The sequence below is a fragment of the Ammospiza nelsoni genome, chromosome Z (genome assembly GCF_027579445.1).
Source record: "Ammospiza nelsoni isolate bAmmNel1 chromosome Z, bAmmNel1.pri, whole genome shotgun sequence".
NCBI lineage: Eukaryota > Metazoa > Chordata > Aves > Passeriformes > Passerellidae > Ammospiza > Ammospiza nelsoni.
Window position 1 is genome coordinate 67,281,570 of NC_080669.1, and position 60,948 is coordinate 67,342,517.

Sequence of the window (60,948 nt, forward strand, 5' to 3'; positions counted from 1 at the left end):
ATTTTACAAAAGTTTAAATTGTTAATTAAAACCACTAAAACCACCCTGCATCAAAATCAAAACGTTTCTGTGCAGGGATTTTTCATCTGTTGCTTTAGTCTTGTGCTTCAATCATTGGGAGCACCTGGGGCTTTCCAAACAACGCTTTTCTGCTGTGTTTGTCAAGACAGATAAAATGAGCTTGCCTGGGAAAAACCCTAGGTTTTTTGCAGGTATGGTAACTCCTTTATCCAGAGAGGAGAGAGGTCATGGAGAGCTACCTGGCAGAGCACAAGTAAAGGGTATGTCCAGGCGCTTTTTGTTCTGGTAACAGTGCAGCTTGGGGAAGTTAATGGGAAAGGTCTGTTATGTCAGAACCACTGCTTCTGCCAGTGGCTTGAAAGTATTCTGGCTGGGGATACATGGCTACCAAAGTCAAGCACCTTAATGCTTTTCATTATTTTGCACTTTTTTTCTTGAGAATGAAGGCTTCATTTTATCAATTAAGCAATCAAGGACTGCATGAGATATGTCCCTTGTGGGTGTCAGCAGACTGCACAACTGCTAGAAGCTTTTCTTTCCTTCTGCTAGAGCAACACTTTTACCAAGTGTTAAAAAAAAATGTTTAATTGCAGCCTAATTCTGTCAAAATGCAGAATGTTTATGTCAGTTGTTGCAACTATTATCCTTTGGAGTTTAAGAGGAAAAGTTTGCAGTGGTAGGGATTTCCCCCAAAAGAAAAAAAATCACAAAGCCAAGCAAAGTTTTAAGGTGTCTTCAGTTCTAAACAAATCAAACATATTCATACAAAATAATGTATTCACAACAATTTAATTGTAATTAAAAGACCCAAGAATAATGACACAAAGAAGAATTCCTTCTTCAGCCATATTCTGAAATTCTGTTGGTCAGTAGGATCCAGTTTAAAACAAACCTGCATGGGAAGCACGAATAGACATCACACAGGTGAAACACCAAAATGATTACTGAAGCTCCCATACCAATTTTGTATGATTCCAGGAAAACTCTTCTGCAAGAGTAGTTTCATTCAACCCATGACCTGTCTTCTACTTTAGCCAGAGGAGCCTGGGGTACCACAGTTGCACTATGCCCTTTGTAGCCTCTGGAAGGGGTGGTAACAGCGAAGTGGTGACAAAAGTCTTTATAAAATATTGAAGAGCAGTTTCTTTTTTCATTTTTGTTTTTCTTTTCAAAGAAGCTGCTTTGTGCTACTTATGAATTATCTAAACCTTGAAAATTTACCTGCAGAAATCTTTCTAAGTTTCGAGATTTTCTGTGAGGTGACAGTCTAGAGAGGGTGATGTAGATGCTCCCTCTCTGTACTCTTCTTCTAGCCACAGAACATATTCACACCCATCATCTATGGGAAACAGAAATATGCTTGTGTCTGTGTCCCAGAATGAGTAAAACTTGGCAGGGTTTGAATTGAGCAACTTTGCCACAGAGCTGTGCACACAAGTCTTCTCACAATTCTCATGCTTTCCTTCTGATGTTATTCTATAATAAGGAATGTGAACCAGTCACCTCCCTAATACAGGAACATTTTTTGGGTTTGTAGGGCAAGAGTTTTGTATAGTGAAATGAATGTAGAATGGCAAAAAGGTAAGGAAAAAACCAGGTTAATTAAATACTGTCAAATGCCACACAGGCTTCATTGCTTTGCTGAAAAAAAAAGCCCTGCTAAAAAAGGCAAAGCACCGGTAAAATTCCACCATTTTACTAGGTGAACAGTTCTCTGTTTTTCTAGTCTTGTTTATATACAAGTGAAGAAAACTATTATATCATTGATGATCTAGGTGTTAAGAGCATGTTGGGTTCTCAGCTGCATGTGCTGGTGGAGTGACAGCCACCTCTGAAGGACCAGTAGCAGGCAGCACGTCATAAACTTGCACAGGCTGGAGATGAAGCGTAAGGGCAGGGGGCCCCTGAACAAATCACTCAGGGCTCACCCTGCAGCCCAGCTTCACTGTTCACCCACTTACCCCCTTCAGCAAGCAATGCACAAGCATCAGACTGATGCCTTGTGAAGGCTGACCTAGAACAGAGACTAGATGGAGATAAAGAATAAAGTAGGTGTTTATTAGAAGGCCTCAATGGTTACACCTTGGGCAGTACAAGAGCTAAGCCAGGGCTACACCCAAGATGAACCCAAAATGATCACAAAGTGGATATCTGGTCATGAGGTACCACACTTTTATAAGTTCTGGTCCATTAGCATATTGGTGTGAATTGTCCAATTATATTTTTAGCTTATGAAGTCCCATCCTTCTTGTTTTTCTCTCTTCAGCCCACTGTTGTTTATGCTCTTGGGCCTGAAATTTGGATTATGTGTCCTTGGTCACCAGCTAGAGAAGGACTTGTTTTGTCTAGCTACTCTGTGCAGAGAACTTACTATGCCCTATTATGAAGCTCAGAACTACACACTAAAGCAGCACAAAATCTGAAAAATATGAAAGCTAAAACCTGAGGCATCAATTCCCCCCTTTAGAGGCTCAAAAAACCTTTACCTTGTTGAGTCTTTATTCTAAATATTTACTAATAATGTGTGTTTAATAACAGATAAGTAACTAACAATAGTAAACAACTATCAATATAAACTTCTAATAATAAACATTTAACAACACATAAATATCTAATAGTAAATAAACATCTAAGACTGGATAAATATCTCATAACAGTAAATATCTAACAGTAAATGTCCAATAATAAGTATATATCTAATAATATTAATAATAAACAATAGTAAACAGTAATAAACATCTAACAACAGTAATGCACAATTGGGTATCATGCAAAGAAGAATAATGATTATTGTGGACAGTTCTTTGGGCACAGAAGAGGAATAATGTAAAACAGGTTTTCATCTGCACTAGTCTCTGCTTTTACAGTTGTTTCAGGAGTAGAAGCTTTCCTAACTCTGGAGTAGTAAATCCAGGGTCCTTTGCCAGCAGCTTTGACTGGTGTGAGGATGGTCATGAAAAATTGGAATGGTTCACTCCTCTTGGCTTGTAGAGGATCACTGTCCACCACTTAGCATAGACCCAGTCTCCAGGCAGGAAGGGATGTACAGGTGTGTTCAGTCATGTGGGTCTGGAGAGCACAATATAATTCTAGAGCTTCAACTTTACCCCTCAAGACAAGTAAAAAACTCCAAAGTCCTTTACTTTGTAGTGATTACTTCTGGAGTAATTGCTGACAGCTTACCTCCACTCCTGATTTTGTTACTGGGATTGGAGTGTTTCATACTGGAAGCTTGTGGGAAACTTTGTCAATTAAGTTTACTTAGTTCTAATGGGCTTCTTACTTTCCACACATGAGCTGCTATTATTTATAATTATCACCATCAACAACAGCAACAATGTAAAACAAGTCTTTGTGTTTTTCAAATCCATACCTTCCTGAAGAGCCAACATGTTTTTCCCTCTCTTGCGTCAAATGGGAATAAAAAGAAACATTGTAGGATCATCTTGTTAAAATATTGAGTGTTTATAATCATGCTTTCTCCCAAGAGGCTGTTCTTACATATGCAGAACCATTTATTACAGGTGAACTTTCAGCTAGCAAATGCAGAAAAAAATTCCCAGAAAAGATACAGTACCGACAATGATGAGCATTGAAATCCTTTATCCAAGATCAGAGGTGATGAATGCTCTCAGCTACTTTTGCATGCCACAGTATCCCCAGCCCCTTGGTAGTCCCATGTAATGTGCCACATGAACATGACACAGACTAAAAAAATTAGGACCAAAGCCATTTATTAACAATGTCAAGTATTCAAGTCAATCACAAACTATTGCTGGGGTTAGCAAGTCAATGTCAAATGTTCAAGTCAATCACAACCTGTTGCTGGGGTTACCCCTGCAGCCAACAGCTAAGTACACTGATAGCTATTGGAATATAAAGGCTCAAATCCTCTTCTTCTTTTTTAAATCTATTCTTCTAAAGATTTTTATTTAGCTGACACTTTGCAGAGCTCACTTAGAGTATATAAGAAATTATTTTGTAAACCTATAAATCTGCAAAGTACTGAAATTATGCAATTCTAAATTAAAAAAGAAATCTTTCTGCTTTGATAAATCAGTCTTTAAAATTATTCGGTTAAGCAGCTGGTTAAAGGTACAGAAGTATAAGGCTCTTAGTAATTGGACTCTCAACTTTGATCAGTCAGATACAAAAGCATTTTCATTTCAATAATGACATTTATTTAATTATACTTAACCTAATATATTTCAATTAAGCATACTTAATTGTTCTCACTACAAAAAGTGACTAATTCTGCTCCCTTCATCAATGCATATATTTAAGTCACTTGCAGAGAAACAAGAAGATGTTGCCACTGCATTTTCCAGTCAACTCCAAGAGAAACTGACAGCACAAATGGATTGCCTTCACCTTTTGGCATATATTTACTTTTGTAGCCAAAGGCTCTTATTTTTCTCAGAATGTGAACTTGTTGAATGGTTAAAATGGATCCCAGCAACTTAACTAAGTTAAAATTTGAGTCTGAGCACTGGTATTTTTGGTTCCTTCATTTTGAGGTGACAAAGATATAATTAAAAAGAAAACAAAAATTCAGAGTCAGCCAATTATTTTACATTTCAGTGGTAAGTTCTCTGTTTTGGACTACTGAAGTTGGCCATGTAGGTCTACTTCCTCACCAGAAGTCTCACAGTATATTCATACATCATTGAAAATGAAAATATGTGAATAATTGTTTGAAAACCATTAAAACATTAGTTTTTGCCTTTTAAAGTTTGGCTGTGAAAAGGCTTCTCATTCTTACACTGCTTAGAACTTTGTCCTGAAAAGATGGTCATCCATGCTTAGAGTGATTTAGCAAGGGCTTTTTCTGAGCCGTAAATTTCAAAGCAATGCACAAGAAGCTGGCTATTAATATTGATGCAATGGCATGTTCTAGGTGCAGCATGAAGTTTCTAGAACAGTTTTGTTGGCGTTCTTACATAACAACCTCATTCTTTGCTGTGAGTGGTGTGGAACTGGCACAGGGCCAGAGAAGCTGTGGGTGCCCGAGCCCTTAAAGTCCATGCCTAAGTAGGATAGAGCTAGGAGCAACCTGGCCCAGTGGAAGGTCTTCTTGCTTCTGGCATGAGAGTGGAATGATAAGACCTATAAATTCCTTTCCAAAGCAAATCATTCTGTGATAGAAACAAAGACCACAAAGCCCCACTTCTCACCTGATTTCACTCTTCCTGTATTTATGTCATTCTTTGTTAACAAAACAGCTTAGAGGACCCAGGCAAATCAGTCAAGACAGGCTTAAGTTGCAAAGAGAACTTAAAGGGAAGAGCAAGACAGCTGTCTGCTACAGCCATAACCCAGCTGTACACTCTGAATCTTTCAAAACTAGATAAAGGGAGTTAAATTATCTTTGAAGATGATGGGCAAGGGAGATGCATACACATCCTCTGAGCATTACCACCATTACATCCATAAGCACTGATTGATAGCTCAGTGAAAGAATGAACCATCTATCAATCAAATCGTGCTGCTGGGCCACAGCTCAGCAGCTTTCAGAAGGGATTTTTTTTTCTGGGAAGTGAAGTCTGGAAACAAGATATATGATATACGAGATGGCAGCAGTTCTCTGCATTCAGAGGGAAGAGGCAGGTAGTAGATAGGAAGGGAGAGAACTACATCAAGAGCTAATCTTTCTGTTTTTCTTTGTCATATACACAACCCTACACATACATACATAGGAAGGGTTCAGTGTTCAACAGAAGGTGTAATTAAGATGTAATAACACACAGAGGAGTAACCTGCTGTACTGCCTGAAGATGCTAGCAATGGCAGCAATGGGAGGAACAAGGTTTGGGGGAAACATTGCTGGAGCAGGAAGAGGTACCCTAAATAGTAATGATGTTGCTAAATTCTTAGAAAGGAGAATATAATGAAAACTTGAAGCCATGAAAGGGTGAGGAATACTCCTGATGATGTGGAGTAACCTGTCACCCTAAAGAGGACAAACAGTAGAAAATAATTTTGACAGAAGAGAGAAAAAGTGATGGAAGAAGGTCCCTTGAGATTGTAATTTGTACAACCTTGAAAGAAGGTCCCTTGAGATTATAATTTATACAACCTGTGAAATCATGCTGTTGGAAGCTTCAAAATGGCCCTGAAGAAGATTAATTATGCTGATTTGTTGGAATAAGCTCTAGGAGAGAACCTGGCAGAGCCGGAACAGAATTTTGCAATGGATGCATCTGCCCACCATCCTCAGCAGAGAGCAGGAATCTGAGGGAAAAAATACCTGCCGCATATCTCATATTGTTGCACCTTCTCTGCCACCAATTCCAGTACAGACCTTTTATATTGTCCTTGTTGCTGTATCACATGAATTCTCCCCTCTCCTGACATCACTTCTTCCTTCTCTCACCAGGACTTGCACTCCTGTTACACCATGTTGTGCTTCCATGGTGGGAATTCAAATTTCCAGTGCTATGGGGGCAGCCAGGGCATAGGGTAGGCGTGTATTGACTGAATGGTGGGTAAACTTGGCACACCACACCAAAGGTCAATGAACCTTTGCTGCCTTCCAACTGTCAAATCATGTATGGGCCTGAGAGCACTTTGAGTGGGACTCTTAGCAGGCCTTCCTCACCACCCAGCTGCAACACTTCAAACCTCCAGGAATTTGCAACTTCATGACTAGAATGTCTTAAATTTTATGTATGTGTGTGTAAGACTGTGCGTAATTGTATGTGACTTACAGCCACTTTTTAACACTCCTTAGTCGTAAAATGTCAGATGCATCCATGGCAATAACTAAAAACCAGTCTGCCAGGCCTTACCAACAGTATTTCAAAATTATAGCTATACAGGGTATGGCATATTGGACAAATGTGTCCTTAACCTAAATGCTCTAAATAGGAAAGCTTAAAGATGCATTATTATGGATAGACCTGAATACTAACACAAATTTTACATGAATACTCTGAATCCTTTTTTTTTTTTTTTCCTTTGTGTGAATGTTCCCATCAACTTTGAAGGAATCAAAGTGCTGTCACTTGCCTCCAAGCCCTTGAGAAAACAAATACACATCTCTGAACAGGCAAACATAAAGTTAGGGAGGTAGAACCAGATAATCCTGCCAGTGATCCATTGCAACCTTACTGTGGTTCCGTTTATGATCTAGGGTTTACACTCATTCAGAAGACAAAATACAATTTGAAGCACAGCTGAGAAGATGTTGAATTTCAAAGTTAAAAGCAACACACACACAAAAAGACACAGGCCATTCCAAATGCCTAATGCTGGGGGAAAAAATCAAGCTTTTGCAACAAAATTAGTGTAAATTTTTTAGGAAATTTTACTTTATTCTGTGTAATATTGACTAGAAAATGCACATTGATAGGATCTGTGAATGCTAGTTATTTCAAAGCAAAATGCCTATATTATAAATCCACAGCTTTGAGGCATTCCTGCCTGACTAGGATGGACAACTGAAATTGCTGAGCAAATCAAACTAATTTTTTCCCATATTGCTTTTCAAAATGAGATGAAAAAATTGAGGAAAAGCCATTATATATACTCCAAATATCCAAACCACACCATCGCATGAGACAGTTTCTCTACAATTCATAAGACAACTTTGAATAGGAAAATAATTTCATGTCCTGGATAGTTAGTAAAAAAGTGACAACTTCAGGTTTTTGTGTTTGGGTTATTTTTGTTGTGGGGTTTTTTTTTTTTAAACTAGTATTTTTTTAGTAATTTTTTTAAAACTCATTTTTGCAAACTGTTTAGTCATCAGATCTGTGAGGGCAAAATGCACTCTCTTTTTCCACAGCAAGGGGGTGATGCCCCTTTCACATGAATACTGTCACCACCAGGATTGGCATATGGTGGTAGAGCTGCACTGATCCCCCTCCCTTTTGCCTGGCCAGATTGACATATGGGATGCTGTTGCTCACTGGAAATATTTATATAAGCTGAGGGAGACTTATAGCAATAGCACCAACATGCAGATTGGGAAAAAAGACAGGAAAAATTACAAGACCATTTACAGGTTTTTCACACAACCTTGCTAAGAGCTCTACAAAACTCATTACAACACTGCTGGAGTCACTAACAAATTGAAGCATTTTACAAAACTTGAAGTGCTTCAATAATTCTGAATTGCTCTGAAACACTTGTGCTCCAAACACTCATATTCCATGAAGTCTCTTTCAACCACTGCAGATTTATAAAAGGAATATAGTCAAAATTATGGTAATTCAACTCCTTCAATCGCAGGTGTGAAATGAAATGGTTCTGTATTTTTCTCTTGTAATTTTTGCTATTCACCAAGTAAAAAAAGTGGATTATTGGATGCAAGAAAAAATAAAAAAAAATTACTTTTCTGAATTTAAAAAAATCACTAATGCAACATTGTCTAAGCTATCATGAATTCTTTTGTTATTGTTAATATCCACCTCATGACCAAAAAAACACAAAAACATGAAGGGGCTGGACAATCTTCAGAGATTTTCCTTTAGTGTTGAAAGCATTTTATGGTCAGGAGAAGATGTACACTTGAAGCAAGTTGTGCTGGGAACTGAAAATATATTAGAAAATACATTAAGCTTACCACTTTTTTTTTTTTCCTATTACACCACACAGCAGAGAGCAACACTGAATTGTCTAGATCAGACATCCTTAACTAGGAAGTTGTGTGAATAAGGTTTATCTCAGTTTAGCTACTAAAACAAAAGAATATTGGTGTGTGGGAAGAAAAATTTCAGAATACCTCAAAAGGACAGGAAAATTTATTCAGCTTCAATTAAGAAATCAATTACAAAAACATACTAAACTAATAAAAATCAAAATAATTAGAAAATATGTGTTTCACCACAGTTATTAATGTAATTCAAAATATCTAAGTTCCTTGAAGAGAGTGGTCCTTTGGATTTTGATTTTAAGAAAACACCACTTCCTCTCATGCTGCTCACTGACAAAGTATAAATTTATCTTCCCAGGAAAATGCATTTCTGCTCACACTGTTGTTCTAAAAATCCTCCAGTCTCTGCTCCAAGAAGAGGCCTGAAGAGACATCTGCTGAAGCTGATTAGATTATCATGCAGTGGCATGATAATCTAATGTATATGAGCAATCCCACGCTTAAAAGATGCAAAAAACCAGAGAAAGCTGCAAGGGAGAAAAATGAATGCATTGACAGAACTGGATGCAAAAGAACTTCTTTCATTTTTCTGGTTTCTGCCCCATCCCTTTTTTTTTTTTTTAAATCTTTTCTTCCCTCCCTCCCATCAACTAAATTAATCATAAAATCTAGGTCAGCACAAATGAAAAAGGTGACCCAGCTTCAAACTAAATGGGTAGAACAGCAACAAGTGAGGTTGCTGTGAAGGCATATGCCCCAGAGTTCAAATTGCTAGGGAACAGCTTCATGCAGCTCTAACCAATTTTCAAATGTGCTTACTCTTGGTTTTTACAAGTGAGTTTAAAACCACATATTGACCACTAATTTCTGAAATATATCTTTTGATTCATCAGGGACTAAGAGAGCATCTGTCTTGGTTTGAAAGACAAGTGTCAGCTAAGGAAGGCAGGAGCCTCCCTTGAAATGGAAAATGTAAACCCCTTCTCTCCAAATTACTGTAATTTTGAAACCAAGGGCTATCAGGCAAAGATATGGGGAAAAGGAGTAACAGTTATTTACTAGTATGTATAACAAGGCAAACAAACAATAACAATGGTAATTTTAAAAAACAGAACCAGAAACCCAGTATCAGCCTTCTTGGCAGCAGGCACTTTCCCCTTTGGTGTAGTTACGGTCACAGCCGGCATAAGCATACGGAATAAGCAAAACTCCCGGGCTGGTGGACGATTTATCGGAAGCTCCGCAACTGTAGCTGGAACCACGGGGCGTCTCAGCAGGCAGGGGGTGCAGGGCTACAGTCCGGCAAAGCTCTGAGCACTGGCCAAGTGGCCGGGCGGAGCAGCACGCAGGGCAGGGAAAGGCGGGCTCGGGATCCGGCCACCCCAGCAGATGATGAAAAGTCCCTTTTTTAGTGAAGCAGCTGTTAATAAGGTCCCAGTTCAGCGGCTGCTTTCATGAGCGGAGGCTCACCCCACAGCAGAGAGAGAGAGGGAGGAAGAGAGGGAGAGAGAGAGGGAGAAAGGGAGAGGATATCTCTGCCCTACACTGGAAACCTCAGGTAAAGAGTGAGTAGCCAGCTTCTCCGTAGTACAACTTCTTTTCTATTTATTATGTATCCAGTCATTATGTCTACTAGCGGCATGTATGAGGGAAAATTCCTTAAGTGGAAAAATCCAAAAGGAAAACTCCTAAAACCCCAACAGCATCTGTGCTCAGATTCCCTTAAAAGCTTTTCACACATGAAACCTGTAAAATCTGTATATTTATTGGTGAAACACAAGTTAAAAAAAAAAGCCAAAAAACCCAAAATAACAAAACCAAAACAAACCAGAGAAACCAAACAAAAAAATGCTGTCAGTACATGGCAATTCTCTCAAAGAGTAAGAAAAAGTATGGAATAAAGGAAGACAAGAACAGGAATTTTTCAGAAGGTTGCATACAAAAAGAAAATACCTGCAAGAGTAAACTACATACATGACAAAACCAGTTCTGTGAAAAGGAACCGCATGTGCTACATGAAACAAATGAAGTAACTCTCATGTAGAGATGGATCTCATACCCATCTTTGTCCAGACCATAGAAGGGGAACCTGCTGCCTCCTGGATCGTTCCTCATCCTTGGAGAAATATCCAGCCCTCATGTAAAGGGTGACTGTTCATGGGGGGAAATAAAGGAGAATTCAATTGTGATTTGCAATGGTCTAAACACTGCTACATCTAAATCCAGTATCAATGTGCTTCTACTTAACCAACAGAAGACCAGTTAGACACATGCCCGAGTATAAACATCTGTGGTAATCACATATTCTCTGAACAGAGAGAGACATTGCTGTCCCAGTATTTTCTTGGGAAGCTGTGAGAAAGCTCAGAGAAATAATTAAAACAATTATCTCTCTTTCTGTAACTGTTGTTTATAGATGTGATTCTCCAGAGTGTGCAAATAGTGTGAAAGAAGATTCCTAACGGCTAATCAGGTCTTGGGTCAAGCATTGTTTCTAGATGAACTGTAGATTTCTAATAATAAAGTGGTTTTTTTCATGCCTTCTGATGATGGGGTCTCGGTATCACCTTTGTCTGTCCCCAATACCCCTCCGGTGATAAAAGTCTTAGCAAAACAAGACCAGGTCATACACAAATATTTAAGAACTCATTCTGAGGTGGACAGGCTTGAACACTTCACCCTGTAAAACTCTCTCTCCATGTTTCTAACCATGTAATGGTCTAAAATTTACCCACTAAACAATTTAGTCTTGTTCCTCACACAGTGGGCACCAATTGTTCAGGATACAGAAAGATGGGGTCAACTGACTAGGCAACAAAAAGGTTTATTGGAAAATCAGTTTCATGGAAGGGTGAGACTGTAAGGTTGTTACATCCAAAGCCATCGCGTCAGAAGCCATTCTGATAGTACAATTTAAAATTCTTCATTGTAATTCTAGCTACAATGTCTTTTATAAATTTCTTACACAATCAGCTACTTTCACAAAACCCCCTAGCATCTTCATAAATCAATTGCTAATCGCTACGTTCTACACAATTTGCTGCAATGCATATTCTTCTATCCAATCATATAACCCTACAGAAACTTATTGCTTTATCTTCTACTTTTTACCACCTCTATAACAAGTTCTATTGGTAGACTTTGAAACTAATTTTTTTATTTACAAATTTATTTGCTTACATGAGGCATATTTGTACTTGCTTAAAACATTTCTGCTTAAACTACAAATCTTTATTCTTATTTTGTGCTTGTTTGACTATTCTATTTTAAACCTTCAAGCCTTCTCCAAGGTCTTAGATGAAACACTGTATTCATCTCTATCTCTGAGCTTGTATGTCCGAGGCCTTAGGAACTCTCTGTTCTTGCTCTTTCTCACACATTGCTAGTTCAGATTCATTGCAATATTGCTTGTTCAGGAAATTTAATGTAAAAACCTTTTCAATTGAATGACCTGCTACAAGTATATTAAAGTCATCTCATGATTTTAAAATTTCTTAAAAGAAAGGTTATTTGCATAGTGATCATTTTTCACATGCAAGACCAGTGGCTTTTTTCAGCATTCAGATTCCGCATCTTCTTTCTCACCTTATATTTAATTTTTACACCCAGTAGCAGATAGGTTAAAGAGACACCACAACCATGAAATACAGTCAAGTAATTTCAAAAGAGTTTAAAATACAGTTTAAAAGCTAATTTTATATTTTTAAAAACTAAATTTTATATTTAGCTAATTTTATAAAGCTAATTTTATATTTTAAGTCTATGAGGCACTTGTATGTTGTCATTTTCTCAGATGACAAGATATATATAGTACATTGTATCTATATCTATAAATATACATATATATGCATGTATATATATACACAATATATATAGATATACATTGTACGTTGTCATTTTCTCAGATGTATGTATATATGTCTCCCCATAAAGACTTTGCCAAAAATAAAACCTTTACTCTTCTGTGTAGTTGAATCAAAAGGTACAGAAGATAGAAGTCAAAACAGGATTGTAGAGACTGAATGCAAATTGAGGAAACAAATTTTATTTGTGGGAAGCATATCCTGCCCACTTCAAAACTTACTCTTCAGTATTTCAGGTTGATGTTTACATACCTAATTGATTTGTTAAAAAGCAGAAATACTACTAAATCCATGTGGGCAAAGAAACCAACTTGCAGGGTACCTCCTCTGTCCTGCTGAAGAGCTGCTCTATTCAGCATAGCTGGGCATCACAGGCATCAGCAGCTGACATTTGGGCACATTTATCTCTAATGTGCATCACAGATACTGCCTTCTTGGCAAATGCCGCCTTCCTTGGTACAGCGCTGCAGTGGAGAGAAAACACCTAGAAGCTTTTTGTGTTGACTAGCAAGTTAAGAGAACACAGACTGAAAGAACCGTGTTAGTCAAAATCTGGTAAAAACAATGGTAAAACTGAAAGTAACTATTAATTTTGTAACAAAAATCCTTTTTCTGTGAGTTTAGAATAACTGTATTTTGTAAAGATGCAAACATCATAAACTTATGGAGCTGCCAGAGATGGGAGGTTTTTACAAAAGGCAGCAAGCCTGGACTTAATACAATTTCCCAAAATGATTAATTCATGGTGTGGGGTAACTTAGGTATGTTTTAAATCTTGCAACAGGTCTTTCTCTAAAATGTCTAAGAAAAGTGACTTTTCTGGTGGGAGTAAAGAGAGGTGATAAATAACAGTGGATAGGAGAAGCAGTAACATGGAAGGAGAAAATCAGCGCAAGAAGAAAGCTGTATTTCTTTCATAACCAAACTCAAAATGAAAGCGGACAAACACTACACAAATAAGAGGAAGTATAAGAAGAATCTACCACACGAAGACAGGGGGAAAAGCTAAGAAAGCTGAGAATGTCTGAGGGACAACCAAAATAAGAAGGAAAATTTATAGCTGTCATTTAAGACGGAGACTAAACAAATAAGCTGCTATGATGCCAGGATGATTTTCTGCCTTTTTTTTTTTATATACCTTTTATATTACTTTCATGTATCCTCAGTATTATATGCATACTTGTAGTTCCTTAAGTCTGATAACATCATGGTCCCAGTATTTTGTTAGGCCAGGAGACCAGACATCCTAAAGGTCTTGTAGTACAAGGCCAGAAACTCTTACATTATCTTGAGAAGCTGAGGCCCCCTCTAGAACGTATCCTGTAAACTAGAGATTTGGCCCATCCAGAAGTGTATTCCTCAGACGGGGGAGTATTATGCCATTCATCCAGGCCTTCCAGTGGGGCATCCTTGCTAGATATGCTAATTTGTAAGGTCTATAAATTGTACACACAGTCTATATGTTTGTGCTTTGCAGCACACATCACCTTGGTGAAACAGAGCACCATAAGTATCCTTACTAAAATACAGAGGTAAAAACCCATTATTCCCTAAAACATGTCTGGCTTTTAAATTTTTTCAGACCAGGAAGAGGCATTAGCTGGAATACTCTTGTTTGTTTTTCAAAATGGCAGGCCAGGATACAGGAAAAAAGACTAGGGAATATTAAGGCAAATTAAATGTATAGACATAATCAGAAATGCTTGAGGAAACTCACTGGGTACCATGGAGTTGGTGGTCATATCTTAAAAGACATATATGTAAACTTACATATAATGCATGTGTGCATGCACTTCTGTAATGGCAACACATTGCAGTGTTTTCCTTAAGATCTTGGTGACTGAACTACATGACCCTTAAAGGTCCATTTTAGCCCAAATTATTCTATGACTGTAGGATCCTAGTATGTTTCTATAGAAAACAAACAAACAAACAAACAAAAAGTTAGTTTGAATTGAAGTAACTTTGATCCATTGGAGAAATGGTCTAAAATTAGTATTTCTTTAAAAAGAAACACAACAAAGTGCTAAGTGTTACACTTAATAAAAATGACAACACATATATATACAAAAAAATGGGAAACAATTGTTTAGCAATTAGTACTGTCTAAAAGGAGCTGAGAATTATCAAATATCCATGTAAGAATCAGAGCTGCAAAGTTGTTGCAAGACAATAAGTAAAATTAATTGTGATTTGCATTAATAAGGCTACCTAATTAGCACTTGAGAGGTTATTATCTTGGGGGGTAGCATAAGGGGTGGCATGAAAAGACCATGAACACAGCATCCATTAACATCTTCAACAGTACTATTTTGTATGAGTATACACAGCGTGAGTAATAGTTTTGTAAATCTGTAATTACAGATCCATGTAGGACCATTTGTGCCTGGTGGACTTCTTTGTGGGAGACAATGACAAAGGTACAGGATGCAAAGAGAAATGGTAAGTATATACCTGGGCTGCCTGGCCCGCTGTGTCTGTGGAAGGACACAGCTGGCACCTTTGGAGATTGCTCCACTGAAAGCAACACTCCTCAGCTAAAAACTGTGGTCAATGGAGTTGAATTCAGCAGCATTTAGAAAATTAATTTTCATAGAAAGTTTTGCCTTTTAAGATATCATGGTCTTTAGACAGAGCAAAACTTTTGTATTACCTTACTTTATTTTCAAATTTCTATTACCTTTTTACTAGATGCCAGCAAAATTTTAAAATCTCTTACCACTAAAACTTTTTGAAAGCATTAAAAGCAGTTCAGTATAAAAAAAGGACAATGCATAGTCTGTGTTAAAGAAATTAGATTTGTGCCTTTAGTGTGGCAAGCCAGCCACAGTTGTGCCAATCCAAAAGTTAAAAAATTCCAATCCTAACAATAGAAATTGATTAAATAGTCATTTATTTGTTGATTTGTTACCCTAGTTTTCCTAGAAAAACACATTAAAAACAATACACACCACCTCATCCTGCAGTTTTACAGCATTAGTCCTACTTGTTCTGCAGTACACAACATCTACTCCAGCTTGCCCCTTGTGTTTTTAGTAACTCTCATTCCTCATATGGAGGATGATGTCTAGCAGCATGCATTGAAATGACAGATAACCACATTGTATTTTCCTGTGGAAAACAAATCCCTGTCCAGAACAACTGTTTTCATTTTGTAAATTGCAGCCCAAATTTCTTGATATATAACTCAGCTGATGGGGAGCCATGTCCCTTTTCTGTGAGCTCATGCTCTCTGTGGAATAGCAGCAACAGCTTAATCTCACTCCATGAAAAGAGGAAATGGCAATCCAGAAAATGTTAGGGCTGAGGATTTTTGTATTTTTCTCTTCTTGTCAGGCTGATACCTAGATTTCACTCAAAGAAAAAAACAGATTGTATGACCAAATCTTGAAGGTTTGTCCTACTCACAATATAAGCCAAATGAATAGGAAGCAAATGGACATTGCTGATGCTTGAAGACCAACCTAACTCCAACTAAGAGCCTGGATCCTTTTAGTTTCTGACAATGCACAAATTCTACACAGTATATTTCTATATACCTATAGAAATGACAACTTTGGGAAATCATACAAATTTTACACTTGTTAAAAAGCTGCTTTAAAATCTGACAGTTGAGAGGGATGAGAATTTGGTTATCCAGAACCACTCAAAGTAGCTTGTAAAGCTCAAAATTCAGAGAGAAAAATTCTTTATTTTCCTGTCTGCTTTAAAAAGAGACATATCATGCTCCCTTTTCATAAAAAGCTGACCTTCCCTCAGAGTCAACGGTGCTGCACCCCCTGGAAAGCAACACTTTAATCTCAACTTGAGAGTTATGTATAAAAAAAACTACTTTCTTTTAACATGGAATGGAGCATGAATACTCCTCTAAGAGGGTTTTCTGGTCTATTTCATGATTCACCAGGTAACAACCTATTAAGGATGCAAGCAACAATAATTGTGTTTCATATTCTTTGAAAAATTGTCAAAAAATCCAAATCAAACCACCTTCAACATTTTCAATCAACATCTTCAACATTTTCTCAGCCCTACCTAGAACAGACAGCACTGGACAGGTGCCAGATGCTTACCCTTTTTTCTGGAGGATACTTCCAGGCTTTCCTCTCCCACAGCACATACTCAGCTAAAATAAACATTTCAAAAATTTGAATACTCCCTGTGGAACTACACTGAATCATGCATGTTTGCATATGACAGCAGAGGTCAGCTGAAGACCTTTTAAGTCCTTTGAGTTGCAGAGAGTGGACCTGGTGGATTGAAAAGCAAGATTTCATGTGACCCCAAGGCTAGCTTTTATCCCAGAAGCATACTGCCAAACCTTTCACTGTTGTATTTTGGGCTAAACCATTCTACTGCAAAGTCCAGAGGACTGTCGATTCCAAAGGCAGCATGAAGCTTCAGGCTGCATGGAGAAAGCAGAAGGCTAAGCTGCCTTCTGAGACATAAGCAGATCTCCCACTATAGTTCTGGTCTTTCCTCTTAACTATCACTTTAACCATCACTAAAAACCATTTTTACACTTTCAGGAAGGGGTCCCACAGCTCAAATGCCTTGTAGACTTTCAAATTCCCCTCCCAAATGTCAACACTGGCTCTTCTCAACACCACACCACACTTGGCTTCTGCAACACAACTGATGGCTATTGCTGAAGGTGTCTTTGGGTTTAGGCTAAAGAAGGACGCTTCCTCAAGGATTTTTTTTGCAACTGTGGAACTATTTGAGCAATTTTGGCATAATTCACCTGCATTTGTTTCACACATGGAAAGAAAATACATGCATAACCAAATCTGGTATTCCAAAAATCAAATTCAAGATGGTTACAAGTATTAAGATTATTACGTATACTCTTTCTTAGTGCTGCTATGATGAAACAAATAGGAGAGACAATGTAATGATTTTAAATACAATTCTTTTAATAAGAAGCAAACACAACCCCTTTCTAAGCCCTAGGAAGGGCAACAGTCAAGAAGGGTGACAAATCCTTTGAGTGTAAAACCCAGAATTTCCTCCACTTATCATGGTGTACAACCAATCTTTCTCTAGAAATGGTTCAAAAATATAAATACTTAAATACACAAAAATGGAAACACTCACACAAAATCTATAATGATTCTTTGTGATTAAACTGCCATCCACATGAATAAGACATTACCTGCATTTAGACTCAAAAAGTATTTATTCTGCTACACCCAAAAGAAGGAGGGAATAAATGGCCTACTCAATTACTTCTAAAAGAAGTAAAAAATTTACACTCATAGAAAAATTGATAAGAAGCCTGGTTATTACATGCTCTTTAGAGATTTTGCAAGCTGATAAAGAGTAGCATATATGACAAAAAGCAGGAAAAAAGCACACTGGTAGACAATAAAACATTTATTGATCTTTGGCTTTAGAAATTGTCTTATCTTGGATATGGGAAAACCTATGTAAAATAATGAGGTTTTTTAAATTCTTTACAGTGCACAAGTGCAAGGCATGCAGAGTACATGTAAGGATACTAAAATACTATAGGAACATTACTGCAGTAGACATTATATGTCCAACATGGGTTAATGCTTTACAAAGGCAAACAAGTTGATGGAGCCACTTGATAAACAGCATATATCAGTTTCTCTTAGATTTGCTGTGGTATTACCATGAGCAACTAATAGATATAAATTTGCATACATTTTATAATTTTATAATGTATGCATTATGAAAGCGGAGTTAAACTGTAACACTTCAACAAAATGAATAGGGAATAAGAAAGTTGCTTCAGTTTTCATTTTGTAAATTGCAGTAAAATTCAGTGAAATTCACCGTTGTTAAAGAAATTTAGGCATTTAAATGACAAACCAATTCTTATTATTTTCACATTAATATAAAATGACCAAGGCAAAACTATCTTCTTAAATGCTCTACAGTAAAAAATGTAATGTAACTTCTTAAAAGTGCTGTAAGGAAATATTTAGCAAGCTTACTGTAGCAGGTTTTCCCTAAGAGTGTACTATATACAGTACGGATTTCTACAGCCACTTTTTAGAGCTAAAAGCTCAACATACTGTGACAAGCCTTCCTCAGAAGAGGGCTTCCTTTGGTAGATTTGAATCAGCAACACCATCTCAACTTACAAGCACTTCACATGCAGAATGTATCATTAACGCAGGAGCAGGGCCCTGTTGTTTCCTCACTTTTTTAACCTCCTTGCTGAACCAGTCAGGTTCTACCTTCAGCTCTTGCATTCCTGAAGGTGGACAAGCAGTTTTAGAGTAAGGGTGGTTTCACTATTGAATACTCTTTAACAGAATTCTACAATATTTTACAAGGCTCAACTTTTGGAAGCTTGGTGTCAGTCAGCAGTATCACAATTGGTACTCTTTGTGCTCCAAATCCATAAGGATTCAGCGGCCTTCAATGTTGCCTTTCTGAGCCCAAGCAGGACTACTTACCTGGCTGAAATCACCCATGCGCCTGGGGTATAATTAGTGACACCCAGGTGTCACTACAGAACTTTGTAAGTCAAACCATTCCAAATCCTGAAAATACTTGCCCTCAGTCATAAAGAAACCAATGCAGAGGTGGCAGGTGGCAGAGGGAGGGGTGTTAATTTAAATTAGGGGTGTTCAATTATCAGTCATATGTGGGCAAAATCGTTAGCTTACCACTTAAGTAAGAGGAATGGAAAAGATTTCTTCAAAATCTTATTTGTTTCCAATATGTAAATAGCAAAAAACCACACATGGATATTACATAAGCCAAAAACTGTATGAAAAAAATAATTTCATAGCAAACCCTATTTCAAAGGTTACCAGAATCACCCACAATTAGGCACTTTACAATGTACAAAAAGAATGCTGGAGGTTGTTTATTAGCTGTAGTAGTTGTACCCAAGTATTATCCACACCACTAAAAAAACCCAAATATAACCAAAAAACACTCCAAAGTGAGATTTTTCAACTTGTGCTGTGCTTTTCTGATCACAGATCCTGAAGAACATTTAAAAGCATAGAAGCCAATTTGGTTTTAAACAACAGGTAATGCAGCACCATATCCATTTAACGCAAACACCACTTGACACCATCCTCATTGTGAAGCATTACAGTGTTAGTACTTGTAAATCTGTAACTATAAAAATCATTTTAACAGTATTCTAGTAGTAAGAGGAAGCTAAAATTTACATATATAACACCAGAGTCTTCTCCATTTGGCAAATACTGAAATGAAGGTAGGGGAATCTTTTTGTCTTAGGTCTTTATTCTAGAGCAGAAAGTACTATGTGCTTTTCACTTAAAGACAAAAATAAATAAGACTATTAACTGATAAACAACATTGAGTTTGTGTGTTCCCAGTAACAATGAGACAAGTAGAAGATTTAAAGTAAATTATTTATAACTTGGAAGATGTTCCCTGTGCAAATGTGTAAAATGTCTACTTTATGAGAAATTTTAGGCTGAAATTATTAAATAGCATCTTTGCATTAATATTTCCTCACATAAATAGGAAGACTGAAACATTGGACAGCTTTCAGTATCTTCTATTACAGAATTTTTTTCCAAGTATAATCCTCCTAGAAAGCCTTACATACTGTTAACAATGGAACAAAGAAATGACCAAAGATAGGAAAAATAAAAACTGTTGGCATATCATGACATGGGTATGAACTGCAGTTATGAAATATAATTTTTGGTGCCTTTTTCTTTGTCCTATGCTTTTATGAAAAATACTGTGAATATGTATTCTGGAAGCTTAGAGCACATACGGGAAGCAGAGTTACTATGAACAGAAGAAGAGAGAATAAGTCTGACTTTAAGGAATTTTAAGCCAGGTTTTAAAAAATATATTGCAGCACAATAAAAGAATAATGGCTTACTACTAAGGAATTTGTAAAAAGCCATTCAAACTATTTTGAGATATGTATTTTATAGATAGCAGGGTCATTATGGATAGTATGTTGTTGTGAAAAAATGCTGCAAGTACAAATTCTAAGGGCTGATGTGTAATCACATGGAAAAAACCTGGTATTTACAGGCTATTAATACTTCAGCCTAAGCAACAAGCTTTAAAAAAAATAGCATAGAAGTTTTTGACTTCTAGTTGCAGGCACTGATATTAATTTTAAAAAATGAAAATATGACCCATGGTATTAGGATTAGAAATAATTTCCAATAAAAACACCATTGAAATCAAAGGTATAAAAATACATATACACTGGCATGCAAAAACAACATTCAGTGCAATATTACTCTCCTGGCAGTCCACAGTGAGAGAATGGAAAAAGTTAAGTGCAGCATATACAGATGTCAGTAAAATCAGCCTGGAACATGTTGGCTTCATGATCTCACCTAGGAGGAAGACCTTTCAATCTAGTACTCAGGAATGCAAATGAGACACGCCATATACTTCATCATACAGTACATGACTGTATGTGCTGCACAAGTCACAAAGCATGGCAGGCCTTCCTAGAAAAGTAGTTGCACAAAAATCACTCTGAAGCAGACACCAATCTGTATCAGCCTGCTTGGTGAGATCAGACATCTGGCTTCTAAGCATCTGTTGCCTAGATGCCCTTTAGAGTAGGTATCTGCGAGGTCAAAATATTGCTTTCTTTACCATTTGGGATTCAGGCTGTAGATGCTAAAAATAACAGTCTTACTCATAATTCACATGTAATATTTTATTTGAGATACAAGTAAACTGCTGCTGCCTTCCTCCATTAAGATTTTGCTCAGGCATACAGATTCCTCCAAGAGAACACAGAGTATTCTTTGGCCTTGTTTTGTGCAATGTCTCCATTTTGTCTGGGTACTCAATTCTTGAAATTTTAGTTGAAGTGTCTAGGAACTTTCTAGTGACAACATTAACTGTGGGGTTAAGTCTGAGTGCAGAGGTGCTGTGTGGAACAAATTAATGTGCAAAATGTGTCATGAGAAAAATCATGAAGCATAGTATTTAAAAACTGATCAAAATTATCTCCGTGAAAAGCACAGCTATTTGAGAATACAGAAACATAAGGCCTTTTACCTTGGAGGACCTTCCAACAGCTTTAATATCAGATGTGCTCAATTTTCTATTTGATATATCCCAAATGTCTATTACCACTTAGGTGTAGTTACTATAAGGAAGCACAGCTCTTTGAATTGTTCCTTGGAAGTTAGCTGAAATTTCCTTACTTGCTAACCCTACACATAGTGAGGTGATGCTGCCTAAATGTTGTGTTGATGTCTTGGTAGCATTTTTGTTCTTAAAACAAATTTGACTTTACAATCCAGGGAAGAATGCATTTCTGTTTAAACACCTTGCAGTACTTGTGACCCAAATGAGAAGAACAGCTGCAACAGAAATTAATTTTCTGCAAGTATCTTCTGTACAAGGATGTTCTCTTGTACTGATGCTACTATTTAATCTGTGGATCCTTTATGCAAGCGAATTCTGGAGGAGGGAAAGACTGTGCAGCTAAGAAAACCTCAAAAACTGGCATAACCTATAGTTTGAGAAGGAATTAAAAGAGGACAAGTGTAGCCTGAGAATGTCACCTACAAAGTGTAAGAATAGGCTTTCTATAGTCTATTCTCCTGTTCTTAATCAATGTCTCTTAGCTCAGAAATAGCCCAAGTGTTATGTTTGGACCTCCCTGAACTTGCTGGAAGACTTGGATTTTTTGCTGTCTTAACCCTTTTTCTAAAGGGACCCACATAATAAAAGTGCAGAGTTTAAACAAATATCAACAAGTTTGTTCATATTTCAGATGGAATTTTAAGTTATTTGAAATATTTAAAGGAACTAATCCTTCAAAAATAGATAAATTTAAACTAAACAGAAGTCAAAATACAATCTTGAATTAGTTTAGCCTACTTGGTTCTGAGAAGGGAACACAGGGACAGTGCTGTAGATCAGCAATGGAAGCCACATCACTAAGAGAGGAAAAGAGATCAGAATTTAAGAAGAAACAGACATGGACTCTTTACCACAGGAACATTTCCTTCTAAAATCTCTCAGAAACTAAGGGAGATCTCACTGTGGCCTCCCAGTACTTAAAGAAGGCTTATAAAAAAGAGGAAGAATGACTTTTTGCACAGGCAGGAAGTTATAGGACAAGGGGGAACACTTCTAAACTAGAAGAGGGGAGATTTAGATTAGGTATTAGATGGAGACTCTTGCCTATGAGGGTGGTGAGGCATTAGATAAGGTTAGCCAGAGAAGCTATGGCTGCCCATCTCTGGAGGTGTTCGAGGCCATGTTTGATGAGGCTTGAAGCAACCTGGTCCGGTGAAAAGTGATCCATTCCAGATTCATTCCAACCCAAAACATTCTACAATTTTTTTTATTAAGTAGTGGGCAAAAAGCAAGACAAAATGTTTAAGAAACCTGAGTAACACCTACCAACCTTTCAGTCACATTTTATTGCTTTTCCATTTCTGCAAGATGCTTTCCTCTCATTGCCAGGTGCCGCTAAAGGTCTCCATGAAACAAACAAAAAAGGCATTTGCCAGCTGCTGTTTCAAAGGAACTTACTACAGAAGTAAGCAGATATTCCTTTGACCCTTACACAATATATATGGAAGTCAGGACTATCAGGGTTGCTGATTTTCTTTAAAACACATTTTTGATCATATCACATACTTGTCTGAAACACTGCTCACAACCTTAGCAATATGGTCCCTCTGGTTTCACTGTCACCACATGTTTCAAAGGTTTTTATTAGCATATTTTAGTTTTTCATAAGCCTTCTGGACTCATGTCAGGATTAAATGGACCCAAAGAAGGACCGTCTCCCACTCACTGCTGACCGGAAGGTCAACCATTCAATTCTGCACAACAATGGTCTGTAGAACAATGGAACAGCTCAGCGGCTACAAGTACTGATCTTCATGTTTGTAACACTAGGTGCCTATTTTTCACTGTGATCAGTATAATGTCTGAATTGTAAGTCAGCATGAGCTCTTAGCAAAATCTTTGTGCAGCTGAGCTACACGATCCTTATTACTTTTGCTGAATGCATTATTATATAACTACAGTTCACTTTTGCTTATAAGCTTTCAGAATGACTGTTAGCAAAAACTGTTAACATTATTTTGAAGTATCTCCAAGTATCCAAAATTTACTCCTTCAGATTTCAACAACAGGTTACATCTCCTATATAGTGAGCTTCATCAGGCAAGTTCACTATCAGAATCAAACTGTTTTGCATTGTTTTATTTTTCTGAATAAAAGATTGGCATTGAGCACCTAACTCTAACTTAAAAGCTGGCCTTACTAATTCTGTTAGTAATTATGTATCTCGCAATGATATATCTTGAACTAATGTGAAAGCGGGTGCAGTGTTACTGGACCTGTCATATTTTGCCATTCAATTATTCATCTGAAAAATACTTCCCAATAATGACTGAAATTTGAAACTATGAGGTCAAATATTATTCTTTAGGCCAATTCACAGTTAAGCACTTGTCCCTATTAGTTACAAAAAGTTGGTGTGAAAACAACAAAGCTTGCAGTCCCAGTCACACTGAAATACTGCAATGAAACCAGTAGCATCATGCAAGGTGTTCTCAGATGTCCCAAACCCATGCAGTAGGTACTATGCTGGTGTACACAAACCTTTCTCCAGTAAATGCAACTTAACAAATTAATAAATAACTTTAAAAGCTTTCAACACAGCAAGATAGTTTATCACCAGCTTAAAATCTTGACTTTCTGCATTCATTGAGTTTGTTCTCCCATATGGTAGGTTTGCTACATATTAAAAATTAGTTAAGCTTTTCCATTTATAAATGCTTATTATATGCCAAAGCTGTACACAAATTCAGGAGAAAAAGAACAGTAACATAAAACCAGCCAGTATTAGCTAAAAAAACCCACTGACCTCTGTGAAGTTTAATATTAACTGTTTAAAAAAGCTACTGCATATAAATCCCCATTCCTGTTTTGCAAATACACAAAACATCTGAAAAACTGTAATTTTATGACTGGAATATATCTATCCAGTTAAGCAAAAATTGTAAAGTTAATACTTTGCTCTTTTTCTTACTACATGGCTGTTTTATTATACAGAAAATCTATTTCTGAAGCCAAGATATATTAATTATCATTATATGGTCAAGTTAGCACAGATTAAAGTGGCAAAAGATGATGATTTGACAGAACAGAAATTTAAAGATTAACAGTTTAGGTAGATCTTTTCTTCCAAGACATAGTAAGTTCTTTAGTATAGTTAAGTACCTCTAAAGAGGCACAAAAACCAACAGCCCTTTCAACTGAACTGAAAAAAAAAAGAAAAAGAAGAAAATTTAAAAGTTTAATTTCAAAAGGGAATCTTGAAATTATTAGAAACATATACACCCCTCTCCTATAGCTCTGTAAGATACATTCAGGAATTTAAAATAAAGATTCCATATTTCATACCTTCATATATATTATATATTTGATATATAATATATATGTACATTACACATATACATACACTAGCAGTCAGCAGGATTAAACTGTTTTGTTTTGAAATGTTTGACTGGTGTCACTAATTATTTTCTATTCTTTTGTAAACTCAATGGAATTTATCTACTACCTCAAAAGAAGAAATTTATAAGATCCAGATGCAATGTGTGGATCAATACTAGCACCAATACAGATGGCCATTAATTCAAAATGACTGCAGGGACTGAAATAATATAATTGTTATAACTCTCTTCTTACTGCACAAGCACTCCTGCAAAATATGTAGGCAGCAATACCTGTCAGGTACATGCATCTACTCCTCTTTAGTTTATATTTTATACAACTTTCCTTACTGTAATATACAGTATCTCTTTTGTCCTGTTGGATTTTTAATTTTCCAAGGAGAAAAGTGATCAATAGTTATCCAACAGATCTATTTTTTAAAATCCCCTCTCTCTCCTTTCACTTGTATGGCTCAGTTTCAGCACTTAATTGATAGGCAGCCACGATCACTATGTCCAGTACCCTTTGAATACAGTTCAGTCAGTGACTGTTGATGCTTAAAAACCAAATTTTTGAGTTTGGCTCACTGTTTATGGAAACCAAGATACCCAGAGGTCATATCTTTTCAGCATGCTTATCACCATCTACAACACAATAATGTCAGTCAGTCCCAGGACTATAACTGAATTAGTTACCTACCATTTGGGTAACAAGAATAACCAACCCAGTTGCAATTTTAAACATTTTAAGATTATTCACCCTGAGAACACCAAGGAAGTCTTTAAAAATAATTATGACATGTTTTCTCTTCACATATATAGTTTTCTTTTCTCTTCATCTCCTCTTGGGTACCTGGGATACCTTGTATCTAGAATGTGACCTCACACTTGCTCAGTCAGTTGACTTCATGCCACAGTCAGGTACTGGTGATAGAAGAGACCAAAAAGGCTTGTAGAAAAAAGGCAAGCAGCAATCCACCAAGTGAGGAAAGACAGGAGTCCCCGGAACAGGAGAGGAGTGAAAATATTCTTTAGGCTTCCCAGAGCCATCGTTATTTGTACTACAGTTACTTTCATCTTTCCATCAGCAGGTGGAGACTCAGAATAAACAGAACTGGGAAGCAGACTGCTTTCTACTGGAGTGTCAGAATTCAATCCTGGGTAGATGCTCCAAGAGTAATTACCTGTTAAAAATAAACAAGTAACAGATTTTTGTAGAATTAAATTCAACTTATGTTAATTCAATCACTCTACAGGTCTTTGATATATTTTTAATACACACACACACACACAAAATGCTGTTTTTATAACTTTGTAAATACAAAGTATATTAATCTGGCTTCCTGGTCATATCAGGAAGTAGGATGAATCAATCCTACTTCACCCTGGGGTAGGATTCATCTTGTATTTTGACATTCTAACATCTACATGTGATATAGCTGCCTTGAAACCTCTGTATGTCCTGGGTATGACTGATCTTACCAGATGGAGACGTCTACTCTAAGGCAGGATGAATCACAACTTAATAAAGCCGATCTCTATCCACTGCCTTTTTGCAAAGAGAATGATACAACCGCATGGCAGGCTATGAAATACAAGTCTCACAGGAAAGAAAGAAAGAAAAAACCCAAACCAGAGCTACTTCAGATCTCCCATTAACTACATGAACACTCTATCTCACAATTTCCATTCTAAAAGCCTACTAATGATAAAAAAGCTGAAAAATTCATGTATGAGATGTTAATGAAGTACAGTCAATCATACTTTATACAGTCCACTTTTAAAATACTTCTAAAAAGATATATATTTCAACAGAAGTAAACAGTTTAATTGATTGCATTACACAATCTCTCAGAAATAAATAAAACAAATTAGCATGTAATTGGAAGATATCAAAAGCAGCAACAGAAATAACTACTTACAAGACACATATGAATGTTTTAAATTACAGGAAACTACAAGATGTTTTTATATTGGAAGTACTCATGAATTCTAATTCTCTTTAGTCAGGTGAAAATAAAAAAAGCCCCCTGTAGAACAGAATAAACTACTGTTGATCCAATTTTGCCTACCTAGTGTTTTTAAGAGCAGAGTTGTGTGAAGAAGCATTACCAATGGTGCAACATACTGCAGTGCAATTACGCAGAGATAATAGAATACCCGAGCCACCTAGAAAAAAGAAAGAGTATAAGTTCATGATTCCTGGTTCATCAAAGCAGACTTCTATGAACATGTCTAGAAAAAACAATTTATTTTAAAAAACAGTATTTATGCACTAAAGCTGTTTTAAGAATTTTCTAGTAACTCCTGGCATGGGACATATTGTCTTCAAAAGACCTAATAAAGAAATCCCCATAATGAATTCTAGTTTCAGGACATTTACAAAACTGAAAAGAAGGGCTGAAAGAAAATAATTAAAAACATCAAATCTGTTAAAAAATAGAGAATCAATTTTGCTTCTGCAAACTGTATGCCATTATTCAATGACTCCTACTTTAATATACCAGAAACAAAATTAAATATATATGTTTAATTTTTCAAGTTCCTGGCCATTTACAAGCTAAATCCTATTTCAAAAATGAAGTAGTAGTCTAAAGCCCCATAAAAGGTAAATGAAAGCTTCATTAATATTACAGTCCTTTTTCAAAAGTGAGATATTTTTAAGATTTCCAACTGGAAAACATTTGTATTTTAGAAACAATGATAACTTGAGTTTTCCTTAGATCAATAACAGCATTTAAATGATCTTTATTTCAGTCATACACCATGGTTCATCAAAGTCCATTCAGATATATCCCTCCCTCTACTCTCCCACAGGTTCCATTTTTCTCAAGATTGTAACATTACGTATTTTTATAAGTTATCGACCAAAAAGATTAAATTAAATAAAGATGGGGAAAAGTGATAAAATAAGAGTAAGCAAGCAGTGAAATAAAACTACTCATGTTTTATAGAAGAAGAGAATGCAGGTTGGCAAAAATGATGAAGATAGATGTGATAGTTTTGGGAATACCGCTCAACAGGCTTCTTAATGAGCATGCATCAAAAAATTAACATGAGAAATAAAAGTAGTAAGACACTGACAGAAGAAAAAGCATGAGACAAAAAAAATTGTCAAAAAATTGATGGAGTATGACAAAAATAACAAATTAAAAAGTAACGATCACTGTAGAATGACAGACAGGAAAGAATTCACTGGCACAAATTCCTAAAAAAGGTAAAGCAGATATGATTAGTAAAACAAAACAAGTCATAGGCCATCTAGTAACTATGGCCTTCTCAAACAGAATATATGAAGATGGAGAAATGGATATAATAAATGCCACATGGAGAAGACATTAATGTTTTACAGATAGGAATAAAATTCCCAGTATTAAAATAGCACATTTACAGCAACTGGCACAGTTCCATCCTAACCAGCTGCTACTACATATACTTCGTAGTTTTTTTTCCTGGAACAAATTCCTAGCCACTTTGTAAATAACTACTGCACCTTCAGACTATGGCATTTAGACACTTAGTGTAACTACATGTAATAACGACAATCCTAGAAGAGGAGTCTCTGTCTTACGGCATGCTTCAAATATGCTGCCTGAAACAGACCCCAACTCAGCAGAATCATTAGACAGCACTATCATACAACAATAGAAATGTAAGTTTATTTTGCAGACAACACACAACAGCCATTCTATCTCATCCATTTGTTCAAGGTATGGTTTACTACTTTTCTTTAAAAAAAAAGAAACCTTGGAAAATTTGTCTTGTCCACAATATGATAAGTAATTTTTTAACTAGGCTGGTGCACTTCTAAATGGTCTGACAGAATCAAAAATCTGTAATTTTATTCCAAAATATAACTACCTTGTCATAAATTTTCCCTCAATTTAAAAATCATAGTTGGTAACAGTATATTACCCTTCAATAAAAATTCAATTTTTTTCTTTCCCATGTTGTAGTTACAGATCACCACTCCTTGGAAAGGATCTTTTATAAAAACTTCCAAATAACCCAGGACAAACTACCCGCATAACAGAGATGATACATCTCTCTGTATTTTGGTTTGCCGGATTTTTCTGTATTTTTATAGGAGATATAGTCTAGAAAGCTTCATTCAGATTTGAGCTCTGCTGCCACAGAATACAACAAATTAGAAAAAAATCATTTCCACAGTCAAAATACTACAAATATATAATCTAAGTGCCACCATACTTACCATTTTTTGTAAATCAACCATACTTATTCTACCAGCTTCCTTTTTCATCTGGTCCACGCTTTTCTGGGCTAAATTCAGATAGGCCTGTAAATGATGACGCATCATAGCCAACCGTAAAACACACAACAGGATTATAATCCACAATCTGATGGTATCAAATGTATCTTCTGACATTCTGTGGATAAAGAAAAAGGGTAATGCTGTTTTCCAAAGACCACCTACTGCTACAGTTATTTGTTTTTATCATGTGTAAAGTAATCTTGAGACAAACTGTCAAAAACAGTTAACACACAAACTATAGTTACGAAGTTCACATGCAAGTAATGCCTTCTATTTCTCTTTCCCATTACTTCTCAGTAGCCCCATAGCATAGATCCAAATTAGTATTCGTTTGTCTGTAAACAATAGCAGTTCTTAACTGCCTAAATTCTAAGAAATGAAGGCTGGACACTAAAAACAAAGATTTCTCAGATAATTAGAGGTTTTTGGACACACAGGACTAGACAGTAAATAGTACTAGATTGTAAATGGTAGCACTAAATTGCATCTAGTACTAAATTGTATCTTCAGTTACCTGAGATACCCAGTAAAAGCTCAACCCTCATTTTAAGACAAACTGAGAAACAGAAGACATACAAAATATGTATATCTGTTGTGCTTCATGTAATAGCTCAATGGTCACAGGATCACTTAAGAAGGTTATCTCATCTCTTTCAAGTCTATTTTGAATTAGCAAGACTAATTGTGACAATGACAATCAACTCTACCTATACATCATTTCAAACACTACTCTTCCTGGAAACTCTCTCCCTTTCTATATTCTAAGTATTTTACCTATCAATTCAATACCACTTCATCAGTATGTAATATTAAGACAAACCTCCTAGCTTAGTTCTCATGCCAACATATCTTGACTGTTTTCACTGAAACCACTTCTCTCCTACACCAATATGCAAGACATAAGGTTCCAGCAGGTAGCGAGGTGGTATTCCACCCCCACAAAAAACAACACATTACTGCCAAGGAGTCATCAAGAGACAGCAGTTTCTTGGGAACCACTACCTTAACACTCAACATTCTGCAACTCATTCTTTTGAAATAACAGATGCTCCTTATAATTCAGCTGCATCTTCCACAATACCTCTGACAGCCAATGCTATTAAAGTCTTTCACATTTCTTCAACTTGCAAAGAGCGCTAAGAATGTTTTGTTCTCAATACCCCAGAAAGAACTTTTAAATGAAATCTTACAAAGGAATGCTCTCTTTGCCCAAAGGTGGGCTCATAATGTAGTCCTTAGTGATTGGTTTTACCCACAGTAGAACCATAAATAAAGGTGCCAAGAAGTTTATATGTAGCAATGTTCTGAAAAAAGAAAAAAACCAGGGAACTTAGTAAATGAAAACAATGACCATACTGTTGAAAGTATATACAGATTCAAAAGGAGAAATATTAACTTTAAAATAATTGGAAGAAAGATAAATAAGAAAATTTCTTCCCTATTTTATAGGTATGGCTTACATTTCAACAAAACAGTAACATTATATATTGTGAAATCACACTGGATTTTGGCTTTAAAAAGAAGAGGATAAACAGTTGTCAGAGGTCAGATTACACAGTTTAATGAAGCATTTTATTTAGAAACCCTGATTAAATTAAAGGTGGTACTTACATTAAAGATACTCAGACCAAAAAAATACTGTATGAAACTGCACACCAAAAATAAAAGTGGTACTCTTTAGTAATTTTTGAGTACAACCTAGCAGCATTTTAAAAGGGGATACAGTTTCTGGAGTTCTCCCTTAAATTAATATCCTTCTTTATTTCTAAACTTCTAAATTTTCTTCTCTATTTCTAAACCCATTTTCCCCAATAATTTTTCATTACTAAAATGAAATGAGAACAGTTGAAGGAATTGGGTTGTTTTGTTAGCAGTGTTTCCTCACTAATAGTATCAGGTTTGTCTCTACCTTCACTACAGTACTTCTGCACTACAGAAAAAATTATGTAATCAGAAATTGTTCTAAAGAACACAAGACCTTCTTGATTGCCAACTATCAAGCTTCCTAAAACCACTAAAATGTTTGCATAATACAGAAGCTGTCATCAAACACAAATTTAGATCTACAATTTCAGCTGAAGAAATAAACCCTGCTAGCTATTAAGTGGTGCTTGGGAATGCAACAGCACCAAGGATTGGCCCAAAACATTTAATTAGATTGTGAAAGCCTTTTACCTGAGCTTCTACCTATTTAGGAGATCCTACCGAGTTAACGGACTGGAGTAATGGACTGCAATGTGCCAAAGGGTGGTGGGAATCTCTATTTTTTTTTTGTTCTTCCTTTTGTTTTGTTTTTGTTTGTGTTTAATGGAACAGGAAGTAAGGCTGAAATACTCTTGATGCAGACTCTGGCAAAGGAGGAAATGTGTATGAAAATTGTACAACTTTGTTGAGAGGACTCCAAATATATGCAAGTAAGGATACTACTGCCAAAGAAAAAAAATCAAGCCAGTTCTCAAAACCGAAAGGGACACCAGATGATTTCTATTCTGTTTACCTAAAAACAATGAACTTACTCCCTACACTCATAAAAGAATCACAATAATAATTTTGAACATATTAGTAAAATAGTTCTTGCTCATTAACCTTTAAGTTTTGGGGCTTTTTTTGGTCAGTGCTCCCTGCAAGTTAAGGGTTCCATTCCATTAAGGAATAGATTTTGAGTTGGATATTTTTAAGTTGTTTTGTTTTCGTTATTTTGTTGGGTTTTAAGAGAGATTTGTGGGTTTTTCGGGCAGCTTAAGGGATGTGGGGGCTTTTAGTTTGATTATGGTTTTTTCTTTGGTTTAAGCTGTTTTTGTATTTTGTTTAGTTGGTGAGCTTTTTCTTTGCAGTTGTTTTGGTTGAGGTTTTTTAAGTAGAGTATGTATTTGACTGCAAAGATAGACATTGTTTTAGTACACAACTTAGAGAGCTTCTATCAGTGACAAGTCATCCTCATTTACAACCCCCCCTCTTTAATCACTGTCAAACAAGTGTAGTCAATAACACTAGCAAAAATGCATCAGCAAGGACAAGTTATGTTCTTCAGGTTTGTTAGAACCTATCACTTGACAATATTCTTTATAATGGCTTTATCTAATTATATGGATACCTTATCATGTATCCATTTAATACTCATTTAATGTAATTTTCACATTGTTCCAGTTGAATAGTCTATTGGTAGACTTTCAAAAATAACTTGGAGGTGTTGAACAAAGTTATCTTCAACAACCAGTTCTGATACCGTCTAAAGAAGCTAGAGAAGTTTTAATTTTCATAACCACACTTCAGTGGATATTAATTGCCCTTTAGTTCTTAATTAATGGATTTTTGTTTCAGAGGGTTTATATTTCTGCCTAGGATGTTATGTCCATTGATCAAAGAAGATGCTGGAATACTTAGAGAAAAGAGACAAAGAATTTTAAAATAGTGAGAACTATAGCAATTAAGAACTAAGGAGTTTATCTGTCTGGAAAGAACAGATTACGAAGTGACTCAGTCACAGTCTACACACAGACAGAAATGTAACAGCAGATAAAACAATCCGGTAGCTGGCTGCTACATAGAAAATTACATTGAGTGCAAGTGTACTCAATGCTTATAAATTACCAAGACTGATGGACTCACTTCAAACAGATTAATTTTTAAGCTGGGCATTCCTGAAGGGAAAGGAAAAAATATGCAATCTGAACAAAAATTATTTTCCTACTGGAAAACATAGTGGTTCTCTTAGGAAATTTACCACACTGAATACCTAAACTGCCCTATGCCGCAGAATCTGTCATTATCATGTACTAAACATCAACAGTCAAGATCTCTGAAAGCCACTTGGAGTTTCACCCTCTCAACCAGAGAATGTTCAAGAGAAATAGTTAAATTGGACAGAACATTTTACTACCAAATGGAAGGGCGGCAGGAAATGAAAATACTCCTTTAAATTGGTATTAACATATGACCCTAATTAAATATTCTGGGTCATTTTTGCATTTTATCCTATGCTAAATTTATTAAAGGAATAATTCCCATCTGTAAGTGTGGGTGAAAAAAACCAGTCTGTGGTCATATTTGTATTTCCTGAAGATTATCTTAACTTCTGGAAAGACATGATGGTGGAAAGAAAGCTGGGCACAGAGACATTCATGGTGGAGTTTTTGCAGGAGGAAAGGAAAGCTCCTTTAGTTGAGACTCTTAATTACAATGCAAAGAATGTAACAGACTGGCAAAGCACAGGTTGAGCAGAAAGTGGCAGGTGGCAAATCTGCTCAAGATACGAAAAGCAGGCAGCAACAGAAGTCTTAAGTCACTACCTTCTTGTTGGAATAGTTTGCTTAGACATTTTTAGACATAAAAGATTTAAGACTGAGTAGCATATACCTATTTGCATATATTTTCTCTTACTGTGTTATTTTTTCTGTAGCTAAATTCAGAGCATCCAGATGCATTTGAGCCAGTCGCAAGCCAGGGAATGTCAAAAAAGCACCAATAAGTGAACACAGAACAGCCAGGAACAATTTGAAGGTTAGTTTAGACACAGGACCCCTAAAAGAAAAGAAAGGAAGTAAGCATTTTCTTGCTGAGGACGTTGGGGGAGCGGGGAGTATCAGAGACTACTTTCAATCCAACAGTATCTAACATTTAATAAAAAAGCCAACAGTATTCTATAGGCTTCCTCCAAAACACTAGCATTATTAAAAACCAATCAGAAATTAAATTTTTTAAAAATACTTTCAAACCCAAACCAAATAATCTATTTATTTCCTAGAAAAACAGAAAACCTAATTTACTGTGAGATATTAATTTGTTAGTATAGAAGAAAAAAAAGAACAAGTTTATATTGTAATTAGCAACAAATTACATAACAGAAATAGCTAAAATAGAAAGAATTTCATGATTGTGTTTTTAAGAGGAACAGATGTTTCATAAGTTTAACTGCTTGAAGACAAAATGGATACTTTATTCTACCATTATCCATTAAAAATCTCTATCAAACTGTTATTACTGCAACTTTTCACAGATTTATCTGAAATGTACACATGGTCGATAACATGTCTCTTCTAAGTGATTAATATTGTACATAAGAAAAGCTACGGGAAAAGTATCTATGATCAAAGAAATCACAGAATAATCACATAATTAACAAAAACAGCTTTGCACAAAGAAAAAAAGAGAACAAAACAAAACCCTCAAACAAATAATAAAACCATCATAGTTACAGTGAAATGTAACTAGCAGATCAAATAGGAACAAAACCAAATCTAGTGATTCAAATGAGTTTCAGATCCTTTTTTAATCTATGTCACCAAGACTAACAAGAGACACCATCATTAACTCGGGTACTGCTAAAAAAGGCAAAGCACTGCAATAATTTATAACTAAACAAACAACATGAAAATGAATACAGAAGGTAGTGACTTTGCAACATTTTAGGAAAGCATATTAAAGAAAGGCTAAGAAACACATGGGATTCAGTTAATGGTTTCCCATGAGCTTATTCATAAATTACACTGATCTAGTTTGAGGAAGCTTCTGTTCCTCAAAAATAAAGATATGCCATGGCTTCTGCATGATACTTGAGACCTACCAAGCAAGACATTCAATGTGCTCCCAGTGATGAAATGGTCCCTTAAATTTCAGCACACAAGTATAAGGAACTGTAACAGAAATCCATTTTGCAATATACAAAGCCTGCCTATTGTGTATTTATGTAATATCACAAGATGTGGCATGCTCCTTTAACAGTCTATATGAGGCTTGGATGCCCTGTAGCAAGCAGATGTTTTTGCATGACAGGAATACAGCTATAACCTGAAAACATGAATAACACAATTTATTCCTAATACGAAATTTAACACAAACTCCATCTTGTAGCTTTTGCACACTCCTCTTATATGCCATAGGAATGACAAAAAATACTTCTCTATTTAAACAATCCTTTTTGAAGGGAAATACTGTGAAAAAAATGTTTACAGTTTTGAGCTATATTTTATGAACTACAATCAAAATGTCAGTAATTATCTCCATATTAAAATGAAAACTTTAATGCAACTTCAGTTACTTGTGGGTACTTTTCAGATCTTTCCATTAATCTCTTTAAAGTGTTGTAGGGATTATAACCATGTACAAAAGCAAAACATACAAGACAAAATCTTGCAAACAAAATCCAAATGGTTCATAAATTCACATATAGACAGACAAGTTAAAAATTCACATATAAACAGACAAGTGTATTTTCAGAAACTTACTGGGATTCCAAACCTTGTTTTTCGAGAAACTGCATAGCACTCTCTGAGAAATTCGAGAATCCTGCAGGGACATATATATTTCTTTCATTACAGTACAAACAAAGAATCCTTTTTGTGAAATAAAGTGTTGGGTAACAAGTCATTTTTTAAACAATTTTTCATATGTGTAACAGAGTTCTTTCATGTGCTAATTAGTTGGCACAATAAAGTAAAGCTTGATTAACAACATCTGTAATATTTGAACACTTCGGGAAGATGAAAAAAGATAACTTTTCAAATTCTTTTCTAGTTAGGGAGCTACACTTTACTATGGAAGTCAAAGGGGGCTAAATCTGTAACTGGAAGGCAAATACAATTAACAAAACAAACAACCTAGGCAAAAACTAGACTATTTAAGAGAACAGTAGGAAAAGGTACAGGATATTATCTAGAATCTTCATTCCGAAGCAAATTTCCTTAGAAGCATTTAACTTACAGCATTCATTTTAACACAGCTTCTCTCAAAAACTCTGGAAATAATTTATTCAGATCATGCAATCACTACAGCTGTTTCAAACACTAAAGAAAGGAGTTACCTGATTCCAATCCAAACTCTAGATAGTTTTCTGTCACAATGAGTATTGCCATGGCTTTCACAAAGAAGAAAAAACCAAAGGTGACACAGACTGATCTTTCACCTCCATCTTCAACTTTGAAATAGTGCGTAGTCAATGAAAACAGTACCTTACTATGTAATGAAAAGGTCAAGGAAAATCAAGTTTGTAAAATAACAAAGAATCTTATAACTAAGAATTATAATATTTTATTCTGTTCATCCACAGGTTTGTTCTATGATGTGTATTTATTTCTTTGGAAGGTATTACGTGTTCAGTCGATTTCAGGTTAAATTACAGAACACATTAAAGCATAATAATCTCATAACATAGCCAGGAATACTCTGGAGTAGCATTTTGATTTAGGCTTACTTATAGTAGAAAAGAAGACACATGAAAAGAACTTATATTTCTCCCCTTTCAGATAAATCCTTTTGTTTGGAAAATACTTTTAGGATCAAATCCAATCATCATCCTAACACCAGCAAGTTCACCACTAAGCCATTTCCTCAAGCATCCTTTTATCTAGCCCTACTGCTATGAAGACAAACATTTAAGACATCACGTGCTCTGTTATCAGGGTGTTTTAAAAATATTTTTAAAGTATTCTTTTTTACACATTTCTAAATCAGTTCTCAAGTGTAACAGATTAGAATAAACTTTTCATTATACACTCTTATTACTACAAACTGCAGCCCATTATAATTCAAATGGTACGCAATATCCAGCCCAGATTTAAATAAAGTATTTGGAGATAATTCCAGGCATTACATTTTGAAAAAATGTAATTTACGATTTGAAAAAAATACAGACAAAAAGGAAAAAAAAAAGATTGTAAGTGTAATCTGTAGCACTTTTTTCCTCCACTATGCAATAATGCAGTTGAATTTGCCTATTTCTAATACTGAAATAATATTAATATGAAGAGTACATGAAAACATTTTTGGGGGTATCTATTCAGTAAAACATATGAACAGTCATCAATCTCTCAAGAAACAATGATTATGCTTCAACAGGCAGCACGCATTTAATATACACACTGCTGAATTTCATGTACATGCAGAAAGATTCTAATATACACTATGTGGTCTAAGGACAGCATCCAGTAATTCTAATCTCATACAGTAACCACCTTCAGACCCCTCTATACTTTACAGAAAGAACTCATACATTAAAAGGAAGACTTAACTCATCCCAAAAAGATGTACATTAACAGATCATACAGACTGTGTTCTGGATGTTGTTTCTCTAATAACACATGCTTAAACCAAGGCTCTTTTTATAGCTAGCGGCATTAATCACAAATTGAAAACACCCTGAAGCTATACAAAGTACTTAATAAGTTTGTGATCAACAAACCTAATCTATCATCAGATTTATGACCCCCCAGATACTTTATGACTTCAAGTATGGATTGTGCCTGAAGGATTTGGAAAATTCAAGGAGGAAAAAGAAAGCATTCTAAAATTATAGTGCAGATCCATGATTATGCAAACTACACATGACCACTGCTCCTGTTTTTGGGTTGGAGAAGATTGAAGCATTATGGCTGGCTTCATCACTTCCTTCCATTGCAAGACCTAATATTCAGGATGTACTGAATGAATAATTTAGGAGTATTTAGTGCTAAGTTAATAGAATGCCTGCACCAGTTCTGCCCTTCATTTAGTTTTTTTTTGCCACAAGAGGCATTATAGAATTGTATACTTTGCATTTTGTATTTAGTTGCAGACATTGTAGAAATCACGGTATACCCTTTCACAAAAATAATTATATTTTTTAAACTGCTGCGATTATTGAATTCTTTAATTTTATAGTTCATATGTTAAGGTGAAAGAGATCCATCTTCTGTTCCTACTAAAACACATGAAAACTCCGAATTCACAGAAGCAGAGAACATTCTGAGTTGGATGGGACCCATAGGATCATCCAGCTCCTGGGCCTGCACAGCACCATCCCCAAGAATCACACCATGCACCCGACACTGCTGTCCAAATACTTCTTGAACTGTCTGGCTTGGTGCTGTAATCACCTCCCCAGGGAGCCAGTTCCAGTGATCAATCATCCTCCATGTGAAAACTTTTTCTTAACATTCAATCTAAACTTCCCTGACTTAACTTCAGGCCATTTACTTGAATCCTGTCACTGGGCACCACAGAGAAGAGATCAGGGTCTGCCCCTTCTCTTCCCTCACAAGACAGCTGTAGGTTGAAAAGGCCAAGTGACCTCAGACACTCCTCATACAGCTTCCCCTCCCTCATTCTCCTCATGGCTTATTTAGACGCTTTAATAGCTGAATGTCTTTCTTAGCGCAGGACAAACTGGCCAAGCTTAGCACAGGACAAACTGGCCAAGCTGGGCCAGTTTGCCCTCCTGGTTGCCAGGGCACTGATGTCTCACACTCAACTTTCTGCCAACCAGCAGCACCAGTGCTTTTCTATGGCCCTACTTCTCTGTTCCCTGGTCTGCCCATACAACCAGGGTTGCTCCATCCCAGGTGCAGAATCCAGCACCTTCCCTTGTTGAACTTAGAATGGTTGGTGATTGCCCATATCTCTTTGGGTTTGATTTTGTTGAGGTTACTCTGCAGGGCCACCCTGCCTTCAGGGAGTCAACAGCTCCTCCCAGTTTTCTATCATCTGCAAACTTGCTCTGTATCCTCAGTACAACTTTTCACCTTTTAACACACTGGCATGAAACAGAAGAAACACTTGTCAACAAAACACAAAATTGCTCTATATTTAACTTTGACATATCATGTTGACTGCTTTCTGTCAAAAATATGTAGGCAACCAAATTTTTCTGAATCTTCCATTATCATAGAATAATTTCTGGTCTTGACATATTGAGTTAGTGAGTAGTTGAGTAATTTTTAAGTATTCTCTGCATCCCAAAAGCCTGATGTCACAATACAGGAATGAACCCCTTCTGAAACCTCATCTAACTAGGTTCCACTGACCCCAGGAATTGTTACCAATACCCTCTGTATTGTACGTCTTCCTACAATATACAATTCACAACCCTGTTTCACCTAGAATTGCAATTACTATAGGGTTGTTTAAATTGATTACTCCTGAGATACAAGAGATGAAGCAAACAAGGCATTGTCACCGATAAATCTAAGAGTACATTGTGGCTTTTGTATTAGAAGCTTTTTTTTCCATTAGTTCTATTAAAATCCCCCTCATCCTTAAAAATCAGAGTGAAAGGTGTTGGCTATCTTCTGATTTTGAAACAGTAGCCACCTCTTTCTCCTTCCTTCTGCAGAAACTAAAGTAAAATTCTCAACCTCACACCAAAAAAATTAAGGATGTGCAGTAACAATTACTCATTACCTATACTACAGCTATGATACAATTAAAAGGTGCCCAAGAGCCAGACACTGATTTTCTTCCACAGTAGACTAGAAAAACCACCTTTCGGACCATGGATCTGTTCACTGACATGTCTAAGGGCAAATACCTGATCTGGAAGTATGCTAACAGACATTCTTTTACCCAAATGTGAGTTGACCTTCTCTTCTAGCAAGTTTTTATACATTACAAGGAAAAAACTCTGGAGAAATTCCATGATTTATGCTCCAGTATACTTAGAAAAGAACCCCTGTCCACGCTATAAAGGCATCACACATTTTAATAATTATCAACGACAGGCAAGCATGAAGCATATTCAGAACTCTTAGACAAATGTAACCAAACATTAGAGTTCAAGGTTTTATATAACACCAGCAGCTACTGCTGATATTACAAAACAACTGACCAAACCACAACACATTAAGAATCTCTAAAACTGCCATTTATATAGAGGAAACAATTTTGAATATTCAAGACATTTATCAACTGTAACTTAGCATTTCATCTGTTCTCAGCTGCTGAAGGAGCAGAAGAGCTGTAGCAATTCACTTCCCAGTTCACCTTTCTATAACATGCTCTTTTAAAAGCCCTTATTCCATTCTACTGCTTTATCTCCAATCATATCTTTAAACTGTAACTTTCCTCCCTAAAGCAGCAGTCTGGATTCGTATGTGGTACACAGGTAATTACCATGCAAGCATCTATGTGTGATAATGCCTTCTCCAGTAAAATAAATTTAAAAAATTAACTGCCTCCTCCATAACAAAACAAACATTTTATGGTTTGATAATGCCTGTTTCCTAAATACTCCATTTCTGTTTCCCTCAGTTTCAGAGGTGAGTTTAGCTTTTCACAGACCTCAGTTTCTACAACTGTTTACATACCTCATTTTCTGTAAGAATACCTTGAATGTGTTTTAAAATTATGAATTCACACATGTATTTTTGCAGTAAACTAGTATACACATCACTGTGCTATTCTGATCAAGAAGTATCCGATTAAACATATTGAAAAAAAGAAGCACACTAAATTTCCAAACTTCTTCAAAAGCTGTACTTTATGTACACATAACCATTTTTGATTGCCAAATTGAACAAAATCAAGTTAGTTTAGAACCACTACATACTACAGATCAGCACTAACAATCTTTGCATACATGCATTTTTCTCCTAAATGGTCTGGTATTAATGTTAGCAAGCTAATGATACCAGCATTTGCAAAGAGCACGTACAGCGTGTATATTATTTAACAATAGCATTAGCTTACAGGACCCTTTTTCCAAATGCCACATATTTTTGTGTCCCGCCCATCAGTGGCAGGGAAATTTATATGAATTGCAGAATTATGTAAACTATTCAGAACAGGTAGAGGGGGATTCAACACAACAGAAAAGGATACACTGCAAAACCCAAGACAAGCAGACACCACACTATGCTGATATTCATTTCTTGTGAGGGCTTCATAATGCTGTAGTAGACCTCTGTCACCACATACACAACTGTAGCTGCAACAGTGAAATCCACCAACCACTGATATTCTGGAAAGTAATGCAATGCTGAAAAATATATGTTTGTGAATGTTAAAGGTATGTTTTAAGGCAGTTACTGATATATATAGAATGGAGCAGCAATTAAAAGAGGTTTTCAACTGTGTATTAAGTGTACTGAAGTCAAATTTAGGTAGATCAAGATCAACCAAGTGAAATGTAACAATGAAAAAGTTACTTAACAATGTGAACATCATTCTTTACTTCTGTCATCCAATACTTAACAACTACTCGAATTTATAAGGCTTCAGAGGTTTTACTATTTTATCACCTCAGTTTTTATACATTAACATCCTCAATCCAAAAAGCATACTTAGATTTCACAACACAGAGAGTAAGCAGTTTTCCAGTTGAGTCTAGCTGCAATTCCAGGTAAGAGGGTTTGTTTTGACTCTTTGTTAAAGATTGAAATCTCACTGGCTATCATTTATTATATTACAAATAAACAGTTATTTTTATTTTACAAACCCCCCCATCTAAGATACCTGATGGATTGCTCATCAAGATTTTGTTAATACATCCTATAAAGCAATAATCGTTGTGTAAACTTCATTGTAAAAATTCTGGGAATCATACTGTGTTGCATATAGGCTAGATGTTATGGAGAGAGTTCCCATAGGTATTGGAAACTCCAAAGAACCATTTGTGACCACACAAATTGTCTCCCCCAAACACCTTCCCTACATTCAAAAGTGAGAAAACACTACTGAACGTTTGACTTGACTACAAGCTACCTGTTGGCAAACTTACGAAACTAGGCAAACTTAAGAATTTCCAAGTCCTACACTTGTTATTTTGAAATAACAATCTGGTTAGATTTACAAACAAATTGTATATTTTGTTTTTCAAACACAGTCAAACCCTACCTTGTATCATTCAGGTTGACAATTACATGACACAATTTCAGGTAAGTAACACTAATTGAAACTTGTGAATGTTTTGTTTATTTACTTCAAAAAATTTATGCTACACACATGCTGTCTCCTACAATTTAAACTGAGAATATACATCCTTTCTTTCTATATTTGTCTAGAGTACACATAAATATAAAAATGTGTAGAAAGAAAATATGTATCACATACATACTCATATATGACCTTTCTGTACAGAATGACAGATTATTATTTAATAATCAAAAATTACCCATCTAAAAAATAATAGTCATACTTTCCACTTCCACTTAATGCTGCATATTTCTGTACTATCGCTTGCAATTTTTAAACATTTTACCTGAATGTTTGAGATGTACAGCTGAAAGGGCTTAGGTTCCAATGCTACAGCACATACCCTATGTTAGATGAGCAGAAAGTAATACTTGACATCTACCCATTGTTATTTTCTTGCACAAAGTTAAAAACTCTATTTTGAATAGACAATTATCTGATTGTTTCAGTGCTGTCTCATATTGCTATAACTGATAAAGTTATGCTTTACATTGGCTGTCATCTACTCATCCTTTTCCACAACACTGCTATTAACTGTCACTCATAGAACAATAAAGGAGACTCAGCCCTACTACCCGCTTTCTCATTTATGATCAGTTTTGCATTCTATTCATCCACATTCTACAAAAAAGACATGTCAGCATTAATTACAAATACACACTTGATAGAAAGAATCAGGATATATTCGAAATAATGTATTATTGTTGCATACTCTTACCAATAGTGTCCCTTTCTGTTACAGATTTTGTTTCCAGATGAAGATCAATATCTTTTGGAATGGTTAAGGGTTTGTTTTCAATATGACCATTATATTTTCTGTAAAAGAAATAAATAAATAGATAGTACAAGCATGGGTATGACAAAATATTTTTTTTCAATATAGAATGACATTTCAAATTTTAGAAAAATGCAGAATGTTTTTTTTTCCAAATACAAGTATTTTTATCATTTTAACTAAAAGTAGAACTTCAAGTTAAAATCTTGGAAAACAACCAGATATGTCAATGGCTCCCATCTATAACTTGACAGACTCTGATATACTACGTGGTATGGATTTAAATGGCTTCCAGCTCCTTCAATCTAAGCATGTATTGGATAAAGGTCCAGAAGACAGTTTATTTCAGCCCACTGATTTTATCTATTCAGAGCTACAGGTTGTTACCAAGTCAAAAAAAAGAAAAAAAAAAAACACTTGCATCAGTCCTTCTTGTCACAACAAGCAGGTACATCACATGAGCTGAACTAACCTAGATCTTTGCAACGTCCAACCTACTAGCCATCAAGTGAAGCAATTTGAGGTATCTTCTAATCTAAAAGGATGTGTATTTAGACCAAAAGGTGCTTTTCATCTGGAGCTCTCAAACTATACCAATATCATGATTTTCACTTCCCTGAAATTAAGTCATACTAGACGACTTTAAATTAAAAACCCAGCACACTCTTAAAAGAAGATTAACAAAGTTAAAGAATTTAATCTGGTAGACCAGCATTAATAACTAATGTAAAACTTCCTTCTCACACTATTTAAAAAAAAATCATTAAAGGAGATCAGAAAATGTTTTGCTACATTAAAAAATCATACCTAAAACTTAAGACCTCTAAAAGGCTAGAAGAAAACAATAAACTGCCACATTTTACAATATCACCTCTGAAATTAGAAAAAGAGAGGTGGGTTTTCCATAGGAAAACAAATTACTGCAATATAAGCATTAAAAAGAAATCAAATCAATCATGAACTTAGTTTTCAGGAATGCTTTCATATCAGCACAAATGTGAGAGGAAAATACAAGCACAAAACATTAATAAAACTTTTCAGGTTATATTAATGGACAACCTATAGATAGGAATCTATAGGTATTACCCAAAAAATTCAGTTATGCAAATCTACAAAAGAAGTCCCAAACACTGCCCAAGGACTATACTACCTGCAAGCTCCTGTGTACTTCCATGCCTGCAGCTGTACTCCTGATTTTTTTCCTACTACCTGTATCCAGGAGTACTGTCATCTTGAGTGACATGAGCATTTTTACCACTGAAGCCATTTCAGATCAACAAAACTTGGTGTTCCTACACTTTAATTATCCCAGAGCCCCACAATCCAAGAGGCACAGACAGAATCCACCTAGGACCACTGAATGCTTTAGTTCAAAGTAATTCACAGTAGCTATGGACCTTTTCATAAGCCTAACAATTTTGTATAATACAGACAATTCAGAAGCAGAAAACCTGCCTCATATTCTTGTGTTCCCAAAGCCTACAGTATAATACACTGAAGGGTAATATGTGCTGAATAAAATTAACTAAAATTTCACACTACAGCTGTTTCTAAGGCAAATTTTCAAGCAAGCTCCTTGTACCTCCTTTAACCATTTCTCTTTAAATTAGTTCAGACTGAGAGTGTATTTAAGGAGCTGGTATTTCCAAGACTATGGTCCTGACAAAGCAGATTCTTTATCCTGCAAAGTATTCTTTATCATGGGGAGTATAAAACAGATGCATGTTTATTTCTCTCACACAACCTGTTTCACATCTCCTTGCTGGGATGACTCAGAAGATGTACATTCCATTTCGTGCAACCTAGATCAGTAAATCCAAACCAACTCGACAGGAACAATTCCCACTTAACCATGGTTCTTCACAAACCATAGTCACTTCTTTCAAGGACACAGAAGTACACTCATTCATTAAAAAATAAATTATTATTCATTCAGCAGTTAAACAAGTAAAGCAAACAAAACATCATTTAAGCCTCCACATTACCGCTTCAGTTTCTTTGAAGTTTTATATTCCCCTTTGATTAACATTCACCATGATACAAACCCCTACTACTACTACTGCAAAAGACTGGCAAGGCTGAGGAAAGGCAATAAGAGCAAAGGCACAATTATTATGTAGAAGTACAATTGTGTTTTTCAGTTTAAGGCTCCTATGGGTGGACTTAAAATTACATAAATTATTTCATATATTAATAAATACCACTGGTTACATGGATAATTATAAATTATGTTCTTATTCACAATTATTTTGCTTCATTTTTGTCACAGAAAACTGTTAAGATAAAAAGACATTCTTAATTTTAAGGAATGTTGTAAAAAAAAAATTACTACTTTACAAGGAACAACTTAACCCAGAGAATGGCAGTGAATGATGCTGCATCAAGTTGGCAGCTGGTCACTCATAGTGTTCCATAAGGCTCAGTTACTGGGCCCCATCCTGTTCAAGATCTTTATAGATCATCTGGACAAGGGGATGGAGGGCACCCTCAATAAATTTCCAAACACTAAATTGGATGGGAATGTTAATCTCCTGAAGGGCAGGAAGGCTCTTGGGAGTGATCTGGACAGCTGGATTGGGCTGACAACAACGGCATGAGGTTCAACAAGTCCAAGTACTGGTCCTATACCTGAGTCACAAAAACCCTATGCAGTGCTACAGGATGGGGCAGAGTCACTGAGAACTGCCCAATGGAAGAGGATCTGGGGCTGCTGGTTAACAGTGACTGAACATTAGCCAGCATGGGCCTGGAGGGCCAAGAAGACCAAGCACATCCTGGCCTGTGTCAGACATAATGTGGGCAGCAGGACCAGGGCAGTGACTGTATTCTGTAGTCAGCACTGCTGAGGTCATACCTAGAATCCTGTGTTCAGTTTTGGGCCCTTCACAACCAGAAAGACATTGAGGGGCTTGAGCAAGTCCAGGGACACGGAACTGGGGAACGGTCAGGAGTATAAGTTAGATGAGGGGAAGCTGAAGGAGCTAGGGGCTATCAGCCTGGAGAAAAGGAGGCTTACAGGGAGCCTTTTTGTTCTCTACAACTGCCTGAGGGAAGGCAATAGGTCCGTGTGGGATGGTCTCTTCTCAAGGTTAACTAGTAACAGGATAAGAGGACCTAGCTTCAAGCTGTGCCAGGGGAGGTTCAGGATGGACCTGAAGAGGAATTGTCGTGGAATAGGAATGGGCTGCCCTTCTTGGGCAGTATTTGGTGGAGTCGTCATTCCTAGAGGTTTTCAACAAATGACTGATGTGGCCCTCAGGGCTGCAATTAACATGTGATCAAAGGCTGATCTCTTTTCCGACCTAAAAGAGGCAAATACAATTGCTAACCACGCTGCTTAAGAGCTAGGAAACAGGAAGAAAAATTAGATTACAATTAACATTATATGAGCAGTGCACAGATTAATTCAAAACTTAAGATTTATAAGGGAGTTCATTCTGGGATAGAAGAAACAGAACTAGGAAAAAACCTCCTGTGTTGCCAAAAAGACAATCACAGTGGATTGTCTGGTTATAAACAAAGCAAATTTAGACATATTTCATCAACATGGGCAGTTCCACCACCTCAAGATGTCTCAGTTCTTGATGCAGCTGTACTTTTGGTACAGCTGTTTGGAACTTCATGTCTGAATACCAGAAATCTATTTCCACCTTAAGCTGGTAAGACAGCTATTCAATCTCCTCAGTTGTCTTTTGATAGATTCAGAAAGCCTAGCTCTTTTAGCCCCCTTGAGTAAGAAAGACTTTGTTTCCTGGATGATCCCAGCAGCTCTCTTTTCCTGTTCACATACAAATTTTATTTTTCTTAAACAAGTGATCAGAACTGTACACAGTAATCCAGATAAAGTTCTACGTTGGTGTCTTGTCCAAAAGGATTAATATTTCCCTCTCTCTTCACTAGAAACATTTAATGTAATATATCCTAAGATCCCATTTGCCTTTTTCACAGCTGTGTTAAGAGCAGTGGCTTACAGTAATCCTATGGTAAACTAATATACTCAAATCTTTCTTCTCTCACTTCAAGATGAAAAGCTACAATCCTAAGATTTGTTTCCACAGCATCTACATGCATACATTCACTAAAAAAACTTGCCATTGAATTAGCATTTCACAGACCGTTTTGTGGGCAGAAATTACCAGTTCTGCACAATTTGGGAATGTCCAACTCTGTTAAACTGATAAAACATGATTTAATAAAGAACTGTGACAATTAATGCAAGCAGGGCATCATATGCAACTAGCAGTTTTTAACTTATGCTAAGACAAAAGGTAGGCTGGTAAAGTTACTAGATGAACCATATAATGCTGAAAAAACCCCAAAAGATGGGGGAAAACAAGCTTAAAAAAAGTATTTACCTATCTTTTTTACTTTTCCCTCTTTGCTTCCCTGCAAGAATCCGCAGTTCTTCTTCAGTGGGATGTTGATACCACCGTAAGCTAAAGAAAAAGAAAACCTCAAGTAAAACAATACCATTATTAGCAATTTAGAGCATGGCTTTCAAAAAACTGTATAACAACACAGATTTATATATTTACTAAGACACCTGTAATTTGTCACTCCTAAGCAAGACACCTTTGTATATCAGTACCAACCCTGCCTGAACTGAACAACAGCTAGAGTTCAGTTCTCTACAGCAAATGAGGTTTTTATACATAACTAGAAAGCTTTGCCACTTTGTCATTCACATGAAAGCTCTTCAGTCTCTGAACACCAACTTATAAAGATATCATCAAATACAGCAAACAGTCATACAAGGTGGGAAAGTTCACTAGAATAATTATACCACTACAATTACTCATTAGAACCATATTCTAAACAACTTAATAAAGCATATTATATCCCCGCCAAACCCAGCAATTTCCCAGAATCTGAAATATCAATTATCTAATAATCATTACCAAACATAATCAAATGTTTTTTCTTAAGCAGAGCACATCATAACCCCTTTCCTTAAACATCTCTCAGTGATATCTTCAACTTCTACTAGAAAAAGTGCTATTAAAAAAATCACTAATTTACACATAATTGACCTACAAGTCTTTTCACTTTCATAGATCAATGCACCATTAATTGCTCATTCATTTAAAAGGCAACAAATGGCATGGAAATTTTGAAGAGGACAAACAGAGATGGTTAAGTGTCTAAGATGGTATATTTTACCTAAATTTCTAAGTATGGCAAAAATCTTAGTAGCTGAAACAAGCCTTTTCCACATTCTGTCCTGATGCGGGAAGTCACTATGATCTCCACGTATCACTATGATCTCCACTCTGAAATGCTGTAGTAAAGGAGACCAAGTATTAACAAGGACAGACATGAGAAATGTGTGTGGAAGTAGAAGGCCACTAATTGTCACACATAGTGACACAGGTCAATACGTGATAAAGGAACCCTCAACCACCACCTCTCATAAAGAAAACTTCACCAAGTAGGACCATTCAAATCCATACTGGTGAATTAGAGATGACGTCAGATGCAATTTCAAAAAGTTAGCAAAGGCAAATTTGGAAGGCATCAAAACTCAAACAATCTCAAGCCATTTAATAACACTTGATTCCTGGCTCCATTTTAGAAAGGCTTCCTTCATCTCGGGAACTCTTCAAGAGAAAAGAACGCTAATACCAGCCAACAAACCATCAAACCATTGCACACTGCAAATTTCCGTTGAAAGAATTCACTGCCAGTTCCAAAACTGAAAATGGCAAATATTACAAAGTTTGCACGAACAGTTTTGGATGGGGAAAAAAATGAACTCAATTTTGTATAAGTAAGAGTGAAAGTTACTTCATTAATTTATTTTTATTCGTTATAGTACAGTTGAGGCATCTGTGATTTGCAAACTTCGCTGCAAAAGAGACTTTAAGACTGAGACACAAATAAATCAGAGAAACAAGCTTTGCATCCAAGTCAAACTACTCTGGAGATGGTAACTTCTGTCCTTCACATGACCCAAAGCAACTGTGAAAAAGCAGATATATTCTTCTGCTTTGTCATTTACCACATCACCCTGATCTGTACTTGGGATGCTAATGATGAAAGCCACCTATGTGGTAAAAAAACTTCTCAAAATCTTTCCTGCACAGACAGAGAAATGGTACCAAATGCAGCAGAACAGACAAAATTCTTGTTCTGTGTAGCATGCTAATACAAATCAAACCACAAATTATACCACAATTTGCTCCTAATTTTACTACAAAATGACATTGCAAGTGATAGCTAATTAGAACTAATAGGACAAAAAGTTTTGGTATTTTTCAGTTGATAAACCCCACACATCTTACATTTAAAATCTCAAAACCAAAAGACTTGGACAAACATTTTCATAAAGACAGAGATAATAAAAGGTAGTTTATATCTGTTTTAGCTTACATATGCTTAAAACTGAAATCCCACAACCGATTACCTTGTGGCTTTGACATATCCATGTCAGTCTGAATAGCAACAGACACACAGACATGCCCTAGTTAATTTGAATAAAGGTCATTAACGAATCTACAACAAAACATCCATTTTCCCCTGTATCCTGACATGCCCTGAAAACATAGTAGCTGAAATAGCTGAGTGACTTAAAAAGCAATGTTTTGGTAGAGAATGTTTTATTACTTAAAAATGATGCAAGGCCTACGCAGATATTTAGGCTGGCAAATGTTTCAATAAATCTATTTAATTGCATTCAAGTTCTGAAAATAGCACTGACTGAAAAAGTTCGTATTTCTTAACAAATTTATGTAAATTGCTCTTCAAGAGTCAGTGATAGCTATTTATTCCATTAATAAGTAAAATAAGTAACTACCTTAAATCTGTCTATCCTAACAGTTCTTTTAGATTTTGAGAAGTCTTCGTTTCCTTTTAACAAACTTCCCATGAACACAAACAGCCACCTTTAAACAAACTAGTCACTTAATGTTTCTGTCTTGTCTGATAACATGCTTATCCTCCCTCCCATTTAGCAAGGACTATTCACAGACATTTCAGATCTGTCTTGCCTGCTAATCCTTTGGAAGCAGGACACTCAAAGTCACTTAAAAACCACTGTTAGATACCAAAGATTAGTTGAAGTTTACTAATGAAGGTAAGGAGGAGCAGGTGGTAATTTTTCTTTAGATAGATGGATTGCTTTAGGAGTGTGCCCGTACCTGCACACTTACGTGTGTAAAATCCTCTATAAAACCTACCCCACCCACACAGATCTGTCATATATCACTGGCAAAAAGACTATGGAGAAATGGGTTAAAGATAAAAGATAACCTTAGTTATCAGGTTAACTAAGAAAATAACTGCTTTTCTTTCTACCATTAAAATTCAGATTCTTGTTGCAGCCAATCTTCTGACTTATTCTTTTTTCTAGACCACAGGCTTACTTCTGATTCTTCATACAATTCCTGTATTCAGGGAATTATTCAGAGTGCCTGAAATGACAATACACTAAAATAGTGCTATCAGATACATAAAAGAAACTGAAAAGCAACAGCTACTAAAATGGAAGGCAATAATAAAATTCCCACTGACTGCAGTAAGAGCAGAATTACCCAAGCACAAGTGCTGAAATCCTGCTTGAAGTATTTATCAATCTGCAGATGTACCAAGATAAATGGAGAAATGGATTTGAAAAATATTTGAACAGCAAACTTCTCCCTATCGCTGGCATGTGGCATGCCTTAAAACAAGGATACAGTAAGTGAAAACTTCACAAAAATGAAGAACACGGGCATAATACTGACAAATTATTTTGCAAAAGCAATTAGATATTTAAATTTTCAAATAAAAGTTTACATCAATCTTAGACATAAAAGGTACAATATGCAATTTGGATAATTGCTGATGAAAAATGACTCTCACGGTGACACACTTTAAAAATAAATGGTAGCCAGTTTCATATTGATTAGTGTCATGCTCTTTTTAGAGCACAAGAAAGGTGATCAATATCCTGCCAATATAGTTAACAGTGAAACTTCACACAACATGAGTATGGCCTACGCAGGAATCATGAGTATGATTCCTGTTTGTGTCATCCACCTGACAATTACTGTTTTCTGTTATATCTAACATACATCTAAACAACATTTACAGTCACTTTTCATTAGAACTTGATGGGTGATGAAACCTGGAATATTAAAAAGGAACAAGTTGATAATTATGAGATGCAGAGAAAAAAGACAATGCAAAGACTTGTTAATACTCCTATGGAGTACATTATTATTCAAGGATACTCCTTCAGAAAGTAGGCAGTAAGGACCTGATATGCTTAAAATTTTAACAGTTAAAAAAGACAGCACACTACCTGCTTATCATACAAAGTGTTCCTCTTACCAAATGAAAAGACACAGTATCTATGATTCCTTTTAATATTTAACATAGTGGTTCATATTCAAAACAGCTGCTGTTTTAAATTGTTATTATGGATACAGCGACACAGGGAATGCTCCCCTTGCAACTCATTATGTCTGTTTGATCTATTGCTACAAGGAAGTACTCTACTGAAATTTATATTAATCCTGTCCTTTGACATATTAAAAAGGAATAGAATTTTTATTAAATACCTAAGCACTCTTCATATGCAAGGCTAATCAGGAGGTAGATTATCAACAACACAGAGACAGTGCAGAGGAAAAGAAAACCCTTTTATTCTTCAGTATATTGTATTGAATTTAGCTTTTTAATATTAAAGGATGAACCTTGTACCTTTAATATAAGAGCTGAACAACAATTAACTGTGACTGATACAATTAATAGCAACAAACAAGTAATGTTCTTTTACAGCAACACTGTCATTTTGCCTTGAGCCCACAAATTAGGTGTAACAATGCTATGGTAATAAATTTAATAAAAGTCAATTACTTAAAAAAGCCCCAAACAAGATCAGTATGTATTACTTTTACTACCCACGTGCATAATTACCATATTCACACTTATCTTACCTGCCACTACAGAGAAGCCAACGAGCAAGAGAATAGTGAGGTATGATCTTCTGTATGACACTAGCCATTACCATGGTAACCACCAACTGTACACCTATCACACCCTGTAGAGAAGTAAGTTAATAACAAGTCAGTATGTGCTTCAGAAAAGTGTTGAAGTATCTTTAAAAAAAAACAAACCTAGTAACAGTCTGTCAAACAGGCATGATAACACTGGGGAGGAATGGGGGGAGTGAGCCAGCAATACACTAAAGCTGTTAAAAAAAATTCTCTGAAACTTGCTACAATAACTTACAAACTTCCTCAAAGGGAAAAGGCATTCTCAGGTCACCACAGCTAATCTCCCCGAAGAGGTCTAAGATCCTCCCCCTCATAATGCTGACCCCATTAAGTATGTACAGACATTTCCTCTTTGTTTACCTAAATCTGTGGATTTCTATCTTCTCTAATTAGTCATTTTCAAGGACTCCTCTCCACATCATCATCATCCTTACTTTACCAGCTCAGTTCACCACCTTTTCCTCTTGACTTAAGGGTCATCAACTCTTTCCTCTCTAAACCCTAGTCTAAATACCAATTTGGCCAGACTACTGGCAAAGATGCTCTTGTCCCACTTGATCTGGTGGATACTGCTCTGTCTTACCAATCCTTGCACCTCAACAGTGTCCCATGGTCACATAAGCCAAATCCCTTCTACCAACACCTGCTATGGAATGAGCTGTTAACCTACAACTCTACATCAACCCTTCCCCTCCCTACCAGCAGTATAATCTTTCATCCTAAATAATGCACTAAGGAAAGTGCATGCACTCTTTTCTTCCTTTAATGCTTTCTCCCTTAGTAAAACACAAATTGTGCAGATACTGCTTTTATTAAAAAACATAGGCAGATGAAATGTTTTGGATATACATTATTATCTGTAATTCAACACAATTGAGGGAAATAAAGACAGAATAAAATGTTCTTCAACTACTTATAAACGCTTTCAATATGTTGCCACATGTGTCACAAAAAAGTGCCATGTATCAATAACAGGAGGTGCTACTTTTTTATACTTTGAAGTAACACCTTTCAAGGGCGTCAGATACCAGCAAGTTTCTTTGGTGCTCAAGAGTCTCCACCTCCTCCCTCTTTGGAATTTCTACTGCTTCTACACTTTGGTGCCATCAACCCCTTGAGGAATCTCAAAAAGTAAAATCTCACTTTTGTTTAAGTTCTGTTTCACTGATATCAGGATCAGGAGCTGTACGTATTTGAATGCTCAATCTTTATTAAGGATTATGCATAGTTCTGCACATAGATTACTCAAACCAATTCCACCAGCTTCCTAGCTAAGAAAAGTGCACTCCTAACAAAAAAGTGTTACCAGCTGCATGCATAAAATACATGGTATACTTACATTACTACACTGCTAAGTATATACTCTTTGAGTACAAAACAAACCATTTTAAAATCAAATGTTTCTTCTGACCATCTCACACTAAGCCCTATTACCACTTCCACCCAATGTAAGCGAGAAATCACTGTCCCTTCATCTAGCCTCTCCACTAAGCCATTATTCTCACAATTCACTCTCTCAGGGTGAACTTACATTAATATTCCTCTAGAATTATGTATTTATTAGAAGCACAGCCTAATCAGATGCCAGTATGTCTCTTCATTTACTCCTAGAGCTTCCTATCTGTAAGGGAAAGAAATTGCCTTAAGACAAGAGAAGGGAAAAAGAAGCAAAAGAGGCAGTTTTTTTATATAGGGCAGCAGGTCCACTAGCTGACCTAAAATACTTACAATTCAAGAGACTACTTAAAAGTGTACCAATAAAAACTAATTTCCTTACTCAAATAAAGCCTGCAGATTGTAACAGAACCCATCAGGAACAATTCCTCTTAGCCACTGAATGCCTTGCTGCACCCTATATACCCGTTTCCAGTGGAAATTTATAGTGCTCAATCCCATAAAGTTACTGATGTATTTGATAAAAACAGAAACACCTGCAAACCTTTCTGTGTACAAATAAAAATAACCTAGCAAGTTTTAAGCCACTTGGAAAAAAAAAAAAACAACCAAACCTAAAACCCCAATGATATCTCTAAACTCAATTTTGACTTTGTGGAGGAAATATCCTAATAACCTTCTGGTATTTTTCTACATTTTAAGCAATTAAAAAATGTATATACATCTATATATACACATATGCCATGTGTGGGCATTTTTCTCAATTCCTGAAGGTTACTATTTAATCACAAGCAATATACTAATAGAGAAAAGCTGTCACAAGAAATTTTTTTAAAAATCCACTGCATTAATCTTCCTGCAATCCACCAAGAACACTAGTCACAGGAACACATTAGACAATACAATGAGTCAAAATAACCAGCTATGTGCACAGCACAACTTTTTGCCAACTCTACCTTTCTGCCCGGATGTGTTTACACTCTACTTGTAGGTTAATTAACACCCTCCAGAAAAATGTACAACACCCCAAACTACCCCCATATTACAACACTAGAACACATTTTCCCTCCATCCCCAAATACAGGGTTCAATTCAGACTCTGTCTAGATCCAGTCTCCCCCAACTTCTGAGTCTTCACTTTACACTAATAGCAGTTTAAATTCAAAACAACTGATTTCAGAACTATAAATGAAGATTAGGTGCTGGTTTCCACCAATATCTTACATCCTCTACTTGCACATTAGAGGATACAGGATTCAGATCTTCATCAGAAATCTACAACATTAAAAATCTACAGTATGAGAAATAGAGTGATATGTGTTTGAGGAAGATGCTCAATGTCAAAGCTGACACTACAGGGCGTTTTGAGGACCTCTGGTAAACAAACCCTGGAACCTACCACTTGATCTGTATTGAAGTAATAACCACACAGTTGGTGACTGGGTTGACTCAAAACTAAGAGAAACACTACTCACTGTTAAGAGATGAGGAACTGCTGCACAGATTAAATAAAGTGTCTACAGTTACAGAATAGTTTGTGGAACTGAAACCATTCCATAAGGCCTCCAACACTGATTCCACATACATCCATGTCCTTATCATGCTTCAGCTTTGCAGTTTGAAACTTGAGACAAGTTCAAGACACTAGAGAGAGAGGTCTGCACTCTGCTGATCAAAGACATTTTTGTCAATCTCTCTAATACTGGGAAGCATAGGGACCAAAGCTGACTATGTAAGTCAGTTTTTCTGCAAAACACAGGCTGGCAAGCAATCTCCTGGTCAAAAACAAGACTGAAATGGTACAGCCATGCAGCAACAACACAGTCTAATAAACTGCAGTCTGTCTGTCTTTCTGCCACAGAGGAAGATCTTTGATGAGAGGTGTCTCAGAAGTCTTGAGGACTATGTTCACTTCCTGACCCTCCAGCAACCATGGCATTCCTACCTTTGTTTGAGTAACATAACACACTTTACATAAAAGCTTTAAATAAAACATAGCAGAGAACACATTAAGTAGTCCACAACAATAGTTTAAGCAGTCACACTAATGTGAAGCTTGACAGATTTCTTAAAATTGGTAGGAAAGAAATGGCAGGCTGAAAATGCAAAAGTGTAAGGTTGAAAAAAGTGTAACCTGGACTTTGGTTTTCAGTCCTTTATAGTACATACCTGGAGACAGACTTACTGATTAGTAGAAGGACAAAAACTAGGAATAAGTAATTAAGATAAAGTTACAGTACTCTTATCTACACAGTAAGTGTACTTATAAAACACCAACAGCTACCTCACAGTAAGAAAAAAAATCCAACAAATTTTTCAAAGTACTTCTACCTAAAGTACATTTTTTCTTTTCATCATTACATGATTTATAGAACATGAAATAAAAAGATAGACAAGGTTGATTGTATTATGCAAAGACACCACTCCAGTCTCCTTATTTTGACCTTGCCCAAGGTTATTCCTCCTTACCTGTAGTAAAAGGGCATGGGTTTCCGTCTTTTCTTCCTTTTATCACTTATCTACCTATTACAAATAATTCAAATACCAGCTTTACACAGGACTTTGAAACTACTTGTTCTCATGCAGTAACCATCTCCTCCATTACAAGATGAGGGCCTTGAGCTGAAGCCAACTGCTGTTGCACCAGGACTGCAGTAGGGATACAACTGCACCACTGAGAAACAGCTGGTAGAATCCCATTCACAACTTCACCTTAAGAAATTTAACGCCCACTGCTTATTTTCTGAAGTGGCAAGTCTTGTAAAAACAAGATTTTAACACAACTGTACTTGAGCATCCTACAGATGTTAATACAGGCCATAATAATATCTTTCAGTGGTAGCACACAAACACACTAATATGGCTGATGATTTTTCAAGTAAGAAATTGAAAAGGTATTGTAATAGTAGTGGCCACCAAGATTTTTAAGAGAATATAACAAATACTCCTATCTCCTGCAATTTTAAAAGTGCAATGGTATTTGTGAAGTCTGGAAGATAAATCCGCTTTGAAATGCCATTTAATAGCTGACACATTACTGCTTTTCCTATAAATGAGACTTCCCCGTATAATTTTTTCTTCATATGAAAATTTTTCTCCTTATGTTCATGCTAAAGCTCCAGCTTGCAAGAGCAAAATAGTGTTCCCCTGAAACATAAATGCAATTCAGAATTGTTTCCTAAATAGTAGAAAATATTATACAGGATGGCCAAGAAAAGTGAACTTGCTGTACAACATCTTAAAGTGAATGCTTCCTGTGAAAACTACTACTTTCACAGATATCTTTAGTCATTACGATAATCAGCATCCTGAGGCAGTTCAAATCCTACGGTTTGTAGAAATCAGACATTCATACAGCTAATTTTGGAAAAGAAATCTATGATAAGAGAACTCTTTAAAAAAAAAATCAGATTTTTACTGTTTTTTCTATTCTCATGACCAAGGCTTCCCTGAATTAAAATTTTCACGCACATATCATTGTTTACAAAAAAGTTGCTTAAACGGACATGAAGAATATACAAGGTGTTCAATAATATCACTTAACTGCTCACCCTCACAGAGTCTTTCATACCCAAAGGTCACTTCTCTCTTGACCAGTGTCCTTCCACAGAGACAAAGAAGAACCATAAACTGGTGCTTAGAAGGACTCAAACATGCATGACTCCCTTTGAAACAAGGTGATTTGTTTGAAACCAAACAGTTTTAGTCAGTGAACAGCATTTTACCTGACAGTCTTGCTTCATTTACCACTGAGGTTCTCTAAGTACAAGATTACAGAACTAGTGGTCATTAGGCAAACCACATTATTGCTACAGAAATCTTAGGGACAGAACAAGGGCATTTATAAAAATGCAAATTTATCATTATTACTGAAAAGGCAATACAGAATACCTGTTGCAGTAAACACCAATATACACAGAATATATTATTAAATTATAACTAAAACTAGTTCAGAGAAATTATGTACTACACAGGGAAAAGAAGGTTATTACTCCATTATTATTTTTCCAAGATTTTCTAAATTTAGTTTGCCCAGTATTTCCACAAATCAGACAAGTACAAACTACAGAAGTTCCCATTCTCTAAAAGACTGACTTTTTAAAGAACAGGCTCCATCATTACAGGAATCATTCCAAGTATAAAAAGTGCAAAGACGTCAACGCCTCTGCTGAACAGTCTAAAACACCATGGTCTTACAAAGTGTTAAGACACTTGTGCAGAGCTTAAAGTCATGGCCTAACTGGCACTGCAACCACACAGAGGAGTCCTGGCAGTCCCATCCCCAGGTGTTGATGTTTATAACCTGATTTCTAAGCTTTTGGTACAAAAGAAACTGATCAATGTTTCATTCTCCTGTTGCTTTGGAACTTGAAAATACAGCTTCCAAACAGCACAGAAGCAGACTACCATCTTTTGCCTTCACTTGTCATGGAACCACACACAAAGGTTATTTGCCCGCGCTGCCAGCACACAGTAAAGAAAACTGGACCTGATCTTTCAACCCCATTAGGCCACACAAGCAAGCACTCAATTACTTTAAATAAGGACCTACACTGAAAGGAAAAACTTTTTTGCTTGCAATTTTCCAAATGTAGCTTCCCATACTAGACCACAGCACTCACAGACTCCTACAAATGAGAAGAGCATCTCAAGGCCTTTTGAATAAGTATTCTAACCCCTGTGGAAAAGAAAAAAAAAAAAAAAAAAGAAAAAAGGAAAAGACTTCATGAGAAAAAAATCATAAATTTTTTCAAAAATCATAAAGAAATCACAATTTCTTTCATATACAAGAATTTACACTATAAAAACTACTTTAGTGAAACAACATGATTAAACTTCTAAGTAGGAGAACAGTTAAAAGGCATATTTTATCAAAAAATTTACTTGTAAAGTGCATTTCTTAAGACTTAGATCAATGAACAAACACTGGTGCCATAGCTAAAATGACATATTGACACTTACATTCATACATACGCCCCATTTACAGAGGATTTAAGGAGACCCGACAAGACAGTTCTACTCATAGAATCAATGCTGAAAAGAACTTAGGATCATCAAGACCAAATGGCAACCCAGCACTGCCACTGTAATCCCTGAACCTCTAAAACACATCACCGAGCACCAGGTTCAAATGTTTCTAAAACACTTCCATGGATCGTGACTCTACCACCTCGCTGGGCAACTTATTCCAATGCCTGACCACTCAAACAATGAATTTTCTTTTTTCTAGTATGTGTAGAAATTTGTATTTCCAATCTCTTCGCTTGAGGCCATTTCCCTGCATCTCACTGCAGGCAGGGTAGAAGAGACCAGCCCCCACCCCACTACAATCTCCTGTCAGGTAGTTATAGAGAAGGAAAAGAATCTTGTGCATTTATACAGAGACATCCTAACCCCGCTACAGAGCACTAAGTGCAGTGGCTCACTCTACTTCCCAGCGGAAAAGCAGCAGAGAGGGAAACAACCACTGGCAGTGGAACCGTATCGACATTAGACCGCGGAATGCCGCAGACGCCGCGGTGTTCTGTTCACGAGTACCAACTGCAGAGCTCGATGGTGTCACTCCGCTGCCTCCCTGCCCCTGACGCGCCCAAACCCCCGATCTGTCCCAAGAGCCAGGGACCGGGGCCTGCAACACCTTAGCCCCATTTCAAGGGAGGCGAGCGGACTCAGTCGCCCCGCTCACCATGGCGCCCGCCTCGGCCCCGCCAGCCGCCGCTGCCGTCCAGCTCGGCCCCACTCCCGGCACATATATCCGCCCGCTCGCCGCTCCCGACAGCGCACCCCGAGGTCACGCCGAGATCCCGCCGCCAACAAGGCCCGCCAGAGCTGTCCGATCAGCTGCCTGCGCGGGCGGGGCTCCGGAGCGCTGGGACGGCACCGCGACGGACAGCCCCGGCCTCACCGCTCCACCCCCGCCGGCCCGCGACAAGCGGAGAAGGGAGAGACGCCTGCCACGGCGCACGGGCCGCGGGCCCCTTGGCGACAACCCTCTCAGGCGTCACCGGGCCAGCCTGTTCCGGGAACGGCGCCGCCGCGGCCCCAACCACGTGACGCGGGAGGTCGCCCCGAGCGCGGAGTTTCTCCAACTCGCGACCCCCCGCGTGAGGCACGGCACCGCTGGAGCACCGGAGAGGAGCGGGCGGAGCGGGGAGGGGTCCGACACGGAGGCCGCGTGAACGGAGTCCGGCGGAGGAGTCTTGGGAAGCAGGAGATGCGCATGCGCCGAGGTCACAGCGCTCTCTCCCCTGCCGGCGCTGCGCATGCGCAGTGGTGCGGATTGAGGTCGGAAGGGTGGCTGGGCCGGTTCGCGGTCGTGGCCGCGGTTATCGGTACCTCAAGGGAGTCCCTCCGAGGAACGAGGCGGAGTCGCTTGGCCCGAGGGAAATAGGTGTTCTCCTTGCAGAATACTCAGTACTGTGCACTACCTGGCTCGGTCCGAAAGGGATACACCTGGATAGTCCGTCCCAAAACAGCCACGGGGAACAGTTGCTCAAGTTTTGTCGTAAATGCTGCGGTTTTAAATGCGTCGCTGTGGTCCTTTATGCATGAGGTGGAAACAAATAGGAGCATTCTGCTTGAATAGATAAATAGTATTTCTGTAGAAAATATTTAACGTCTGTTCGTATTTTGTCAAGCTTTATCTGCCTTCTGAGAAACCTAGGAGGGTTGCAAGATGGTTTGAGCTGGAAGGATCTGTATGGATGATCTCATTCCAAGCCTGTACCATGTCAGGGACACCTTTCATCAGAGCAGTGTGCTTAGAGTCCTGTCCAGTCTGGCCTTCCAGGGATGGAGTGTCCATCCAGTTTCCCTCACCACGCTCACAGTAAGGAACTTCTCCTTAACATCTAATCTAAATCTCTCCACTTTCAGTTTAAAACTGCTTGTCCTGGTCCTGTCACTATCTGCCTGTGTAAAAATTCATTATTGCTCTTATAACACTATCTTTAGGTGAAGGGGCTCTAAGGTCTCCCAGGAGCCTTCTCTTCTCTAGACTGATGATTGCCAACTTTCTCAGCCTGTCTCTTTTGCACAGGTGCTCCAGTCCTGTGATCACCTTTGCAGACCTCATCTGGACTCACTCCAGGAGGTTCCTGCCTTTCTTGTGCTGAGGACCCCAGAGCTGGACACAAAACCCCAGGTGAAGGTCTCAGGAGGTCAGAACAGACCTTCTCATCCTTCAATCCTCCTCCTTCCATCTGCTGACCAGGCTGGTTAGGATGCAGCTTGGGACATGGCTGTCTTTCTGTGCTCCACATGCAACTGGTAGGCTCATGTCCAGCTTTTCGTCCGCCAGAACCTTGAAAGAAGGATCTCTGCAGGGCGGCTCACAGTGAATCTAAATCTTGCTTCGCACCAAATCCCTAGGGAAAGCTAATGTAGTGAAGTCTCAACAACTGTCAGGAAGTTACAAACTCTCTAATTCTGACATTTTAAATTCTTCCTTTGAATTATGTTGCAGCTAAAAAAACACCAAAAATAACTCAAAATCACATTCTAAAACAGTAGAACAAATAGATTGCAAAGCAAATCCTCTCTGATACTAGAGATTATACTGCCAAAGACAAGATGATTCTGAGCTATTCAAACCATTCAATTTTAGTCAACAAGTAGGTCTTTGGCCTCCAAATTTATTAATGCTAATTTTGTCACATTTATGGGAAATGTTGCATGTCAAGAAAATAACAAATTCTAAAGGCATTTGTTCTACTCCATGTGTTTCTTGCACACAGAATACTAAAGAAAATCAATAAGCTCTTTAAAAGGCAAAGTTACAACAAAAAGGTATCAATCTTATTGCAGAGATGGTAAGAGATGAGATGCATTTGGAGACCAACTGATTTGAGGCATGTTTACTTGTGGAGGTAAGAGTCTCAAAAGTGTTTTAAACAAAATTCTTAATCTGGAACTCTTTGGCATAAGATTTCATCACTGATACAATTTGGTGGCATATTATGAAAAATAATCAAAATT

General features: G+C 36.8%; 1 protein-coding gene across 1 annotated transcript; it reads right to left on the minus strand.

Moving 5' to 3' along the window:
- Window positions 1-20,712: 20,712 nt before the first annotated feature.
- On the minus strand, window positions 20,713-58,724 carry TMEM161B (transmembrane protein 161B). Its single transcript, XM_059492125.1, has 12 exons — window positions 58,658-58,724; window positions 51,517-51,620; window positions 46,954-47,034; window positions 42,542-42,639; window positions 40,732-40,870; window positions 35,963-36,114; window positions 35,388-35,448; window positions 33,544-33,684; window positions 30,354-30,467; window positions 29,104-29,278; window positions 26,963-27,059; window positions 20,713-26,074 (listed from the first exon to the last, which is right to left on the minus strand). Exons 1-12 carry the CDS (start codon window positions 58,658-58,660, stop codon window positions 25,797-25,799), a joined length of 1,443 nt encoding a protein of 480 aa, XP_059348108.1. The 5' UTR covers window positions 58,661-58,724; the 3' UTR covers window positions 20,713-25,796.
- Window positions 58,725-60,948: the final 2,224 nt, after the last annotated feature.

Bases quoted from the DNA above. Each gene is read 5' to 3' on its own strand.
- TMEM161B (XM_059492125.1), bottom strand. The intron at 40,871-42,541 runs GTAAGAGTATGC...ATTACTTTCCAG, and splicing joins AACAGAAAGGGACACTATTG to AATATCAGTGGTTGGTGGAT. The intron at 33,685-35,387 runs GTAAGTTTCTGA...CTTTTCTTTTAG, and splicing joins AAACAAGGTTTGGAATCCCA to GGGTCCTGTGTCTAAACTAA.